Source organism: Onychostoma macrolepis, chromosome 24 (genome assembly GCF_012432095.1).
Source record: "Onychostoma macrolepis isolate SWU-2019 chromosome 24, ASM1243209v1, whole genome shotgun sequence".
Classification (NCBI taxonomy): Eukaryota; Metazoa; Chordata; class Actinopteri; order Cypriniformes; family Cyprinidae; genus Onychostoma; species Onychostoma macrolepis.
The window spans coordinates 22598077-22664915 of NC_081178.1; the positions used below are offsets into that span (position 1 = coordinate 22598077).

At 37.0% G+C, this 66839-nt stretch overlaps 1 protein-coding gene across 2 annotated transcripts; it reads right to left on the reverse strand.

The window, feature by feature from the left end:
• Positions 1-4655: 4655 nt before the first annotated feature.
• Positions 4656-50709, reverse strand: plod2 (procollagen-lysine, 2-oxoglutarate 5-dioxygenase 2). Of its 2 annotated transcripts, XM_058765049.1 has the most exons (20): positions 50150-50709; positions 31862-31953; positions 31609-31745; positions 29484-29647; positions 26118-26230; positions 25710-25773; positions 25247-25344; positions 22917-23018; positions 19929-20054; positions 19712-19833; positions 18374-18478; positions 17012-17137; positions 16614-16755; positions 14091-14153; positions 12822-12935; positions 12486-12551; positions 8210-8314; positions 7656-7802; positions 6206-6331; positions 4656-6115 (listed from the first exon to the last, which is right to left on the reverse strand). In XM_058765049.1, exons 1-20 carry the CDS (start codon positions 50244-50246, stop codon positions 5960-5962), a joined length of 2265 nt encoding a protein of 754 aa, XP_058621032.1. In that variant the 5' UTR covers positions 50247-50709; the 3' UTR covers positions 4656-5959. The 2 variants fall into 2 exon arrangements, with proteins under 2 accessions (XP_058621032.1, XP_058621033.1); XM_058765050.1 differs by lacking the exon at positions 14091-14153 and having other exon boundaries at positions 50150-50707.
• Between the last annotated feature and the right edge of the window lie 16130 nt (positions 50710-66839).

Consider the following 66839-nt stretch of genomic DNA (forward strand, 5'->3'; position numbering starts at 1 on the left):
AACCATCTTTCTATATATATTTATACATATATTCAGTACATATCCTTGTCCTGCATTCAACCATTGTATATCCTGCACTTGCTGCTATTGCACTTCTGGTTAGACCTAAACTGCATTCTGTTGCCCTGTACCTGTACTTGTGTAATGACAATAAAGTTGAATCTAATCTAATCTAATATATATATATATAAGCCTCTCACATTCAAGTTACAAATGACCATGGCCACTCTTACTCTACATTAAAAATAAAGTGGATAAGGTTATGTTTTTATGAGGATGCTGTTTTTGTAGTCTGCTGTCCATGTAGGCAATAGACAAAGAGTCAGCCTTCTAGGATTTTAAGAGACAACCCAAATATTTAAGTTTATCTTTAAAAACCTTTGTCTCTGAAGAGAAAGTTTTATTTACCAGTGGGTAATCTCATGATTTTCTTTGAGCCCAGATATTTTAATTAGGGTCGTATCAAGTTCAGAATAATAGCATTTTTATTTATTTTTTTTAAATATAGGACAAGATGGAAAAGGTCCCAAAATTGTAGGCCTCTCGCACTAGTTGGATATATATAGTTGTCATCACCAGCAGATATTCAGGGCCACCTATGCATTAGATAGGAACCCATCTTCAGTTGTGTACCTTTGCCTCCTCAGGTGTTTCGGCCTTTTAAACACAATACACCCTCCGCTAAGTCAGGCCCACCACAGGCTGTTCAGACCTTGGTGTGGGTTCCTATCCTTTTGGGGCCCAGCTGAGGTCTTTCCTTCTCAACCAGAGCCACCAGCTGCAGTATTCCGCTGAGTCTGAAACTTGTTTGATAGTCTGGTGAAGGGTTTGGCCAAGAATTCCCAGCTTCTTAAGCAACTTGACGGTGGATGTTGCTACAAAGCCCCTGCAGCCAACCTGCACAGGGCATACAAACACTTTCAATAGAGGCAAACTTTTTTTTTTTTAATTAACTGGTAAATTTTAATTGTGAAAGTTGACAATGCAATTAGTTTGTACACTTTCTGTGTACTGCTGAAGAATAGCGGCAACACTTGTCAGCTAATGCTGCTCATTATACAGTGTCCCAACGGATTTTCCCATCCAGCTCTGAGGTAGCATGAGAAAGCTAAAATACTTATATAAAGCCTCAATTATTCACCTAAAATGCTATTTTTCCTCAAATTATTGTTTTATTTCAAATAAAATCACTTGAGCACACATCACATGGTAACTACTACTTACAAACTCATAAGACTTAAGACCGCATAAAACCAATTGCTCACCATGGCTAGAGAGTCTGTTTTTGTCTTGAAGCTTTCCTTACACAAAATACTTATTGAACAACCAAAAGCATCATCCATACCACATTCACAACTGCACACACACAATCACATATACAGGCACATTAACACTTACTGTTATTTTAATAGGATAGCACCTCCTCGAGATGACTTTCTGAAACTCATCATTTTCTCCATTATTACTTTTCCATGTGTCAAAATAAGGACTGACTCACCGATTCATCTTTTTTCCTCTGAGCTTTCGTACCGGTGCAGCTGTGGTGAAACGTCTGTCTCACTGAAGATACACCAAAGGCCTTCCAATCACACTTACCATCCCAAATTACATTATAAGAGGAGTTGAGTGAATTCAGGTCTCATTTAGATGGTGAGCTGTTCTTCAAACGTCTGAAATGTCTACATTGCTCCTCTCACACGCCTGATGTCATGTCTGAGTTTCAGACCTCTGATCATTCTCTCCAAACCAGGAAGATCTGAATGTTCTCATCCACTTCATGGTCACAGAATTAATTTGATTTCTGAATACAGAACTTGAAAAATAAGGTCTTATTTTGTTTCTATGTTGGATATTGTTTTTAAGGACAACTCTTAACAAGACCAGTCAGTTTAGACCAGTTCAAATGTCCCTGGTGGTTCAGCCTGGTGTGGAGATAGCAAAGCAGATGTGTGTGTGTGTGTCTGTAGAATAGGAACAGGAAGACCAGAACACAGTAGACCAGTATCCAAAACATGCTAGCCTTTTTTAGAAGAGAATACATTTTTTTTTTAAATTTATTTATTTTTTTTCCTCTATTGGTATTAATAGCTGTGCCGTCAATTTCAGAATATTTTCAATACCTAAACTCCAGCCTGTAAGCAAACACTGTTTGGTTAGTCTGCTGTGCTGGATGTTTGGCACTGGTTTGTGGGCACCAGTCTTCATTCTCCCAACTGCTAAACAAAAGACTCCATCCTGATGCCTCAGAAAACAGGGTGGTTCCACCCTGTGATAACTCTAAAGACCCAGATTTACCTCTACTCTGCCCTGTAATAAATGTGTGAGCGTGTAATTAGAGAAATGGAAAGGGTATTTGTGTGTCTGGATTTCTTCTTAGACATAAACAGATGGGTGGCCAAGTTTCTTATGTGGTCAGGCCTGTGCTGTGTAATCATTATCTGTCAGTGGCCACAGCAGTTAGAGGGACACGTCAATTGACTTACACGTTCAGCAACGACTCTCTGGTATTTCCTGCACCAAACCATGATTTCCTGGTTTTGACCTTAAATGGACACCATGGCCCGGTTTCACAGACAGGGCTTAGCTTAAGCCAGGACTAGACCTTAGTTAAATTAAGACATTTAAGCAGCTTTTATAAAAATGCCTTAGAAGAAAATGTTGCAGGTGTGCATCTTGAGACAGAATGTGACTGGCATGTTTTAAGATATGTCAGATCAAGATATTTTTAGTTGAGACAGCTCAAACATGCATTATAGTCTAGGACTAGCCTCCTTGTCTGTGAAACGGGGGGCATTAATGTAACATTTTTAATAGCTATTTTAGGAAATAAACATCTTTAGGTAAGCCATACATAGTTTGATTTTCTGAAAAGTGGAACTAACTATCTGGCCTAACAATGGAAGATCGGGTACATGTTAAAAATAATAATAATAATAATAATAATAAATAAAATACACAGCATTTTTAAAGCTTTACTAACATATAACATGACATAAGACCCAGTGACAAATTGTGACTTTTTTAACCAGGTATGCTATGTAATTTATCAGAGATGACAAATAAGTAACACAACGGCATGTGTCATTTTAAAAGTAGGACTAACAATAAAATTCCTGCTGTATTATGCATGCCAGTCCAGTAGTTGGCAATGTCACTTTGTAAAGTGTGCACATGTATTCCTATAGACTGAATATTTAAAACGCATGCATTTACATTTTTGTAATTTACACAGAGGTGCTAATGGTATCATTTTCAAAAACTTGCACCTTGAAACCCGTTTTCAAAAGCTTGCGTTTTCAGGCTCCCAAAACAATATTGTTGTGTAAATGAATGGCCAAAATGTATACAAAGTTCTATTTTTTTAGAATTTTTTAGAATTTCTTAGAATGTGCAGAGTGTCAACGAATAATAAATCTAGCCAAGTGGCCTGATCTGACTTCACACTTCCTGTCCGTTTTCTCCTTTCATACTGATCGTCTTGACTAGAGCTTTCCCTCTCAGCTCTATTTGATAAGTTATCCTTAGCAAACCTGTAAGTTTATTAGCCTTGCAAGTTTCCTGTGCCACTGCCCTGCATCAATGCCATCTTTCAGAGCTGTGTGCAGGGGGGAGAGCAGCCACAAAGGGATCTTTCTGTAGCCTGCTGCTGCGCTCGTGTTTGTGACCTACATGCCTCCCTCTTTCGCTGCATTTCTCAGCAGCTTCTCAAACCCGCAGACCCCAGACGGAAACATTGAACAAGTCAGGGAGTTCTTCCCAGCAAACCCCAACCAAGAGACGAAAGATGAAGGAAAGGAAAAATATCTCACACTTCAGCATCAGAGGGCATATCTGCCACCTTCCTTTGCTATGGCAACTTTCAAACTTTATGTAGTTTGTGCAGTCTACCCTGAAGGTGCGTTCACATTGACAATGATTTGCAGTTACAAAGAATCCCGAAGTCATTAATTTTCATGACAGTTGAAGCGGATCTGAGATAGAAGCGTGACTTTTATTTGTTGATTATAAAGAGTGTTTAGTCGCTTTGCTCACTTGTACTGTTGTTATGTTTAAAGTTTAAACTCATCTCTGATTCCAGTCAAAATGATTCAGCTGCATAGGAGGAACTACATTATCAACTCCCCTGTACATTCCTTTAATTGTAAAATTCCAACATCTCATCAATCTCACTTAAAGACGGGTTCAAATATGTGTCACTGACCATGAATCATAGATTGCGTAAATCTGCAATCTGCTCCTTGTTTACATGTTCTCTCTGTCAACACTTTAAATTCTAAGCTGTGCTGACTGATTCTAAGGAAACTTGCATGGTTTGACAGAACAAGTGTCATGTGATGGGCATGTTAGTGTTCACACATGTACTATGTTACATTAGTATAACAATCGGAATGCGGATGTTTCAAGGCATGTCATATTTCCTTGAGGGTAAAAAGGAATTTTCTAAAGCTGCACTGTAATTTTTTACATGTTTAGCAGTTAACTTATTGGACTATTTGCAATATTGAGCTGGCTTGATCATATTTTTGTTTTATTAATATATATATATATATATATATATATATATATATATATATATATATATATCTCAGCAAAATGCATTTATTGTTACCTGAATATAGACAGCCATTTCTCTTTAAAAACATTTTATTATTTCAACAATTTCAAAATAAATTAAGAGACTGACCTGGATGAAACATTTGTAAGGAACAAAAGAACGTTAAACATTTGACATCTCCGAGACATTTTCAGTTCAGAAAATAAGGCATAATTACCTTGTATTTTACAGTAAAAACACCTTCAGCAAAACTTTGTCCACAAAAAAAAAGCAAAAAAAAAAAAAAAAAAATAGGATTAATTTTAAATCCTGCCGTTTCTTGTTGTGCAAACATACAAAATTATACTTATTTTGTTGACAGCATATTCATAGTTTCATATCATGTAACCCTAGTGATTACCTTCATGTCTTTTAAAAACATGGTCAGCTGCTACATGGAGGAGCCACTGAAGTCATGTGTTATATCATTGACACTAACAGCTCTACAATTTGTAGAAATCTAGATATTTTACAGTACTTTGAGCTCATCTTCCGTTTTACCAACTTCCTTTTGTATCCATGATCTTAGAGCATCATTGCACATTGGGTTGGGGGTGTTTGTCAGTTAGAGAATCCCAACAGAAACTAATTGATATTGAACATATGGTGTAACTCTAAATGTTGATGGTGCAATTGAGCTTAGACATTTAATGTGCTGTTGAGGAAAACTATACTTTATAAAATTTATAAGGGTAACAGGCTTGCACAATGTTTGCATCATTCTCTGCGGTAACACAAGAATGATTAAAATGCAACAATAAATTGCAATTACACAAATACCGTGCATCCTTTGCTCTTTATTTTGTTGCAATGGCACTAAAATATTTCTGTATTTGTTGGAATGTTAAAATATAAGAAAAATGTGGCGTCCGTTTTATTCCAATGAGAATCACTAAAATGCACATCATATCAAAATTACAATTTCCAAACAAGTAAACAGGATTTTTATTTTTTTTAGCAGGACTTGAAGGCAACTATTATAAATGAGTGCTAATGCTAAACGCCCTGAACCAAACTTGTTTAAATGAAGAGTTGCTGACCTCACCTGCTTTGTTTTTTGCCCAAGTAGAAACATTATGGTCAAATCTCTTATATGATTTTGAGTAATGCAACAAAGTTTATATGTATGAAATTCTGCCTGCGTGTGTGTGTTTTGTGTGAATGCATCCATAGACTTTACTAAACTTCTGTTGAACAGCATTTTCTCTCGACAGTAGTAAATGTTTCAAAAGACAGCAAATAAAAACAGACACACAACACATAATCCAAGAATAAATCAGTAAAAACAGACAAACAGCTGACACTACACAAACATATCAAAGCTAGTAAATTCCTAGTGAAGAACTACTAGAACTATATGTGACTCTAAGGATCTACGAAGGACACTGCTATGTAGCGTGTACCGTTGGTGGTAGGTAGTCCTTCATGAAGGTGGGTGAGTCTACCTGGATGCATGAAGCTCCATCCTTTTCTAGGAGACTCTATGGAACAGTTATATCTGTGAAATCGACAACCTCCACCCTGAAATAGAAGGAAATGAGTTATAAGTTGTGATTCTACAATGTATTTAAAACCTATTTTGGGAAACGTAAGGCCAGTGTATCAACTTGCCTGGAAATCTAAGCCCTTGTTGTTGAGAGCAATATTAATGGTGAATGTTGAGGAATCGTGATGTGGTCTTAGATAGGATTGTCTGTTTGGAGTGTACTTCACCACAAAGTTCATAATCGCATAACCCTGCAAGAAAAACAGATGGGAGACACAATTTTTGCTTACAGTTTTTTCATTAAAACTTTTTCTTCTGTGGAACAAAAAGTTGGCGAAGGATCATCAAGTAGTTATTTTACAAACAGTGACATATTATAGTTAAATGGCTGTTTTATTCCTCACATATAATTATTCAGTGGCTTTGGAAGACTTGAAATAGTACAGTATGGACTATATGTAGTATATGGTATACTTTTAACAGACTCCTTCACTTTGTACTGTTGTTGTATGGAAGAGAGCTTAGTGAACATTCTTCTAAAATTCTACTTCTGATTTCTACTGAAACCATAACAGTTTATGGATTTGGAAAGGGTAAGTGAATAATGCTGTATATTTAATTTTTGGGTCTACTATCCCTTTAATGGATGACCCACAAAGAACTCAGACTCACGATGCCAACCAGAGTTCACATTCCATAAGTCAAATCAACCAGAGAACTAACAGCGCTTATCCAGTTAACAGTGGTCAGAGCCCTCCTAAAAGAACAGCGCAAGAGAGAAAGTCGAAAATTACAGAGAAAAAGATGACTTGACTCATTCCATAAGTCATGTCAACCAAAAACTAAACAAAGCTCATCTAGCAAGCTGTGTTTTGGTTGGCTGCTGCAATAAGCCTTAAGAAATCATGCAGATGTGTAATGTACTAAAAAAAAAACAGTGGCTGACAAAATACAAAATTAGTTTAAATTGGGCAAATTATAAAAAAATGCCCTACTTAGCAGATCAGTGACTCAGTGATTGCAATTGTGTGTGTGAAGCTATGAGTCAAATCAACCAGACTTAATGGATGAACTTCAAGAAGCCAATCGAGAACATGTCTGGGACATATTTCACCCCACAAAGTAAAAAAAAAAAAAAAAAAAAAAAGTTTACAAATATTTTCCAATGGAAAAAATAAATAAAAAATAACCTTACATTTACCATGATGCATGATGGTGGATAATGATTCTGTGATTCTCAAACTGTGTTGATAATGCAAACACTGAAATGCAAATCTGCTATAATTAAATAATAAAATAAATGTACCCACACTCAAAGGTTCAAAGGACTCAAAGGCTTCTTTTGTTCTTAATTATTATAATGACCCTAACTCTTAAAACATTCTAAATTGGGGGTGAAATATAACCATGTTCTTTACAGGCTTCATGGGTTTCATCCTAGCAAACATTAAAGGATAAAATGCTTTACAAAAAGATGAGGTCGAGGTAGAAGAGAAAAATTCTTCAACACATGCTCAGACATTCTGATATAACAGCTCATTATGACTCTGTCCAGACCCATACAAACTGGCTCACCTTGGTGTAATAGCCAGAAAAGACCTTGAGAGTGACAGGGGAGATGAATTCTCTGATAAAGTGCAGCCATTCCTTATCAAAATCGATCTGTTTCATATGAATGTCATCTGTCGGGACACTCTCATAGCCTCCAGTGATACGCTTGTCCTGCAAAGGGAAAATACAATGACTGGGCAATCAATCAATGATAAAAACCTTAAATGTTATCAGCAATTGTGCTACTGTGTAAAGTCTAACAAAAGGTAATTTCCACTGGAAAATAAATAAAGAAATAAAGAAATAAATATAATATGTTATTGACTAAATATTTACATATTTTTGTCTATTGAGAATAAAAATCATTTACACTTAGGGTTTGGCTTTACATAATTACATAATTAATTGTCATTATAATAGTAATTACATGTAACGTGTAACAACGACACCTTAAAATAAAGTGTCACCTAAAAATCTTTTTCTGTTTTGTATTTACACATTTTTAAAGTCTTTTTCATTCATGACTGATCCCTGTACAAAGTGTGCAGACTGTTTTAAGGCTGGCGGGTTTATCTGACCTGGTGTTTTCCACCAGACCATGAACCATGACTTTCCATCTCATTCACCAGCTCATTACAGGCTTTCTCCGAGAGCACAGGGAACCAGAAAACATCTGGGCATGGCTGCAGAAACATAAACAGGTGCTTAGTATCATCAGGTTAACTTTCACCCTTAACACAGCATGAGTTTGGTTATTCCACCATAACATACAGTGGGGGAAAAATGTATTTGATGCCTTGCTGATTTTGTTTGTTTGCCCACTGACAAATAAATTATCAGTCTATTTAATGCAACGTAAGTCAGTTTAATGTAAGGTTTATTTGAACAGTGAGAGACAGAATAACCAAAAATAAATAAAAAACACATCCAGAAAAACGCATTTCAAAACAGTAATAAATGTATTTGCATTTTAATGAGTGAAATAAGTATTTGACCCCTTTGCAAAACATAACTTAGTACTTGGTGGCAAAACCCTTGTTGGCAATCATAGAGGTCAGACGTTTCTTGTAGTTGGTCACCAGGTTTGCACACATCTCAGAAGGGATTTTGTCCCACTCCTCTTTGCAGATCCTCTCCAAGTCATTAAGGTTTGAGGCTGACATTTGGCAAGTCGAACCTTCAGCTCCCTCCACAGATTGTATATGGGATTAAGGTCTGGAGACTGGCTAGGCCACTCCAGGACCTTAATGTGCTTCTTCTTGAGCCACTCCTTTGTTGCCTTGGCTGTGTGTTTTTGGTCATTGTCATGCTGGAATACAAATCCACAACCCATATTCAATGCCCTAGCCCTGATGGTACATGGCCCCGTCCATCATCCCTTTGATGCAGTGCAGTTGTCCTGTCCCCTTAGCAGAAAAACACCCCCAAAGCATAATGTTTCCACCTCCATGTTTGACAGTGGGGATGGTGTTCTTGGAGTCATAGGCAGCATTCCTCCTCCTCCAAACACGGCGAGTTGAGTTGATGCCAAAGAGCTTGATTTTGTTCTCATCTGACCACAACACTTTCACCCAGTTCTCCTCTGAATCATTCAGATGTTCATTGGCAAACTTCAGACGGGCCTGTACATGTGCTTTCTTGAGCAGGGGGACCTTGCGCTGCGAGATTTCAGTCCTTCACGGCGTAGTATGTTACCAATTGTTTTCTTGGTGACTATGGTCCCAGCTGCCTTGAGATCATTGACAAGATCCTCCCGTGTAGTTCTGGGCTAATTCCTCACCATTCCCATGATAATTGAAACTCCACGAGGTGAGATCTTGCATGGAGCCCCAGACCGAGGGAGATTGACAGTTATTTGTGTTTCTTCCATTTGCGAATAATCACACCAACTGTTGTCACCTTCTCATCAAGCTGCTTGGCGATGGTCTTGTAGCCCATTCCAGCCTTGTGTAGGTCTACAATCTTGTCCCTGACATCCTTGGGCAGCTCTTTGGTCTTGGCCAAGGTGGAGAGTTTGGAATCTGTTTGATTGCTTCTGTGGACAGGTGTTTTTATACAGGTAACAAGCTGATTGATCGGGGATCAAATACTTATTTCACTCATTAAAATGCAAATCATTGCATAAAATTATAGTCTGATCATTTATTTGTCAGTGGGCAAACGTACAAAATCAGCAGGGGATCAAATACATTTTCACTCTAAATAATCCTAACTCATACAAACATTGATGAGAGTGTCATACAGTACAAATAATATATATGTTTTTTTTTTTTCTTTTCAAAGGTTACATCATAGAAAACTGTACTTTCGATTACTTTTAGATATTTATCTGACAATCATAACAGAAATAATTTACATATAGAAGTCTAAAAGTTGCAGTAGCAAGAACAGCAAATGTAAGGATGAGAGAGAAGATGAAGAATGGTCAAAACTGCAATTTAAACTAAGTTACAGTTTTTTTGGTACAGGTAACTTGATTAAAATTATAAGTCAACATAGATTTAATGATGGTTAATGAAGATGCTGCTTTAAGGCCCCCAGATCATCTGTCCTAATTCTTTTGGACTAGTTTATGTGTGAATCAACAGATCCTCCAATCAACCTTCTCAATACTGAGCATCTTGGAAACTGCTGGTTTGAATCCTGCTTCCCATGTAGATGCTTTAGGGTAGGGATCCCCAACCCTGCTCCTGGAGAGCTACTGGCCTGGTCTGCATTTCCCAAAAGCATCATAAGGCTAAGTACATCTTAGACCAGAGGTTCTCAATTACAGTCCTCGTGCACCCCAACTCTGCACATTTTGTACGTTTCTCTTATCACCTCAGACGTTTGTTCTATTCGACTGTAAGTGCCCTGCAAAGTGGACATCACAGGATATTCCGCCATGATTCCAGTTCAAAGCGAACGTGTATGTTCCATTCAAAGGGCATTGAAGTGTGCGAGACATGAATTTAAATTGTATTTATTTACAGAGGTATATTATGTCACACTTCACGCTTCTCTAGTAAGTTTTTTCTGTATGTGAAGACACTGCAGGCTGCGGCACCGCGCAAATCCGTGAATGAATGTTCCGAAGTGAAGTAAACTTCAACGGATTTCCCCTGCTCAGGGAGTAGGGAGCAATGGACACCGTATGGGGAGCATGTCAATCGGAACACAGTTCATGCACGGAGCTCACTTCTAACAAGCTGATGATCTGAATCAGGTGTGTTAACAAAGAGAGACATGCAAAATATGCAGAGCGGGGGTACGCGAGGACTGGAATTGAAAACAACTGTCACTGCAAGTACCACTGCAATTTAAACTAAGTTACAGTTATTTTGGTGCAGTACCCACTGCCAGCAATCGAGCTACGATCAATTTAGGCTTATGATGCTTTTGGAAATGCAGTCCTGGTTGATTGGAGGACCTGTGGATTTACAGTCTTAAAAGAGGCAAACTAGACCAAGAGAATGGGATCTTCAACTCTGCTCCTGGAGATCTACCGTCCTACAGACTTCAGTTCCAGACCTGCTCCAAAAACCAGACTGTAATTATCAAGTAATACCGAACACCTTGATTAGCTAGTTCAGTTGTGTTTGATTGGATAGGAGCTTAAATCTGCAGGATGGTAGCTGTCCAGGAGCAGGGTTGGAGACCCCTGCTTTATGGTATCATGGAAGGGAACTGTATCTAATGTACATCCAGTAGCCACACTGGTGACTCAAGGATCAGCGCTTTGCCTCCTCTTTTTCTTAATATACACAACATTGCTTGGACCCATCATGGACCCATGGATTTTCCTACCACTTCTATGCCAACAACACATAGTTCTACTTCTCTTTCTTTCCGAGACAGAGACAGATCTCCTTTTCTTCTAGCAAGACCACAATTCAGCAAAATCATTTAGCAAGGCCCATCAATGAACACAGCATCCAGATCAAGCAAGAAGCTGAAGGTAATGTTTGATGACAATTTCAGCTTTACATACAATTGCAAAGGCTGCCCAGTTCCGTACATTTGAACTGTACTTTATCCAAAATATCAGATTCTGTCTGGTTCCTATCTAAGCACTCTGTACAGCTTAGTGTTGTCAAAAGTACTGACTTTGGTACCAGTCGGTACTGCAATTTTAAAAACATCCATTTCCCGCTAACATTTGAGCGCTGTTGAGCAGATTCTTAAACACCGCTTATTGGCCATAGTGTTCACATGCTCAATAGATATGACTGTGATTGGTTACAATGATCATCGCTTCACGCTCTTCACCGAGCGCTCACACAGAAGCACACAGGAGCATTTTAAAGCCTATCTTTGGGGTTTGGAACCCTAATATATCTGCACATAGACAGATCTGTGCTGATAGACGAGGCTTTTAAATGCTCCCATGTGCTTCTGTGTGAGCGCTCAGTGAAGAGCATGAAGTGATCTATTGAGCGTGTGAACACTATGGCCAAATCAGTGGTATTTAAGAATCCGCTCAACAGTGCTCAATTGTTAGCAGGAAATGGATGTTTTTAAAATAGCAGCACCAACTGGTACCGAAGTCGGTACTTTTGACCATATTAGTACAGCTCCTTGTCCAGTCATCTCTAGACTGTGGAATACTGCAACTCTCATCAAACTTCTGCCAATTTTTCCAAAATTTGGTTGTTCACTTGGTCTTCAATCAGACCAACAGTATAGAACAACCACTGGTTCTGCATTTGCACCTTCCTACCTGCATCCACTTTTGCAAATCTATCCTTGTCCCACAAATCTGGTGAGTGAACCTTTCCGGAATATAAACTTTTACTAAACCTCTATGGTGGAATGATCGTTCCTACTCTATCCGAACGGCATCTGCTAAATTAATATATGTAAATGTTTGTTCACCTGCTCCAAGAGGTTTTCAGTGAAAATTCGGGTGTAGTTGGGATGGATGTATTTCTCTCTCCAGTCCTGTGAAAAAGAAAGAGGATTAGTACTTTAGCCTATTGACTGACCTGCATTGCAAACAGTGATTAGCTCCTTGCATTCATTCGGCAGACGGACTAAAACCTAGATGGAGGTCAACACAGATTTACTGTATGTTTACCCTGACAGCACTCCACATCATTATTGATGACAAATGTTGCACTAAATGAACACTTCTGGATCCTGTTGTTTATGTATTGTACTAGACACTTTGTACACAGGAAACATTTGATCACAAATCATCTAGTCACTCACCAGTGGGTTTTCAAATATTTGCCAAAGGTCATTGTTATAATGAGATGTGTTATAGTTGGCAGTTGAAATAAGCCTTCCAAACTCATGACGATTTGTAACATACATGAAAACTCCCTGTGGTGGACAAAGAAAAGGTAGTTAGATACTACAAATGATGTCTTTAATGCAGAAATCGAATGGTAACAAAAATGAAACAATGTATAATGAGCAATAAAAAAAACACATCATGCAAATAATTTAAAGTCAATGATGAAAACAAATCACAAATTATCAGCACAATATGTGATAATGTGTAATCAATAACAATTGAGGACAGATGTTGGGGAGCGCTGTGAGAGGGGATGGAACGGGAACAGTGCTGGGAACAGTGCAACTTCAGGAATCAACATTCCTGTTTACTATACTAGAAGCAGGGACAAGGGTTCTTGCACCTAAGTGTGAGAAGATCCAGACTTACTCTCAGTCTAGGCTTTACCAAAACATGTCTTGAACCAATCTCAAACGTATTAGTCTAATTGTTCATTCCAATGCAAACATACAAATGTAACAAGGGCTACATAAATACCTAGACTGAGATAAGTCAAGGTAATGAGGGTAAGTTTCTTGTTACTGGTACTAGTGTGCTTGGAAGGGAGTTGCTCTTGGATATAGATGTTACTGCAGGGAAAACTATAATGAAGGAAATCTATTAGACCCTTCATTGGCCTTTCCACCACTGTGTAGAATTTTATGGTTCAGTGTATATATAATATCTGGTGCTTTGTCCAGGTTAACCCCATCAGAAAAGCAGATGTAGCTTATCAAACTCAATAGCATCACTTTTCCAAAGGGTTCTGCTTGTTAGGAGAACACATCTGTCAGTGTAAGATGTATTCAAAGATGGCCGTAGTTTTAAATCAAATGTTTGAATGCCTAATAGCACATGAACATACATTTATGGAATAGAAACACCATGAAACAACCGCACTGAGCATGAAATGGGGATTTATGGTTTGTCTACATGCATAATTCATCTCAAAATTGTTTCACCCAGTCCTCTGGGACTATATGTTCTGTAATCTGACAACAATGCTTGTGATCTTGAGATTACACATATGAACCCCAAGCAAGCAAATATTAAATGTTAGTAGACATTTTTAGGCATTAAGGACTACATTTAATTTAGTTTGGTTGGAATATCACTTTCTAACCATTTGGAAAAGTGATGCCTTGCTTTAAAACATTTAAATCTTAAATTATACATGATATAATAATCAAAATAAGAGGAACCTGTGGGGGTCTGAGCATATGGAATGATTCCGGAGAAGGAGATTCTCTTTCTCTCTGTACTGTCTAAAATGAAGGAAAAGCACCATGTAAATTATATAATGAGACATAAACAGAGTAAGATACAGAGAGAGAGAGAGAGATTAAGAAATTAGAATATTAGGGAAGATACGGACACAGCACATGTACAATATTAAACTCCACCAGTACAGTAGAGATGTCTGCACCCTCTTGTGTTGAGGTTTTTTAGTTGATTTTCTGCTCAGAAAAAGTCTATGCACTGCCTTTAGGTGTCCTAAGCAGTTAGCTGTAGACAGTTAGAAAAACATCATAGTTAGTTATTAGTGATGTAGGTTTTTTAAGGAGGAGCAAAAAGCACACAGCCAAACATTCCATTGGTTCAAGGTCACACTATGAATGTGAAAAATGGAGAGAAGGAAAGGATGATGGGCAGAGAACACATTGAATGCATCACAGAGGCTGCCATAAACGAACAGACATGCCATGCCTTCACGATAGCGCACTGATATACTTAGAATACTTGCCAGTTACATCTTGGTCACAGAGGTGCAGCAGATGTTTCAAAGCATTAAGACATCAGGCTAAATTGACATATCAAAACTATACAAAACAATTGCTGTTTTTGGAGGTGAATTGTCTTATGATCTACTGAATCTGTATTATGGAAGCTCGTTTCTGCCACTGAGTAAAAACTTTTAAAATAAGAAATTGCTACTTTTTGTAATTGCAATCTTATAATTATTATCTTTTTATTTTCTTTTTTTTAAAGAAGTCAGAATTGCAAGAAAAAAAGACAGAATAGTGAGATATAAACTTGCAACTGCGAGAGAAAAGTCAGAATTGTGAGTTTATATCTTAAAATTCTGAATTAAAAAAATATATAATTATGAGATAAAAAGTTGCAAATAATATTATTTATTCATTTATTTATTTATTATTATTGTTTTCTGAAAGTTTTTTATTTTTCAATTCTGATTTTATAACTTACAACTGCAAAGTTTTATATCTCAAATTCAGAGAAAAATAAGTCAGAATTGCAAGTTTACATCACGCAATTGACCTATCGGTAAGCCCCTCCCCTCGAACGCAGACTAGCCAATGGCAGTCGAGTATCAGTTGCACGGGGAGCGGAACTCGGACATCTTTAGGTTTCAGCGCCATAGAGAAACATTGGAAGATCCGAAGTTAGCATCGGTTTTATGGGGTTTATGCTTCAAAAATGGAAAAACGATGTGCCTGGGGTACTTGATTCACTGATTGCAGGTAGCCTGAGAGGATGGGCAATATAATTTATTTCATTACATTTCCTGAATCCAAACAAAACAGAGCAAAATGTCCCTAAGTATTCACCCCAATACAAATGAAGAAAAAAACGTTAATTTTCTGGTTGTCATACACTCATTAAGTTACAATTTTCATCAGAAGGTTAACGTTATCTTGTGCTTTAGCAAGGTATCTCTGGCTAAAACTAGCTAACGTTAAAGTTAGTGAGTCCATGCTAATGTACAAACCTAAATAGCAAACCTGTCCTCGCGTCTTGTACAGTGTAGGTCAAAAACACATAAACGAAGGTCTACATTTCAGTGCCTCTCCATATTAAACTGTTTAAATGTACATTAATTTAATCGTACCCTGCCATACATGAACTGTTGATCCTGCATGTTGTCATCCGATCGTGATGACCGACCGTAATATGAGACTTCTCCCGCTTGCATTGTGATCTATAAACCCTTGCTTCGAGTTACCCACCATATTTATTTTAAAATATTTTATAAATCCCTCCATGGAATATTTAATTCCCATTTGGTTGCCTTCTGTGTCCAAAATTGTGCAAAAACATCGTGGGACAAGGTTTTCACACTGCAGCTGTCATTGTAAGACAGTGAGAAACTCCGTTTGTTTGTCCGAGGGAGCAACAGTAACTAAGGGGGGTGGGGCTTACCGATAGGTCAATTCTGAGAAAAAAAAAAGTCTGAATTGTGAGATAAAAAGTTGCAATTAATATTGTTATTTTTTATTTTTTTATTTATTATTATTGTTTTCATTTTTGTATACAGTGGCGGAACAGTCTATTTATACAGTCTACTCCAACATTCCTCCCTTATTCCAATTTCAGCTCTATCAACAGAATCCATGACATTTTGTGACTATACTTTTGAAAAATGAAGTATATATTGTAACAGTTTTCCTGGTGTCTTCCATTCTAATGCTTTACTGTATTTATTTATTTATTTTTCTGTTTAAAAAAAAAAATAATAATAATAATAATACAGCAAGCCACAAATGCTGCTGATGGAGCTTGACATGAATACTAAATATAATATTTAATACAAAAACAATAATTATCATGATTTTTTTTTTTTTTTTTACATTAATTACAGAGCAAGACACACCTAAATAATTGCAACTCTAGACTATTATAAAATAAATGCTATGAATGGTGCTGATCTAGATTAAATACTGTAATTACTATAATTGTACAATTTTGTGTGCCAGCGGTCATACCAAATCTCTGGCATTCCTGCACATGGCCATGTCGGGGTCCAATCTCTCCAGGACAAAGACATTCCTCTCTTTGAGCTCATTCCGCAGAGTCTGGCCTTTTATGAGGTAGATGTGGGCCATGAAAGGGATGTTCCACACACCACTATTTATACAAGGAAAGATAAAAAATATAGTCATACATCACATAGTCATATAGCCATATTTTTAATACTATTTTAAAATAGTATTAAGGTAAAAACATGGCCTGGTGAGCAATGGACATGCTAAAAAGTATTCTGAGTTTGGATAGACTCCTCTTTTGATTCAGAGAAGGATAAATGCAATTTCGTAATATTCCAAGAAGATTATATACAGTGAAATATCAGTAATTTCTGGATCACATCCTCCAAGACACTCACACACGCTTTCCTTGCACGATGTCAATGTAGTCCTCAGACCTCGCATAATAACCATCTAGGCTCAAGGCTCCCCAAAAGTTGGACCACAATTTTCCGTGACGGGTGACAAGAGGGCCAATTATTTTTCTAAGGTGGAAAAAGGAAAAATCAGCACAGAAATCAGCAACAGTCCATACATGTACTATGATAGGCCTACTATGCAAGAAATAATACTGCTTTTTGCCACCACAAGAAGACTCTAAAATTATAGGAAAACCAAATGTGATGATGGTATTTGATGACCACAAAATTTAGATTTAGTTTAGATTTTCTGTAGTTTGTACTGAATTAAGTTTCCAGGATGACACTATAGAGCGACATGGTGGCATGAAGGCCCCCGGTTTGAACCAGAAGTCCTTTCCATGTGAGTTTGCATGTTCTTCTGTGTTTCCTACAGCTGCTTTGGTTTCCCTCACAGCCCAAAAAAAAACATGCAGTATAGGTAATTTGTACAAAATAAATTGCCTGTAGTTGTGTCTCTGTGCTAGCCCTATGATGGACTGGCCATCCATCCAGGATGTCCCCTGTCTGTGGCTTGAGATGCTGGGAAAGGCTCCAGCATCCCTGTGACCCTACAGAGGATAAGTGGTTTGGAAAATAGGTGGGATGGATGGATTGGTTTTAGAAAGTTCATAGTGCATAAGTGGTTACCATGATCCACATATTCTTGTCAGGTTGTGAAGAAGGCATCCTTTTATTCAGGCACATGAGCGCAGTTTTATATGGTATTGTTCCTATAATCGTGAGAGTGACCCCGAAGTAACACAGTCAAGCCCTTCACCTCTATCGTGACCTTAAACTCAACAAGCGCACAGAATATCACTTTACTGAGGTAAACATGTCATTCAAAACACATTAGTGGAAATTATAGTGTTGGTCAACAATGTGAGAGCAAGAAAGTAAAATTCCACATTTCTACGGTTCCCGGATACGATTTCACTCCACAAGCCAGAAGCCAGAAGCCAGCAGAAAGAGTTCCCAAGCCTTCTTAAAATATCTGAAAAGGGCTTCCTCCATAGTCATGCGAAAGAGCGCTTAAGGTTGTCACGTTAAATGTGACTGAGTTCAGCCTTGTTTCTTATTTAAAGTCAAGTGGCATTATAAGAGTGCATGTGATATAGAGCAGACTGTTTCTATGCACCATGGGAAAACAGGAAGCCACCGGTGCTTATTTTTAAACCTTGAGGGATTTGCATTCAGTCGGCTGTAATGTTCATGTGGCTTTAGCACATGAGGGATTCAAGTCTGTTCCCTCAGACAAAGCATTTACTGTGGAAGATTCCAAAGCATTGAAATGCTTGCCATTGATTAAAGGGAAACTACCTGTTTTGCTCGATGAGGAGTTTTAGGGTCTGGCGGTTGGTGAGCATCACATCTGCATCAATGCTTAAGTAATAATCACAAGAAAGATCCTTCCGGCACGAATCCCTGTTAGAAAATAGTAAGAGGTCATTATTAATTATAGCAAAATTCAGGGCAATGTTGTTTCTCTTGAACACCAGTAAGACTGAACTGAGAAAATTCTGCTGAACTTTTTTTATTTCCTCAAATATGACAAACTGCATTCAAATGTCAGAGATCTGAATAATAACACTAACATTTCTTATCAAATTCATCCAAGACCAAATTGTATGAGCCCTTCTGTCCTACAAGGTCTTTCAGAAGAACATCTGAGAAAAGTTAATACTTAAACTTAACTATGTCCTTAGCTATTAAAGACCGATATCTGAGCAAGCTCTGAGTATCATTCTTTGTATATATTTTTTTTGCTTTTTCTTAGAATGCTCTGCTCTGAAGCAAAATGGCAGGAAACAAATATCTTCTGTCTGCTCTGACATATTATGCAAACCAGCATTTTTTGGACCTAGTAATTAAGACAAACAACTTGAGTGATATCACCATGTCAACAGCCACTGATGCCAAACACAGACATGCAGTAAGAAAACAACGGCAGGACGAGCTAAGAGAATAAATGTGTCTACTAAACATCCGGTAAAGAAGCCCTACAAATATGTGATAGTATATGACACAATACATCCACTAAAAGCTTATAGATAGTCAGTTATTTATGCTTGTCTGTGCAAAACTTATCACCAATCCAACAAGTCACATACTGAAGTATAATATGTGGTGTTACTGAACATAACACTTAAACAAGCAGCAATAATTACCTACTATTAGAACCTGCTAGTTAAAGGTAGTTGTAAAAATAGCTCAGAAAAGTCAAATGAGCGTATCTAGCAGCATTTGTTTACAAATGTCACTTGGTTGTTGTGATAGCTTTTATAGTAACTGTATTAAAGCAGTCATGTACAAGCAGATTAGTTCTGAAGCTGGGATGTGAATATTGGAGACAGCCGTGTTTTGGGGAGTGCTAAACTAAGAACAAAAAGAAGGGTTCAGAGGAGCTTCTTCTGTATTTTCTTGGTATATTGCTATCGGAGGGGGCAGATTTACTGCTTTGTAAATGTTGTCGGATGTTGTCCCTGTGTTTTTTTTTTTTTTTTGTTACAAGGAGCTGAAAAGTTTGCTGACATGTGGCAAGGGTTTGCGTTTATCTTTGATCAGGAGTTAGAGCTTGAATTTCTCCGATTTGCATTGTAATTTACTTCATTATTTGCATATTTTCGAGAGTGACTCTGAAATTAAAGGAACGCTTACATTCCCATGTTCCTTGCTTCTCCTTGAGTTAAGTTCTCCTCGGGGCCAACGACTTTAAAACTGCGGAATACATCCTTGTTCTCTTCCCAAAACTTCTGTATGTGCTTCTCATGGTAAACCTCCTGAAGAGCAAGACATGGAACAAGCACAGTCAAAGACAGATGCCAAAATCCAAAAGGTCAAACAGTTTTCATTGCTTTATCAGCCAAACACTCACACTGTTATGTACAAAGACATTCAGTTTATCTTTGGGATAATCTAGACTCAGGAACCTCTCGAGGAACTCTGGCAGGAATGGAGTCGGCTGCTCGATGTATATACCAACAGTCACTTGTGGAAATTCCTGTTTAGATAAAGAGAAACGTCTGGTCAAACATTACAACTTTTTCATGCGTCTGAGTTCACAATGTTTTCACTTAGGGTGGGTGATATAACCAAAAAAATATCACAGTAGGAGTCTTATTGTGCAGTAATTGTATCACAATATGCATATGTTGCTTGGGAACTCAACAAAATATATATATTTTTTTATATTTTATTAACCATGTTCATCCATCCATTCTCCAAACAGCTTGTCCTCTGTAGGGTCATGGGGATGCTGGAGCCTATCCCAGTGTCTCGGGCCCAAGGCAAGGAAACACCCTGGATTGATGGCTAGTCCTTCACAGGACTAATGCACAGAGGCATACTTAATAACCCTGTTGTAGTGATTTGATCATTATTATTATTATTATTATTATTTGAATAATACAGAGAATTAAATACTTCATAAATGAAAGATATACTTAATATAATTTAATTATTTAAATATTACATTGTGTAACACTAAAATGAAGAACTCAAAAAAAAAAAAAAAAAAGACTCAAAAAAGTAAAACAAATCTCTTAATTCTTAAATCTTTGAACCATAAAACTGAACTAGTAAAATAGTTCATATACTACAAATGTGACTGTTTATCGGTCAAATTCTGTAAAACCCTTTAATATCAAGCTTTTCCTTTTCTTGACTTCTTTGTATTTTCACTCTGTGTTTTCACATTACTTGTGTGAATTATGTGAATAATGTGAATATAGGATAACAGATATATTGATCATAGTTAAAATGGTATAGCAAAATAACATATACCTTCCAGCCTTATTTTATTTCCATAGCAAGAATCGCTGCTGGAGGTCTGGAAAGTTAAAGCTTCTTTCCCATGACATTGAGCTTAAGGTTATATACATCTGTCACCACTGCTTTTGTGGTTCTTGACCAGTCTACACAGCTCACTAGATGAAACGGGACCTGAGTGGCACCATGTAATTTCCCAGTTCCGACCTTGGCTTTGGGTTTCTGAAGGGAGTGTCCTAGAATCGAGCCAGAAGTCTTTAAATTGTTACCGACAGAAGAGCAGGGACTAAACAGGAGACTCAGGGGATTCTGTGGAGTCTAGGCCGGTACAGTTTCCTTTAACGGGGCCCTTTCAACCTCAGTATACGCAGTGTGAGATTTTAAACCCTTGTCCCTTCTTCAAGAACCAACCCAAAACCACTGAGCAGATGAGAGTGGTACGACCCAGCCACTCCCTCGTCCTGACAAACAACAGACTCTGGGCTTAGTCTCATCACCATTTCCAGTGCTTCCTAGAAATAAACCAAATGTGTCTGATGTGTTAAAAAGTTTTTTTTTTTTCACTTGATCAGTCATCTGAGGTTCTACCTATGACTGAAATGAAAAAGTTATCCTGCCATTTGTTCTTTAATGTAAGATAAAGTTTTTTTTTTTTTTTTTTCCAGACCAGACAAAGAAAAAAATAAAGTTCTGCTCTACTGTCTCAATTGCATTGTTTGGTAACACTTTTGATTAGGAACACATATTCACTATTAACTAAGAGTTTTCCCTCGATAACCTCCTAATTGCTGTTTATTGATAGTAAGGTACTTTCTGTAGTAGTTATATTTAGATATGGGGTAGGGCTAAAGGATCTAGAATATGGTCATGCATTAATATGTGCTTTGTAAGTAGTAATAAACAGCCAACATGCTAGTAATATGAATGCTATTAAGCAAATAGTTAATACTGAACAGTGTTCCTTAATCTGTTTTACCCATTGTTTCAATTCACTCTTATTCATAGTAAACATTGTTTTGGAATTTCCTTACTATCCTGGGCTGCATTTCCCAAAAGCATCATAAGCCCAAGTAGATGGTAGATCCATTGTCTCCAGTGGTCTCTACCATCAGCTTATCTCACAATGCTTTTGATAAATGCAGCCCTGCACTGTTTGTGCTATGGATATACCGTACCATCTCATAAGAATCATGCAGATTGATGAGGACTGATGCTCTAATATTTTTCTAAGTGACTAGACTTATGATTTCTGCCTGGAGGACCATAAAACGGTCTAAAAATTCTACAGATTTGTGACAGATGGTCCAAGACATAACCAGAAACTAGATTACCATAAATATTTGGGATCTTTTGACTTGGGCCATTGAGCACCAACCCAGATCAACGTAAAAACCACCTAGCAATGCCACCAAGCAACCAACCTAAACTTGTAGACATGAAATGAAAATTCACTCTGTCATCCTGTTGCATTCATTCTTGATATGAAAGAAAAGTTATGTTGCTACTTCCGTTTCATCATAACTTCATAACATTCTAGAAACCTCTCAGAAAACCTTAGCAGTGTGTTATCAAATGCTGATAAATGTGTCAGTATTATCAGGTCAGCTTGTGACCTGGATTTTGCTCTGGCAAATACTACAAGCAAGAAATTAGTTATTTCCACATCTGTAGCTCAAGCTTAATGAAAAGAACTCAAAGCCCTTTTTTGCCAACCTTAGCTGAACCCTGACAAATTTTCAGGACAACCACTTGAAGTTACCCTGTGGATAAAGCCCCACATTGAGCCGCCCGCTAAAGAGAGGTCTGGTTGACAGCAACACCCCAGTAAGTGAAACAGTCCTAAAACCAAAAGCCATTTCCTGCACCACAGCAGTGCACAACTTCCTCTTCCTCAAGTGGCTCCTCATGGGCATTTATAATTTAAGGAATGTGTAAAACTAGGAAAAAGCTAGTTGTTCACTCAACATATACAGGCATGTATTAATAGAGCTGGAAATGTTTCATTGTTTTAAATGGCGATTTCAAGATATAACTGTCTGGTGCTGAGAGGAAAAAGAACAAAAACAGCTACTGTGGCTTTCATTGGATGACTCACTTTAAGCTGAGACAAATCCACCATGTCTTGGTCACAGATGGTACAGCCTTGCTCATAGTTCCACACATTGGGGATATAGTTGGCCAAGTAATTGAAGTATATCTGTGGGAGAAAAAAAATAAAATATATATAGTTTAAGTATTTATGTATTTGTACAACACAATTAAATTATAATAATAATCAAAAGCATTAAAAAACTAAAAACTTTAAAATATTTATTCTATAAGGTCGAGATGATTTATGATCCAATATAGGAATTATACACCCATACTCCAACCCAGCTTGTCGTAATTAAATCCAGTTTTGATCAGGACAACAAACCAAAAATAAAGTCAAATTTTTCATGACCTACAGTATCTAGAACTATATTATTGCTGATCTGTTACTTTAGATGTATAACACAACATGCATCAAAGAATGAGTTTTATATCTCATTTGGGAATTTGCAGGATAGCGTCGCAGGGAGGAAAATTTCGCATTGATGTTCATTTTGTATTTAAATAGTGTGACAGATCAAACGGATTAACCGTTCGGAAGGGAATGATGTTGTTGTTCTTGCAAAAACATGTTGGCTTATGGGAAACAACTATGTTTTATCTTAGATCAGGAAACTGAAACAAATTTACTTGTTACCATAAACAGGTTGCCTCAAATTTTGCTGAAAAAGTAAACCTTAAATATTTATTTTGATTGATGCGATAAAGGTGTGCATTTTACAGCAACCCACCCTCTGAGAAGCCCATGTGACACCACATCAAATATTATTTACTCCAACAAACATTTGCTATATTTACCTTTACAGTATATTTGTCATACAGAAAGAGAAGGCTACTGTCATGAACATTAGAACTAAAGGACTCTGGCAAGATACAATGACAACATTTAATAATTATAGCACTTCTCTCCAAAAACATCTATATTATATATAATATAAACTATGTATATATATATGTGTGTGTGTGTGTGTTTATGGATTCTGATTTTGAAGGGATATTGCACCTTAATTTGCCTGTAACTGACCGAAGGAAACCAGCTTTGAGTTTTTGATTCCTGGAAGACAAGTCTGTATTCCTTGTTAATTTGTTCACTGGCTGTTGGACACAGAGTTTGGCAGGACAGCTGTGCACTCTTTTGTCATGCTGCTTTCGATTACAGGAAGTTAGACTGTACTAGAAAGGAGGGGATCTTCAATTCAATCCAGCCTCAACCACATTACAGATGGTATCCAGATGCTGTCTTTCTAATTCATCCCATGTTCAGTCATTTTAGATAATTTAACATTTGTAGCTGGCTGCTAAGACTGACAATCACTAAGAGACGCATGCAGGTCATGACCTCAAGTGCTGTGATGTCAATAGGTTAAACATTACTAACAGAAAACAGGAGCTGCTCGCGGATTCCAAATGAAGATAAGCCATAAACCAATCCACTGGCTTTGAATTCTGGTCATAAACTACTACTGTGCATCTTCAAGCCTTGTCACTTTTATTGTACCTTGTTTGAGTATTTACGAGAACAACTGTAATCCCCTGGGCAAGTTAAAGACCCTGGAGATCAGAGAGAACCTTCGGGATGGACACAAGGCAGCTTGAATGAATCATAGAGCGTAAGGGCGAGCTCTGGGTGGATGATTATTCATTAGAAACAGCACAGATGGTTGCGTATTAGGAGAAGATGACTCCACACCGTGCTGTGTTTGTTTAATCTGTCACTGAGGTGCAGAAGGAAAAGCTCTGGGTCTGAGATTACATTATCACCCAGACATCCTGTCAAAATGTCAAACTCTACAGCTTAGCAAAACAGCTGGGCAATGACTGCAAGATTTTTGGCTGAAGGACTGTCTAGTATTTAATCACAAACTGTACAATTACAGTCTGGTACATAATTTCGATAGTAACTCCTTGTGTTCTAATGGAAAATACTATCAGTTTTGAACAACATAAGGGAAGGTAGAAGACAGAATTTTCTGTTTAAATTCAACTGAATAAACTGCAGAAAGTACGACTTGAATTCACAGACAATTTAAACATACAAATATGTAAGTTATACTACTGATAAACATTTGTTTTACCTTCAATATATGTGACAATGATCAGACATACTTTTATTTGGATCAATCCACTGAGTGCCTGAAAACCCCATAAACCTACATTCAGAGGACGCCCAGGACCTCAATATCTATTAAAAGGTGTCCTAATAGAAAAACATCTGAAAAAAGTTAACATACTGTAACTTTAGGCGCACACAAAATGGCAGTTATTTTGATTCAGGTCAACTTTTTTTACACTGTCCCCATTTTTTACTGACATGAAGAGAAAGAAGGCATTTACCTTGGTGTTCACATTTCCATGGATAATGACTGGCAGACTGTTGTAGACTGTGTTTCTCACTCGCACTCGCTCCGTTCCAAACTTTAGGAGAACTTCATCTAAATTCAAAAATAGATTTGTGTATTCTTAGATTCAGTACTTCTGATTAATTCTTTTGAGTGTTTAATTGTTCAGCAGGCAAAAATTGGGCACAGAGACTAGACCTCTTCTCAACTAGGCCACACAATTAGAGGTGTTATTCAAGTCTATAGCACAAAAGGAGAGGAGTTACATTTATGGATTTATTCAAATCCCTATATGAGCAGTGGTATTGGTGATGCCAAAACCAAAATGTTTACGATGCAAAATCTAAATCAAACTTTGACATCCCTCTATTCATCAGCTATGCATGATGCAATATATATAAAAAAATGAATAGGTTTTTTTTTTAGCAATTTTTATACACCATCTTGGACTGACTCACCCACAGCTCCATTCAAATTCTGGAAAATCTCACACTTGTGGTCCAAGGTCATATTAAGTCTTTCCTAAAATAAAGAACAGAACACAGTGGAGTTTGTGTAAAAGTGACCGTGTGACCTTTGTCCTTGTGTAAACTGTTTATAGTTGTGTATTTTTAACCAGTTTGTTTGCTTTGTTTGAGTGGTATGATACTTTTGTAGGCATTTATTAGTGCATGTGGTCAAGTTACAAGCACATTTTATGTCGAGTTTCCTTCTTCTGTTGAGCGCAAAATAAATTATTCTTTATTCTTCAGAATAACTTATTTTGTGCTCAACAGATGAAATAAGATCATACGGGTATGGGACAACTTGAGAGTGAGTAAATGATGATAGAATTTTCATTTTTGGGTTTGGGTTTTTTCACTGACCCTCTGAAGTGGATCCACGTAGATCTTTGTGTAGAATAGCTGATCATCATCATTATCATGAAGGTCCCACTGGTTCACAATCTTCTGAACGTATGGAGCATACCCAATAAGGCCTGTGAAAGACATCACAATGTTTTTTTTTTGTTTGTTTGTTTGATTTTTTACAGGCTGTGTTGTAAAAGAAAATATATAATGTAAAAGAATGTGTGAAGCATTGGCATTAAGGTATGCCTGGATACAATATTTCCAATTTAAATTACGTCTCCTCTAAGAAGGTTAAATTTCACTACCAATTCTGGTGTGGTTCCTCAAATCCTCAAAACAGTGGGAGAAGTCTGGCAGAAGTATCTGACCGACAAGCAACAAGTGTTGTGTGGCCACGTCTAACCTCAGATGGCATAGAATTTCTACATCTAGTCAAGATAGAGGACTGTAATCAGTATAGAACCTCAGCTATGTGCTGGCTCTCTGTGTTTCTGTAGCAACCTGTGTACGGATTTCTCATCATTTTCCTGAAGCTCTGACCACAGATGAAAATTGTAGGGCTTGGTGCCCTAGATACCATCATTTGGCAGAAATTAGGAGCTATGTTAGGTTACCGCCCTAGACTATTACGTTTTTAACTCCTAATAACCTTTTTCTATAGCCTACATTCATAGGCTGATCTAAAAAAAATAAAAACATATTCAACACTGTTTCCAAAGGCTGTAGTAGGAATTCTGGACAGTGCCAATCTGCTCAGAAACACTATCACATCTCAAATGATTTTACTGGAAATCTAGAATTATCAGTCCGCCAAAAGCCAGAAGAAGATAAACAAGGCAACTTTTCAGGCAAGTATGATTTAAATGTTAGTTCATTCTCTAAATTAGCGGATCGTCTTAGTCTGAAGGCGGTCACCTCAGATGTGGTGACATGAATCTTGTTTTAATACAGTGCAATAAAGTAAATCCCTTGACATAATGCCCAGGTTAGAAAGCAATAGCTAAAGCCAGATGTAAGGCATTATGACGTGGTTTTAATCTAGAATCCAGAATTTTTTTTTCCCACCGATCGAAACAACGCTACATTCAACAAACTTGAATTTGGGCAAAGGGATGATCGGAAAGAGACGGGCCGTGCCGTTCAGTCATTCTTATTTCCACAAACACACTGGTCCACATGACAATTCTGGTCCAACTGAAACAAAACAGTAGCCACCACAATCTACGGAGCAGCCGAAGGGATAAAACCAACCCTCAATTTTGGATGTACAGGCAATCAAACAGGAAGTCCAAAACAAACAAACTTGTCCTGTTAATGACACAGACTCGACGCCCTGACAGGACACTACACAAGACAAAGTGACCACTGCAGTCAAAGCAGTAATTGGCCAGATTAAAATAGACGGGACCAGGACTTCAGAGTTTAGACAAGCGATGACCACAGGGTTTTTGAGTAAAAGAGGGGCTGACATTACTGTTCTTCAACAGAGAGACTGGGTAAGATGGATGGATGCACACGTACACACTCAAATGAAAGCGCCATTCATGAAGACCCCTGAATGAATAGTGCACTATGCCTGGTGGCCCTCAGGAAATTCCACAGGGTGAGTGACCGCCGCTTGCCAGTTTACACAGAAAACATTTTCTCTATCATATTGTAGTGATAATGAAATTCCGCTGTTTGTCCTTTGCTCTCTAAAATCATCCTGCTTGCATTGTTCTAAATCCTACCAGACAAAACAAACCCACACAGAAGCGTCTGGTGCAAACTGTGCTATGATGATACAGCTAATATGGCAGCTGGCCATGACCTATTCCAGTGATATGCTGCCTGAGTCGAACACATTCTGACATACCAATGCCCTTAAACCAGATTCAGGTAGCCTGTTATATACATGCTAACTGTTTAATTAACTTGCCCTAAATTGTCTTTAACTGTTGGTAAGGTAATGATGCATGAAAGCAAGAAAAGTTTTGTTCAAACACATGAATGTTTTGTTTCATAAATGCAGAATGTATTGAAAAACAAGCTAATGATAAAAATCTAATAACCAGGTATAGCCTTAAAGTCAAAATGTAACCAGATGTGCGCACAATGAATAAGCTACGAGATAAGTAAAGGTGTTTACATGTAAAATGAAAGTTTATGACCTGTTATATATAAATGTCTGTTTGTTTTCTCATCAAAAATGGTGAAAATGCAGATTTGTCATACTCATCAGTATTTTGTTGTAGCCTACTGCACATGTAGACACATTCATCACAAACTTATGCCTTAAACACTTCATTCAAGTGAACATACATGTTTCTATCTTTCATGGACGGTGTGAATGACCTTTGGAATGACATCAATTAAAGGGTTACTCCACCCCAAAATGAAAATTTTGTCATCAATCACTTACCCCCATGATGTTCCAAACCTGTAAAAGCTTTGTTCGTCTTCGGGAACACAATTTAAGATATTTTGGATGAAAACCGGGAGGCTTATGACTGTCCCATTGACTGCCAAGTAAATAACACTGTCAAGGCCCTGACAAGTATTAAAGAAATCGTCAAAATGGTCCATCTGCCATCAGTGGTTCAATCTGAATTTTATGAAGCGACGGGAATACTTTTTGAATGCAAAGAAAACAAAAATAACGACTTTATTCAACAATGTGTTTCCTCCACGTCACAGTAGTGCCATTTTGGAGAGTGTCCACTGAACGTAAACAGTGTATGCCGTTCTGTGTCAGCCGCACCACAAGGATATGCTTTGATTTGAACGAAAACAGTGTATCCGTGTGGTGTGGCTGACACAGAACAGCATACGCTGTTTGCATTCAGTGGATACTCTCCAAAATGGCAGTACGGTGATGCGGAGGTGACTACTTTTTGCGTACAAAAAGTATTCTTGTCGCTTCATAAAATTCAGATTGAACCACTGATGGCAGATGGACTATTTTGACGATGTCTTTTATACTTTTCTGGGCCTTGTCAGTGTTAATTACTTGGCAGTCAATGGGACAGTCACAAGCCTCCCGGTTTTCATCCAAAATATCTTAAATTGTCTTGCGAAGACGAACAAAGCTTTTACGGGTTTGGAACGACATGGGGGCAAGTGATTAATGACAAAATTTTAATTTGGAGGTGGAGTAACCCTTTAAGGCATTCACATGACTTTGCATGACCTTTTTGGGTTTTTTATGCATAATCAGTGTAAGATTGTGCGTGTAAATGATTTGATACAATATGAGAGCTGTGGAAGTCCAATTGAACTGAACTGAATGAACTGAAATCTCAATAACACAATGGCTTTTGAACTGTGAAGCCTTGATGTGTAACTATGAAGCAAATTGCACATCGAAATTTGATACAGTTGGTATTTCCTATTTTTACGCACCTCCAGAGTTAAGAAAGCGTTTCCCGCTGCGGACAGAAGGATACTTCTCTGCCAGTCGAGGATCTGGCCAGATGATTCCCTCAGCAGCGAACACCAACTTATGATTGGTCTGCTGGAACTTTCTAAGAATCTCCTCAGATCCACCAGCAAAGATGAGGTCATAACTGAAGAGGGAAAAATAGAGGTAAATTGTGTTATTCACTACACATGATCAGCAATTTAAGACATTATACAAACTATTTTTGCTAATCCATGTCGAGTTTATTTAATCAGCTATGTCTATTTTAACTGAACTCCTGGAAGGGAGGGGAGGGTATTTCGTAGGCATTTAGGTCTTCTATTTCAGACACTATTAATATGCCTGGTAACGTTAGTAACTATAAATGTCATCAGAGGAAGTAAACTGTGAGGGAGACACCATGGTTTCCTCTCGTCTGGGGAGCACCTGTGCACACAAGTCATTTCCCTTTTTGTAACATGACTTAAAATCCATCTCTGGAATATGTGACACACAATTTGCAATGTGGCAAAATGGTCTGAACTACACCTCTAAAGGAAATATTACTGTAAAAGATATTTCACAGGCACCCTGAACTCTGATTAGCTAGCTCCTTACCTAAATGTTTAGGTTATACATAAGGGTAACTATTTCTGACATACATCCCTGAATGTTGTTATTCTGAACTTTCTGAACTCTAAGCTGTTTAGTAGACCTAGACATATGTGTAATTCCAGATATGGGTGTGTATAAATAGCTGCTTCATAATTCATAACTTCAGAGTTCGGCAATGAGGTTTTGAATCTATTTGAGGTGTTTTATATAAATTACCCCTTGATAAAACAGCACTGTACATGGCAGGTACGAGTGAAGTTAACTTCAAACACTAATCTTTTTCTACTTTGTGATCATAATAATCACTCATTTCTGTAGAACACACCCAGACCTGAACGGCAAAAAAAAAAAAAAAAAACCTCTCTCAAACACTTTCATTATAAATTGACATGCCATAATTTCCCTTGAATGATGAAGTTAAATAACAGGCCATTTATTATGGTTGATTAGCATAAATTGAGTGAAAAGCCACCATTTCAGCAAGAGCATTAGTTATAAAGGTAGGTCTACAAAATTGTTGAACAAATGCCCAATCGGTTTGCCTTCACACAAAGTCTTGCTGTTTCTCATTGAGTTGGCAGTGATACTGTAAAATTTCTCCCACTGAGGCTGTTAAAAAATGGTTATGCATATAAACTTATGGCACATTTGTTATAGTCGATTTACATTGCACAAAGCTATGCATTTACCCAGTCTTTTTGACTATTTCTAGACTATATATTTCCTGGGCATACTTTACTTTCAATTACGGGTAATTACCAAAAAATATTTTGTGGCAAATTAGAGTCTATTCACAGCTAGTCCCCACATAGAGAAATTAATATTGGATCTTTTTCTCTTTTGTATGTGGACCACTATTTTTTACTGTTTAGTCTATCTGATGCCATGGTCCCACTTTATATTAAGTGGCCTTAATTGTACTTACAACAACAAATAAGTACAATGTAATTATTGTGTTCATATTGTATTGCAAAACACTTTTGCTGTTATTGAGGTGGGATACAGGTAAGGTTAGGGACAGGTTAAGTGGTATGGGTAGGTTTAAGGGTGGGTTAAGGTGTAAGGGATGGGTCAACAGTGTAATTATCAATGTAATTACATAAATTAATTACAGATGTAATTATATATAGGTATGTTTAAAAATATAAGTACAATGTAAGAACATGCACGTACACAATAAGTGCATTGTATCAAATTATTAATTTAAATGTAAGTACATAGTAGTTAAGGTCACCTAATATAAAGTTGGACCTGAAGTCTTGGATGAGCATCCTGAAAAAAGTGATTCATGTTGTAATTTTATTAAGAGTTAAATCAGGTAGAAAAGGTAACATTTGTTCTGGTTGACACTGATACATATGTTGGACTCTGACAACCCAACCATCTGAAAAGTTTCTAAAACGTCTATAAACCCATCAAACTATTAAAATAAACCAGCTTTATGGCCAGTTAATATAATCCAACCAATATAATTCAACCTTTTTCCCAAAAGGCCCTTGCCAAGCACATTACCTATCCACAAATAAGATCACCAAGTCCTCTTGGTCAGCCAGAGACTCCATGGCTTCCTTTAGTAGTCGAACCTTCTGGCCTCCACCGATGGACCGACCCACATCACCTCCCTTCCACTCCTCTCCCATCCCCAGAACCTGTGTTCAGTATATATCAGTTCAAAAAACATCTCAATCAACATTCTACCACCAGCTTGGAGAAATGAAGCATCTACCAGGTGAGAAGCAGTGGGGGAAAGAGTGTGTGACCTTACCTTCACATTGAATTTGAAGTAGTTTGCTGACTGCATGAAGCGGTGGAAGCCATCAGTCTCCTGTGTTGCGACTGTGAGTACAAGCAGTTTTTCTGGTGACAAGAAAATTGAGAAATAAAAAGTTTATGTTAGAAAAAAAAAAAAACATGGAATGTCTAGCAAAGTAAAATAGCATGACCTTTTTCTAAGTGTGGAGGGTGGAAGTCTAGAAACACTACTATTCCTAGACTGTATTTCTCAAAAGCCTTAAGATATCTAGTATTCTTTAAGTTAAAGTTGTCTAAAACCCTGCCATTCCCTAAAGAGCCTCTTTACCAAAATATATATGTTCCTTTTGGCCTACAGTATGAAGTAGAGGGTATCTTGTTACGCCAAACCAAACCTCAAACCTATGTCAACACTCACAAAACTGATTGCCAAAGTTCATCCCTGACTCTTGTGAGAATAAACGCACAGTAAAGTTAAAATCACCATGATTTGAATTGGTTTTGGCAGGACATGTTCTATAATGAGTAGTAGTGTTACATATGATGGCGGTAACAGTGGTGCTGATGGTTAGTGATCAGAAGAGGGTTTTAGTTTCGCAAGCGCCCGCTACATTTCCGCTGGATGTGCCAGTGAGCAGGTATAGAGCCTCTAGTAGAGCAGTGTGGGAAAATACATTCCAGACTGGGGTGTGAAGGGCTGGGTAACTTCAATCGTCCGTCATCTCTAGGGTTTGGAAAACAACCCCAGAGAAAGCTTAAGCAAACTTGAGGAAAAAAAAAAAAAACAGGATGCGTGTTCGTCATCCGTAACACTGTAACACAGAGTAGGCTTTACAACTGTAAGACCGCAAACAAATGGCAAGCATATAGGATAAATCCTCAATTGTTTTGGCATGTGTCAGTGTGGCCTTCAGAAAAATGCCTTGATCTGCATTTAAAAGTCATTTCCAGAGGCATCGGAGTAATTAGTCACACGGTATTTAAGGTTCAGGAGATTCAGGTGATCTTTTCACACTAAACTGGGTTAGAAGAAACTATTTTACCACTCAAAAAATAAACACTGCATCCTGAAATGTTTTCTCTACAGTAGTAACAACGTCTAAATATCTCTAGTAAAAATGGGGTTGAATGGGAAGGTCAGCATCTTTGCCTCATTCATTTTGGAATGGAACACATTATTACACATTCAGCTATAAAATGGGGAGTTATGGCAGGGGCAACAAGATTTCTCAGCTCATAAAATGGCTCAACTGAACCATTTCAGAATAAAATGCTAATACTCTGTATGTGCTGAGCTAAGCATGGACATATAATGTAAAAAACAATTGAAAAAAGCCTAATTACAATTTGATTTCTTCGATAGAACATCCTTACCCTTCTGTCCAACCGTCGGTCGGTGTGAGCAAGATGGAGGAGCACAAAGATCAAGCCCTACCCTCTATTTTGCTCATTCAATATTCTGCTTCACTTGGAAATACAACCCAAATTCTGGAAATGTTGGGACATTTTTTTTTTTTTTTTTGAATAAAATGAAAACTAAAAGACTTTCAAATCACATGAGCCAATATTTTATTCACAATAGAACATAGAGAACATAACAAATGTTTAAACGGATAAATTTTACACTTTTATCCACTAAATGAGCTCATTTCAAATTTGATGCCTGCTACAGGTCTCAAAAAAGTTGGCACGGGGGCAACAAAGGGCTGAAAAAACAAGACATTTTGAAAAGATTCAGCTGGGAGAACATCTAGCAACTAATTAAGTTAATTGACATCAGGTCTGTAACATGATTAGCTATAAAAGAGATGTCTTAGAGAGGCAGAGTCTCTCAGAAGTAAAGATGGGCAGAGGCTCTCCAATCTGTGAAAGAGTGCGTAAAAAGACTGTGGAATACTTTAAAATCAACGTTCCTCAACGTCAAATTGCAAAGGCTTTGCAAATCTCATCATCTACACTGCATAACATCATCAAAAGATTCAGAGAATCTGGGAATATCACTATGCGTAATGGACAAGGCCAAAGACCGATATTGGATGCCTGTGGTTTCCGGGCCCTCAGACGACACTGCATCACTCATCGGCATGATTCTGATATTGACATTACTAAATGGGCCCAGGAATACTTCCAGAAACCACTGTCAGTAAACACAATCTGCCTTGCCATCTGCAGGCGACAACTAAAGCTCTATCATGCAAAAAGGAAGCCTATGTTAACATGGCCCAGAAGTGTCATTGTGTCCTGTGGGCCAAGGCTTATTTAAAATGGACTGTTTCAAAGTAGAAAAGTGTTCTATGGTCAGATGAGTCCAAATTTGACATTCTTGTTAGAAATCATGGACGCCGTTTCCTAAAGAGCTAAAGAGGAGGAAGACCTTCCAGCGTGTTATCAGCATTCAGTTCAAAAGCCAGCATCTCTGATGGTATGGGGGTGCATAAGTGCATACAGTATGGGCACTTATGTACTGTGCGTTTATTCTCACAAGAGTCAGGGATGAACTTTGGCAAGACGACCACAAACTCTTCAGCAGCTGGAAATCTATATCAGGCAAGAATGGGACCAAACTCCAACACCAAAACTCCAGAAACTCATAACCTTTATGCCCAGACATCTTCAAACTGTTTTGAAAAGAATAAGAGATGCTACACCATGGTAAACATGCCCCCGTCCCAACTATTTTGAGACCTGTAGCAGGCATAAAATTTGAAATGAGCTGTAATTTTAATGATGTTCAGAAGTTAGAGAATGTTGTGGATGGTATGTCAATCAAGGGTAAAGTACCCAAGTCTATGCAATGTGATGTGTGTGTCCAAGGTAAATTCACTCAGAGTAGGAACAGAAAGCCTGATGTGAGAGCCAAGTCAGCTCTAGAGCTGATACACACTGATTTGGCAGGCCCTATTGACCCAAAGTCGAGAGAAGGGTATAGGTACGCACTTTCCTTTACTGATGACTACTCAAGTGTGGTGTTTGTGTATTTTTTGAAGCACAAAAGTGACACCGTGGACGCCACAGAGAGGTTCCTAGCTGATACAGCCACATATGGGAATGTTACATGTATCAGGTCTGATAATGGTGCTGAATTTACTGGACATTTTAAACCAGCCCATTTATTGAAGATGGTAGATCAGCACTTGAATGAATATCCAACATTCTGTCCCAAGGTTTTTTCTTCATCTTACCAAATAATTTTAGGGAGTTTTTCCCCAGTCCCTGTTGCATTTGGCTTGAATTATGTGGCTCTTAGCTCTTATCAGCATTAAATAGACATGTTTGCACTATGATCAATCACATAGCATTATAACTCAAATGATCGGCTTCAAAAAATTCAAAACCAAGTTAAAAGATATGGCAGCCTCCAGGCCATAAACATCTTTAAAGATTTATTTTTGGTGTTTTATGCCTTTATTTTGATAGGACGGTAGCTAGACAGGAAGCAAAGTGGGAGAGAGAGAGGGAGACAGGATCGGGAAAGGTCTCGTGACAGGACTCGAACTCGGAATGCCCAAAGCACAATGGCACTATATGTCGGTGCATCGCTCACGAGGCTATCGACGCCAACTGTGCCATACACTATTAGGAGGTCCTGCAGCTTCGGACTAATGAATTACCTCCACAGTCAGCACTCAAAATTTTGAAAAAATACTGCACAGCTTCCATGGAAGCATATATACAGTATGAGTCATGGTATAAGAAAAGGGCCAGAATATGAATTATAATTCTGAAGAACACATTACAATGGGTGAGGACTTCTTAAGAAAAGCCTGAAAACCTTGGAGACTTTATTGTGTTTCATTGTGATCCATTTGATTCCTATCTACATTCCAGACAGAAAGGCTTGGTTCCTCTCACGTTAGCTATATGCTGTTCTATAACATGCTGTAAATGTTTAATATGCACATCTGAATGCTTGGACGGTAATGTTATATTCAATGGAAGGCCGCTAGAGAGTCATGCCGGTCACGCCATGCGCACTCGGTATCCTATAAACACCCAGGTTTCACTAAGCCTTGTTGTCTGAGAAAGCCCCTTTCTGTGAGCAGGTTGGGTTTAAAATAACAGCTAGGGAAATCCATACAATGAAGTGTCTGGACTGCTACTCTGAAATGTGATATCTGCCAGTTCTTGTGCAGCGGTTACGTCAGCCTTTAACATGGGTCATGTTAAAGAAAATCCGAAGGGTCTTTAATCATTGTAAAATCCCAAGGGCAGGAAAAAAAAAAAATCTCTTACAGATAGATTAAATAGTGACCGAATAGTGACTTGCTCAAGACTACATAAGCTCAAATGCATCTCCCCTAGGAGTTTCAGAAAAGATATGCACATATTTGCCAAATTCCAAGTCTTCTATCAAAAGATCTCAATATGAACTCAAACATTTCTTATTAAATTCTTGCAAAACCAAATAATCTTGGCTATGATAGTCACATGAATTATTTTAGCTACATATTCTTACTGTATCCCAAAAAGTGTCTAATTTGTATCTGTTTTATTTCTCTTATGGGGTTTTAAGAGAATTATCTTAGACAATATTGATACTTGAATGACACATAACTAAGATCTTCATGAAATCTTTAAAGCTTTGAGAGAACAACCTTTTTCATTATCCTCTGGTATCTGTAAATCACAGATACATCAATGGTTGCATGTTCTTGGTCAGAATCATCATCCAAATGTTATTATTTCCAGAACACGCCAATGTTTTTTTGTTCACATATACACCATTCTTTGCCAATCTAGAATTTATTACACCTTCAGGACTTGTGTTTCTGCAGCCGGAATGCATCTTTCAATATTTTCCCCTTGTACTTATAATAAAGTTTCACACTAACCAATTTCAGTGTATAATCAATCACAACACAATATCCATCTGACTCTATTCCATTGTGGCTATACAGATCTAAAAAGCTACACTAGAAAAGAAGCTGATTTATTTTGTTATTTTGCAGAATTTGGAGGCTATTTCCCAGCATGTCTTGAAACATTTGCATAATGGATGACTGTGGGTGATCAGGGGTGGATGGTTACACTCTCTCTGTAGTCTTCCCCTAAGGCCAACAAATAAATACCAATTGCTTTGACCCACAATTGACCCTTTGCTTGAGCCCTTAAGACAACAGTAAAAAGCAATGAACGCAGTAGCCGACAAAGCGTACCCTAGCCACTGTCTTTCTTGGTGCCGTGCTAGAGAGATTGAGGGCTGGATCCAGGCTACCAAATTAAGAGAGAATAAGTTGCTATGGCTACAAATACACACACAAGTATGTGATGACACACAACTCCTCCTGTGATGGTCGAACGGCACCGTCTGCAATGATGAGAAGATAAGCAGGTGACTTAGACATTCCACTCAGCTCGAATACAGGATTTGACAAGAAGATTTGTCTTATGTCTTGTGCCATTTCTCCTGCTGTTGCAGAGTAGTTGTTGCATTGATATGCGGTAGCAAAGGTGTTCTGGTTGGTTTTTTGGGTGTTGATAGGTGATTGCTAGGGTCTTCTGGTTGCTAATAGGGTGTTCTAGGTGGATGCTTGGTTCTGGTATATAGGGCATTTCTCAGTGGTTCCAGATGGTTAGCCTACTTACTAATCAGGTAAAATTAGAAAGTTTGATCACTTAGAAAAGCATCATTAATGGGAATTTCCCCATGTATATTTTGCATTGTTCATCTCACTGTAATCAGTAGAAAGCTGCTTGGCATGAAAGCGACCTCTGTGTGAACTGTGCTTCATACATTACTAAACTGTGTTGACAATGTTTTTTTTTTAAGCCCTTTTTTGACATTTTGTAATGTGACCACACTTCTAGTGTCAGTCGTTTAAGCAACAGTAATAGCGATGCTTAATAAAATAAACAACCCTAAATATGATTTCTAACTTATGAGATAATAAGATGTGCTGTTCCTCTTATTTCTTTATCAAAAGCTACTTTTGAAACAGTAAACCATGATTAATTTCTCTTGATGTGTCTTTAATGTCTGCCATATAGTGAAAGTCAGCTTCACAGGAACTGAGAGGAAGACATGATTAGTTGTTCTAAAATATCCTCTCAAAGACAGAAACCAAGCCATCGCACAGCATGTAATCACTTTAAGCAGCTGTGAAAAAAAAAAAAAAATCACTCGATTAAGATGTATTTTCATTGATTCATGTAGACAACATGTAAAACAGAAAGAATTACAAAACCATGGGAATCATATTATGGGAGTGTGCACCCTGTAGGGCAATAATGTTTGTTAATGGAGTCTACAGATAGTGCTTAAAGTAGTGCAAGCAGACATTCAGTGTAGACTGAGAGGTCAGTGTCCAACACTCTGAAGAATTTAATTTTCCACCCCTTGATGAAGGAACAATGTTTTTAGAGCTGAAGCAAGAAATTGTGGAAAAAGCTGTTTGGACTTTTAAAAGATGGCTATTTTGAATGTACCACATAGTCTGGGCCGACCTGAGGAGACAGTGTTTGACAGATCAGTGTGAACTGCTGAGGTCCAGAGGAATGCTGCTTCAGACAGGCAAGCTGTTTATTTTCTCAGAGTGGTGCTTTAAAAGTGTTCCTTTTAAAGTCAGGGCCATCTATGTAAACTCTCACACTGCACTGGAAGGCCACCGTAATACACTCAGAACTTCTACCACACAGAACACTCAAGTTTCAGTAGGAGAGTCAGAGTCAAAGAAATAGTGAAAGACTCCCCCTTAAAGAAACTATTTTCTCAACTATATGACTGGGAAACTAGAGAACACATTTTGTTTTCTCTGTGGCCCTCTCAGCTTACCTTCCAAGTAATGATTGGGGCTCTGGAGACGAAGTGTGTTTAAGAAAGCTTTCAGCCTACAATAACATGGCCTTTCACACGTTTTTGGTTGGCTCTGGTGGGTCAACATACATCAAGTAGGTAAATCATACTGGGGAATAAACTAAGAATGAATTGTACTTGCTAATAGCATCCTATAAAATGTACTTTCTGCATGGTGTGATTTCCCATCTGGTAAGCCTGGTTTTGATTGCTTGATTGTGGAGAATACAACCCATTCTCACTCCCAAGGCGTCAAAAACTGAAGCATGGTCAAACGCCTTTCGCGTCACTATGAAGATGCCAAAAGTGCCCCTAGGCGTCAGTATATGACAAAATCAGATCTCCAATGCTTTCAATTGCTTGCTTTATGCATCAGGTCAAGACGCTTATGGAAAATGACAATACGTTCTCCTCCGTTGTTTTCAGTTGTTTGTCTTAGTTTAATGGTTTGCATGCATTTGTAAAAAATATAAATAATTTTATATACTTTTATTGGAGCACCTAACCCACCTAACCCACCCCTACCCTAAACCTACCCACTTCTGAACAACATAAAACACGTAACAGGCAAATGTAAGTGCAGTCACCGGTATTTATTGCAAAAACTGCCCATAAACAAGCAGTATAAAAGCATTACAAACAAGTCGTGCTGCATTCCAGGTCTTCTGAAGCCATACGAAGTCTTTATGAGAAGAAGAGAGCAAAACATAAGGTTTTATTCGCTGAAAATGATCCCGCTCCGTTAACGCGCTCACATCTCATTCAAAAAGATACTCCCGTCCCGTAGCATGACGCAATCGGTCACGAGACACAGAAGAGCCAATAGCCTGTCAGAACAGCAAAACACAATCGGTCACGAGCCAATAGCATTTCACAACCAAGGCTTCTTCTGGCAGCATTTTTTGAATTTGCGCACAGACTGCAGCATACAGGATGAGCTTAACGGTGGACGGAGACGGCGATCGCGTCTACTCCTCTCACAAATCAAATGTTTTGCCTCGGAAGACTTGGAATATTAATATTTTTTTAATAAATTATGACGGTAGTTGTGTCTGCCTGTTATATCTTGTGTTTTATTGACAAATGGTAGGTTTAGGGGCAGGGGTTGGGTTATGTGCTCATAATGTGTAAATAATGTAATATAAATAAAACTGTTGTGGCTGTTTACATTGAAAAATCACACCCCAACATATATGCAATAATGGCAATGTTATTACCCAATATATAATTTAATTATGACGATAAAATTCCCAGTATGGCGTCGGCATATTGAAGCTAAGGGTTTCCTATTTAAAACAACGGAGGACCCTGCAAGTCGAAAAATGACGCTAAGGGGTACCTTGAGCGTCAAAAAGCGACGCCAAGTGGTCCTGACCAAGCTTCAATATGTGACGAGTTGGGTGTGAGAATGGGTTGGGAGAATAACGCAGGCTACTTATTTATCGGGGACTGTGCAGCATCACTCCTAGGGGTGTGCAGCGGAGCCATTATTTGTATCTGTATCTGTATCTGTATTTGTGACAATCTCAAAATTATTTGTATCTGTATCTGTATTCGGATAGATCCGGAAATGGGCGTGGCTTAAACCGGAAGTTCGTCAAATTACATGAAAATACCATTTTAAATGCAAATCTGTTCGATTCGTAGTTTTCATTTAACAAATATGCCTTGTATAACTAAAGAAAGTATTATTTTTTATTAAAATTATAACTTTGTAAATATCTTTTATTTAAAACTTTTATCAAAAAAGAAAAATAACTTTATTCTTCTTATTTTCCAGTGAAACTTTGTGTACAAATTTGACAAAAGACAAGCATCCACAATCTTAAATAAAAGCACTAGTAGGAAAGAAAGTGTTCAGAAGCCTACTCATAGCAGAATGACAGTAAAGCTCGCTTGAACTTTAAGTAACTTAGATCGTGTGTTGCGGGAGTCTGTGAGCATTTACGATTTTTTTTTTTTTTTTTTTTTTTTTTTTTTATCAACAGAAAGCAACAAATCATTTGGACCTTCCAAAAGCCTTGATCAAACATCGCTTTTCTTCGTCTTGTATAATTAAATGTAACGCCATTCATGAAAAGGGCTAATGTAATGCGTTTTTACAGTTGGATTTTGAAAAGGTTTGAAGTTAGGACCGTTTTTAGGATATTTTTGTTGAGTTGATATAACTCCAGACAAAGCTCTGATTTCTGAGAGACGCGCATAGACCCCAACGCGGCTTGCGCTCATTTCATTCATATAGGCCAGTGGTTCCCAAACTGGGGGTCGCGACCCCTAGGGGGCGCGGAGTTATGATAAGGGGGGCGCGGCAAGGCTAGTGTACATACAGTCAGCCGATATTTATAGGGACGCACCGAAATTTCAAAAGAGAAAAACGGTCCAATGAGCCGAAAATATAGGCCGAGCCGCCCGGCAGTATTCAGCGCTCTCTCTCTCTCTCTCTCTCTAATCACTGCCGTCGTGACACTCCGCTGAATATTCCGCTCTATGAATGTGCGCAAAGCAAAGTCCTCTCAAATAACGCGCCAACAGAAAATTTAAATGTATACTTGTTCCTTTTTGCAATAGCGCTATTGTGATGTAACATGCTGTAGTACAGATGTACTGCACAACGGTGGTAAAATGACGCCACCCTCTCGTGACGCGATGCTCTGCTCACGTGCTCTGATAATAATAGATTTGTAGGACTATAAAAAAAGTTATATCCGATTCGGTTTCATAGAACTGAATAAAAATAATATATTGATTGATATTTAATATTAATAGGCTATATTTTCTGTCCAATTTTGTGTTACTTTCAATAAACGTGGTTATTTTATTGGCTTGTGATTTTTAAATTCAGTATCATTAAAATTGAGTTAAATTAAAAAGTCTTACAAAAATGACTTAATATTATTTAATAAAATAATAAATAATTATTACAAAGCAGTTTTGGTTTCGGCCATTGATGTCACCTCTGATTCAACAACAAGGCTTCAGTTTAAGTCCAAGGCATTGGCTGCATTTTGGATTGGAGTGGAAAAGGACTACCCATTGCTGAGCAGGAGAGCCCTGGCAATACTCCTTCCTTTTGCCACATCCTACCTATGTGAGATAGGGTTTTCTGCAGTTGCCTCAATCAAGACAAAATACAGATCAAAGCTGGACATTGAAAATGAGCTAAGAGTGGCAGTCTCACAGCTGCATTCCCGATTTGAGAGGATCTGCAGCACAAGGCAAGCCCATCCCAGTCACTGAAAAGACTGTGGGACTAGTAAGAATAAGTCTAAATCCTGCAGTTCAAAAATGTTCATTTTTGACAACAAAGAGAAAATCTGTTGAAAACAATGAATACTGTTACATAGTTAATAATAATAATAAATAAATAAATGTTGAAGCTGCATGCTTTACTTGTAATGCTTCTACTATTGACTAGTTCCTTATTTATTTATTTTTTTCAGTAAGTTGTCACACACTGAATTTGTGTTAATTACCATTAATGAATTACAATGTTTCAAACAAATCCTCCTGGAGGTGTGTTTATGTGTATGTGTGGGGGTGGGGGTGGGGGCCTTCATTTTTTTTATTCTGCAAAACGGGGGCCCGGCAGAAAAAGTTTGGGAACCACTGATATAGGCTATAGTTTACACTCATTCAGTTTACACATCCAGACCCATAGCCAGCTATGAGGTCCAGACCTCTGTAAATGTTTCATGTTCAAAAATAAAATTTAAAAACATATGAAATTTTTCATATGTTTTTAAATTTTATTTAAAATCATATCGCTGAATAAATTCATGTGGCTGACTCGCAGCAGCTTCGAAACGCAGGAGTGAAGGAGCTTGGCGCAAGTGCAGCCTCCACTCCGCTCCGCCATGTTGCCAGATCTAGTTTTAATAAGCGTTGCTGGACTTGTTTTAATACTTAATGTAACAGCGTTAATAAAGTAATTAGGGCATTAATAAAGTGGGAAGATGAAGGTTGAGGTAAGAAATTATGTATCCTATTTGCAAAATATAAGAATTAAACTTATTTTGGTGCATTGGTAGTGGTAGTTTTTTGTAGCAATATCTGTACGAAACTGTCAAACACTATCAAAGCAGTACTAGCCATTATTATTGCACAAATCTTAACAACCGCAGGTGTAGTGCTGTTCTAGCAAACATGTGATTGTTCGCAAACATGCGAATATTTTTTCTGTTATTCGGATAAATCCGTTATTTGTTTTGAAGACATTATCCGTGCCTTTCCGAATAAGGTATTCGGCTTCGGGCACATCCCTAATCACTCCACAATTAATATTCATACAATTAAAGTGGCTCTTTAAAATGCAGAAAGTTCTTGACTACCCAGTGCTTCTACTCGTTTATGATGTTTTTTCTCCATTGTTTCACCATTATTTAATGAATTGCTGATTCTATAAACAATATAAAATGTTACAAAAAGTTGCTTTTGCAGGTGGTAATAGGTGGCAAAATAGAGCTGATTTTTTGTGTATAAAACTGCAATTTATAATAAGACTAAGATAGCAGAATATATATATATATATATATATATATATATATATATATATATTTTTTTTTTAATTATTATTATTTTTTTTTTTTAATTATTATTCATAGTCCTTGTGCCTGTTAAGGCTTTATTCTAAGATGAGTACAGTCATGCAAATGATTAAGCAAAACTACTATTATGTATACCTGAATAAACATTAATTAAACAAATCTTATTTTGATATTTTGTGTTGTGCTTCAAGTTACTTCATTGCAGGGAACATTTCACATTCAAAAAGGTCTCAGGACTGCAATTTCAGCATTCATTGCAGAAGAACAGGACTTTAAATTGCCTGTTTTTTTTTTTTTTTTTTTTTGTTTGTTTGTTTGTTTGTTTGTTTTCTTTATCTAATTTAAAAGTTAATATTTTATAAATTATTACCATTATTTACTGCTCTACAAAGTCAAAATTAGTGCTCAAGATGGTGCAATAATGGTGGGTTCAACAGCTGAGTATTTGTAATTCCAGAACAATTTATTTATTTATTTATTTATTTATTTTTTTTTTTTGTTATCCCCCCCACATAATGTAAGACAATGTATGACTGAAGAATTACTGAGATAACATTCTTGCATTTTTGTGTCCTTAAGGGAAATGCTTAACCCCCTCACCAGATTTCTGCAGGGGAATTGTTATTTTTTTTTTTTTTTTTTTATAAATGGGCTTTTGTAAAAGTAACTGACCACTAGAAAAAAAAATAAATAAGCTATAACATCAACTAAATATATTTCAAACCAAGCTAATTTTAACAAGTACACTGAGTAACAGCAGCAAATAAGGCAGATACTAGAGGTGATCTCACTTCAGGCAGTTCTGGGAAACATGAAAACACTACTGAGTCACATAACTGACCTCATTAGGCGGTCTGATCCCTCAACAGCCAGACTCTACCACAGTGCCCATTCATTCATACCGTATGTATGTTACTGTGTTTCTCCAAGCGACCAGCACATCCGAACTGGTGTAGGGAGTACCCTGTTCTGCCCGCTTAACATGAGTGTGTTAACACAATCCCAACCAAAATCACCAGAATCAACTGCCTGAACATATATACACATAAATATCTAGAGCTCAGACTTACACCTCATTACACTGAGAAAACAAAAGCCAATGTCAGATCGGAAGAATTTGAATGTAACCACAGATAGCTGTGACTTGACAACGAGATACTTGTATGTAAACACAGACACGCAGATATTCCATAACACATTCTAAATCTTTGTGGCTGTAGCCAGGTGACTGGCAAATGTGTTATCACTTAGGGACCAGAAACCAAATTTGAAGGCTGGGCGCAGAACAAACTGAGGGGAAAAGGGTGGTGGGGTTATTGTAGACAGACATTATTTCAGCTGTCCGCAACTAAAATAGAAAAGCTTTCTCTCTTGGGGCTTGGAAATTTCCTTGATTGTTTAAACATGCCTCTGTGTCTATAACCCGAGAATCTAGTAGTACACTGGCAAGGGGGGTTGTGTGTCGATTGCACCCCTTGCAGCTGTAAATGCCTCTAGAATGGAACATTACATGGCGTCACCAGCATCTGGTTTAACATGGGCTTGGCCACAATAGTTCAGTTGATGATTTAACTTACCAGTAACTCTTATTTATTTTTCCTTGGCTGGAAAAACAATCACAAGTATGAAGAACAGAGAAAACGAAGGGGGTCATTTGGTTGACATCACCAAAATTGTGCCTGCTGTCGTCTAATGCTTGCAATTACTGTGGTCACTTCCTGTGCTGAGCTGAGTTGAGCGTTGTCTTAGAGTTGGAATGCTGTATTGGCCAGAGCAATTAAACGAGCCAAACTGAAGAACAGCTTCTGTTTGATTCTGGAAACCCTCGTTACCCTGTGTTTTGGAGACCGCACACAGTTATAGGGGTTGAATAAGGATATGAAATACAACGGCAAGCTGTCACTGTTGGTTGTTCTTAGACTTGTTTACATTTGGCAGGTGTGGTTTGATTAAAACAAACTCTGGTGTGATTATTCCGTTAGTGAAGTTCATTTGAATATGTCATCCGAACCAAACAAGTGGACCCACCTGGCCATGATCGACTAAAATATAATCACAACCAAAGACATCTACACCAACCAACAACAGTATGTAATGTCACAAGATGCGAGCCTAAAAAGGACATGGTTCTTCTTATCATAGGTGCTGTTGCCCGTTACAGTTTGGTACAGGCATAGGAACAGCCGTCTGCTTACAGCAGATCTCCATGTGTGCAACGGAGTAATTCCTCGTTCTGGTTTGAGCCCTTTGTGAGGTATCGGCTAATAAAAATAACACTATATACACACACATAAAACAAGCATCTTTAACCCAACACACAGCAATTTTGGATGTTTGGTAAGTTCATAAAAGCTTTCTAATCAGGTTTGGACTGTATCCTTATGTTTGTTGTTTAATATCTTTAGGTTTGGTGTTAACAGTGTGAATGCTAAGTGAACAAGGACGAAATGTATTAATTTACTTTTTGGTCCAGACCAAAAGAACCAAGAGGAAACACACCTTTACAGTTCGGTCTCATATATACGATAATCATTCACATCAAAACTAAAGTACTTAGGGATTTACATTTGAAAAAAACGAATGAAACATACAGTAGTAATAACATGACATACGCCAGGTACCTAACAGTGATTTGCTATTGTCCAGATCCTCATTTGCATACAGCTGAGCTTTTCTCAACTTTGAGACGCTCTCAACACTTTTTCTGTTCCACTATCAATTCCTCTTTCCCCCACATGAGCATGTTGCTCGGATCTCAGGAATTGACTGAAAATTTCCTCAAGTGATCACACACCGCCATGGGTTTTCTCAAATTTTGACTAGCATCTCGTCCCGGACCACATGGTACAGATGTGGATGATGCCTTAAATTGCATGGCTAACATGTTATTAATTTCCAGATTTGATGGCTAAGACATTTGTAAAATCCCACAGACCCACAATAAAGGAACAAATGAGCCTGATCTACTGAGCAGAGTATCATAAACCCCACCAAGGAACATTCTGTATTTTCACCTCAAAAGAAAAAAAAAACAAAAAAACAGTTGGCCTGTCTTCATTGCATTAAGACTCCTAAAATATTACTTTGGACATTAAAATGTTCTCTAAAATGATCCTCTGTCTATGGAAACAGACATTCTGAATTGTCCCTCAGAGCTCATAGTCAATCAAATAAAAGTCACAGGCACAGAAATGATTATTTCTGACAAATCTGATCAGCTGCAAGCCTCCACTTGATTAGAGAATAAGTAAAACCACAGACTAGAGAACAAAAGGGTTGTGGCACAACGTTTGGATATGACTACACAACTGTTTGCCTTTTGGCTCGGACAATCATTTAACGGTTTGACAAACACAGCCGACATCCATCTAAACTGCTTATATAAACCAGACTTCTTTAATCAAGTGTGCGGTTGACTGACACCATGTTGCACAAGGCCAATTACAGGCTAGTGCTGCCAGGTCCAGCAGTCAACACTATAGACGAGCATATATGTTCTCTTTTACTGGGACTTAGAAGTCGTAAATCTTACACTGCAGTTCAATTCACAGGCCAATGTTTCATTGTGAAGGGTTCACACAAGTCTAAACGTGGGTGGACATTGACAACTCACAGGAGGTGATAGGTCTCCCTCAGGCATTTGAGTAGAGACGACCTCAAGAGTCACGAAGCAGATTGTTCACATTTAAACGCTTCAGTTTCTAGGTTATTCAGGCTGATGGATGGGTATAAAGACTGTGGTGATGTCATTCCGCAAACGCCAGAGGTTTCCTGTGCCGTTCACTCCCTTTCTGTCTACATAAAGGCATGTATTTTTTCTTTCTATATCTTTCCCTGGGTTTAAGATAGCATGCGTCATCTAGATACCAACTGTTAATGACTCTAGCTTAATTACTGTGCGCAAAGGTACACAAAACCTCAAATCAGGGGCAATTTAGAGACCCATTTAGATTTTAATCTGCTCGGCACTTTAAATTTGGAAATTTACAGCCGGATTTCTTGAGACCGGTATGTGTCAGTGGTTTAACCGACAGCATATGCTAAGTGGTAGAGTTTAAAATCAACATAATAGATAGTGTTATTTCTTGTGATTCATCTGTGGACGTTATATCAAATCAAAATTTTAATTTCCGTAAACGTGCTTCACTTGCGTGAACGTGAAACAACTTTCCTTTCGTCTGATGTCATCAAGTCCTCTTATTTTTCAGCCCCACCCCTCTAACTATCTTTCTCCATGTGACTTCTCACAATCCAATTTCTGATCGCAATCCGGGCTCATTGGAAATAAGTGTATTATACGATATTACATACATTATTGCTTTTTATTGCGACAGTTTCAAAGTGTAATGTCCAGTTACTGGCGCTAAAACATGTTCAATGCAGGACTGTGACCACATTTTTATTATGTAGGTACCGACACATTGTTTTATTACGTTTCTTCAGGTTTTGCGATGGTTCAGAATTGAAATGTTCAGGAAGTGTCGCTAAATGTTAATGCTCTGTCATGTTGGAAAATAACTTACCCCTACGTCAAACCCAACCCTAAATCTACTCAACAGTGTTAACAAATGCAGAAGCGATATAAAAACATATTTTCTGATGCAACTGTGCTATTTAACTTCCTTATACATGGTTTTGAGGTGTTTTGTCGAACTATAGTTTCACAGGATTCATACTGGAGCGATTCTGTTTTAGAAAATATGAAGCTTTATGTGATGATAACAATCAAAAGTATACATTTTCAAATCGTTTTGAGTTAATAAAATTAAAAAATTAAAAATAAAATTGGCTTTGCTTAATCAAAACTCTTGCCCTGTAAATCATAATTTGTGTGAAAAAAGGAATAAAAGTCGTCAGAGTTTTACTGCCTCTAGTGTTCATTTCAACTGGAAACTGCAGCAATTTGTACATACAGGTATGTTTTTTGAGTTTTTCAGAAATGTAGGAAAAGCCACAAATTTCCAATGAGCCAATGTTAAAATTAAGTCCCATTCTTTCCGGTTTCACTCAAAATAGTGTTAGATTATGGAAGTAAAATAGGTCACAAATGACATTTCATGTGGAGCGTCTGTCCATGATGAATAATGCAAGCTTCATGTTTATAAAATAGGTCATGTGATAAGGGATAAGGAGCTCACGCTTTTGGAAGGTGTCAAGGCTCATTGACTTGTATTGTATTAACACCTTAAAATGCTTTAAATACGAAACAGAAGATTTACTCTTTGAAAACAGTACTTTAGTTGTGTTATACTAAATGCCAGATGTTACAAACGTTACTGCCTCACAGATAGCCTATACATATTCTCACAAAATACACACCTTTGCCCTCCATTTGTGTGAAACCACAGTCATACAGTACTCAAATGTGACATATGGCTGCACTTTGGGGTTTTGCTTTTGGAAAGTTTTACCCAGTGACCTTTCTACAAAGATACTTCTCAGACGGGAATGCATTAGTAAAGCTTGTAATAAAGTTCTGTCACAGTCTGACCTAAATGTAATGCTCGGTGACTAACGGCACTAATAGAATCTTACTGACATTTGATGTCAAGGAAAAGATGCATGAAAATCAACACTGCTTGATTATATTGTGAATTATGATCCAGAGGATTGTTTAGAAAATGTTTGTCAGTTTTTTCAAGCTATAAATGGCACCCTTAAGCATGCATCACTTTGTCCCAGCTGGGTTGATAGATGGTTTAGATTTATCGCCTTGTATATACAATGTAAATGCAGTTCTTGAACCGTCAAGAAAACAGATTGCCGCAGTCATGTTGCATGGAAATGATGAACGCCAATATGAATGAAAACTGTGAAGGTCATATTTATCCCTCTGACTAGGCTTGTTAACACTCAACAGAGCATATTTACATCCCTGTACAGTAACTAAAAAGGCACAAGCAACTGTTCACAAACCATAGAGGCGTTTTTAGGCTGTAAATGTTTTTACTATCACAAACAAATTACTGTACAACCTAATGGAATCCAGAAAGTAATTAAAAAACTTGTTTATGCTTCAAAGAAATGCTTAACTCATTAGGGTGTGCATTAACTGTGTGCATTACAATTTTATTACGTTTTAGTTATTGGACTACACAACTATATGCATTGTAGATTGAACAGCATAGTGCTATATCTCACAGGCACACATTTCCAAACAGCAAGACTGTGTGAAAAAAAAAAAAAAAAGGTCTACCTTACATTCCTCACGTCCCAACAAGAAGCAAGGTGTACTGTAGGGGAAACCGGGGCTAGCCGTCACACTTTTTTTCTCCAGTGAGTATTTCCCAGAGTGGGTTATTTATGAAAGCCATTTTCTGTATAGACACAAACCTTATAGTCTGGGCTACTAACTAACTAAATAATGGACATTATTGCCTGAGTGGGGCATATTGTCACAATCTATGAGGTAACCTACAGTACCATTAAACACCCTAATATGGGTTTTCAGCTAAATTTATACAGTAAAACAATTATGAAACACAAAAGAAACACCTTAACCTTTTTTTTTATGAGTCAACAGAGATGATAATTAAAGTGTAAACTTGTTCCAACATATGATTTTTATAAATGTCAATGACGTGTGTTCACTTGTTACCTATTTTACAAAAATATGATATTGAATCTCAGTTCAGGTCTCCCATAACTGATCGAGCCGCAGAGACAAAGGTAACATTTTACAGTAGGCTACTTTTCAAATATTAAAAATCATCAGTGTTCATTCAAATTGAAATGGCATGGATTTTCCTTTATATTTTCAGGTTATCAATATTTGAAAGCTCAATTATTGATCGGTTAATGATTTGAAATGTTCTTAAAGATAATTAAGTGTTATCGTCACATATTTAACCTTTCAGATCATAATTATTTTATATAACGCGAAAGTTCTAGACTAGTTGCGTCGCGTCGCACTCAGTGTGAATGACGCAGCAGAGTGTGCGGTCTCAATGTAACGGACTCTTACCTGTTGGAATATCCTTATTTCTCTCGATGCTCTGAGAATAATGAACACAAGACAGCAGAGTTAAAATAAGCGCGTAAAAGCACCAAGGATGCTCCATCGCCGCTTCGGTGAAGTCCTCAGAGACGATGTGAACGAACAAGTTTGCGAAGTTTTGTGTGGTTCTGCTGGTCAGCGCGTGGTGAGTCCTAGAAACCCCGGGGTCAGCAATAAAAGCTCTCTCGTAGATCACCTAAGTAAAGTCATTTCTATTGAAATTCAGTAGTAACTAGTAATAAATGTGTTGATTAGTCCCTTAAGAACGAGCTGACTGTGATGGTGCCCTCGATGTTCCCCAGACAGGGTGACATGAGTGAGTGTGATTGAACAAGTACAGCTGTGTTTGAGCACCCCTCCTCCTGCAGTCCTCAAACACGAGCTCAAATAATGCCCCCTACACCGCCCTCATTCACACCCAGACTCACGCGCTGCTTTCACTGTGAGAGAAAATATCAGCACGCTAAAAGTGAAAATTAGCTACCTTAAATAAAATGCCAATGCGTCTATTAAAACATGCGGTGAAGTCATTGCACTTTTTGACCACTTTGACCAAATTTGGAAGAAAACGAACTCAGGAAAATTGATAAATCTTGTAAGTCTGTTTGTTTCTAAAACAACCAAGTCAAATATAAAGCAGAGATGGTAAATACATCTTAAAAATCTCGACAAAGGGAGAATAAAATTATATATATTAAAAAAAAAAAAAAAAAAAAAACTCTATATAGGAACTTACCCCTTTTTCAAATGCCAACATTTAGGGTTAGTCCATAGAATTTACAATTAGTGCAGTCTACCAGTAGAATGGGAGGCTGGAATCATCATAAAAACAATTCTATGTGTGTGGTGGATGGCGGTTGCCATATATTGTTAGCACCAAATGTCCCCACAAAGACCATAAAATGTGAAATCACCTACATTGTGGGGAGCAGCTAGCCCTTATGAGAAAAAAAAACGGCTTTATAAACATAAAATAATGTTTAATTTAAATATAAAGGGTTACATTTATGGTAGAAAATGTCATTGGCTCTGTATAAAAAGTGTGGAAGTAGTAGATGATAGAAAGAAAAAAAATAAAATAAAATAAAATAAAAATAATATATATATAACAAATGTGTGTTTCAGACATACTAAGCAAAAAGTATTAAAAGTATGTTTTTGGAGAGTACCGCTTTATATATTCATAATGATATTAAATATTGTCTTATATTCTTTATTTCTAAAGTGCATTAAGTGGTTACAGTTGTTATTAGTTTATTTTCAGAAAAAAAAATAATCAATGGGTCTTCAGTTTTTGGGTCCTTATCATAACAAAAAAAAAAAAAAAAATGTGTTTCTGACATTTAATGACTATGACTAATGATTAGGCTATATTCAGTTTTTTTTTTTTTTTTTTTTTTTTATAAGGTTCCATGGCAATAACATGTACTCTAAAAATGTTGGGTTATTTATTTACTTACTTACTTATTTACTGGGTTCAGCCTGTTGGGTCATTTTATTTTTAACATTTTTACCCAGGTGCTGGTTATTTTTTAAGCTTGTCTCTTAAAAATACTAATGTTTTTGACATGGTAGTTCTATAGTATTATTTGTCATATACCATGACACATGACTAGATAAATCATTTAGTACCATGCTATTCCCTTCTGATACCATTGCTGTACCATGGACTGACATATTAAATAATAGAAATATATATATATATATATATATATATATATATATATTTTTTTTTTTTTTTAAGGAGCCGGTTATTGAATATTTAGACAAGGCTTGTAATAATAAATAAATAATAAAGTAATAAATAAAGTAATAATAAATAAGGCTTAATTTTTTATTAATTTTATATTAATTTTTTAAAATTTAGATCAGGCTTTTATGGCTTGTATGAGAGAATAGCTCATGCTCAAGGAGAAAAGAAACTGAACAAAATAATATGCAATTTGGTGTAGTTGCTGGTATTTTTATGTCCTAAATAATATGCAATTCTGATAGCTTTTAATGTAAATCAATTAGATTTTATAACAACATCTTATAGATAATCATTGATAATCAAGTGGTTGCTTCAGTACAATATGTGTTCATCATGAAGCATTACTGACCATATAAAAGTTATTTTTTGTGTTTACTTCATAAAAGCCTTTAAAAAAAAAAAAAGTAAACTATTAATCGGATGACAGAAAAGGCATGTAGTAGATTGTGTACAACATAGTTTTGTTGTGGTTATAGGGTTAAAAAATATTTGGGAATTTCTGTAAAGTACAAAAATGTTCATAAACACACGGTCTTCTCTCTCTCTGTTTTTAAATGAATAAATAATTTTTTTGTTCACTTACAAAAAGCACCTGCATTGGAAACCAGGCAACAGTCCCCACAAGGAAATAGCGTGAATAACATAATAAACATACTACATGATCTTATAATGAAATAGTTAGCTCAGTATTAAAACAACTGGAGTCAAGAATTCCAACTTGGGAAAAAAACAAGCGTGTTGAGGCTGTCCACATACATCCACTGACCGCTTGATTACTGCTGTACTTAAAAAAAAAATGGTATAATTTTCCCTGCAGGCATATAAATTGAGCTCCATTAACTATACCACAATGACACTGCAGTACATTGAAAAGAAAGATCCTTCGTACCAAACAAAAACTATATGGCAGAGTTGGATCTTGACCATGCAATTTATGCATTTTATTGTGGTCTCCAGCCCTCAGACATATGGCGTTCTTGCACACAGCGTTACTATGAGGTAATCTGGTTCACGTCCAGCACTCTTAATAGCCACTGATTGATGTCACCGAGGCCAGTGCACTCCCATTCATTCTTTTTACAAGATTCAGTTTCACTCATGCATGTAGCTATGAGCAGTACAAATACTCAAAATATAGGTTCACCAGAGGTTCACGGTTCTCTGTGGGCCCTTAAGATGTCTTGTCGCAGTATTTGTCACTGCAGATGGAGGATGTTTCAAAGCACAAGTGTGGAGATAAATAATGGCAGGAATGATAAATAAATTAGATATACTCAATACATCCCTTGACATTTCACAGCTTTGTGAGACAGAGGGGTTTGTTTGGACGTGTTTGGGGGATGGAAGCAGGGGCTACTAGCATAAACAGCTGAAATCACTTCTGTATTATACAGTGAGAACCACACTGGCTTTGCATTTATCTGCCACATCTGGTCTTGGTTATTTACTGAGTCAATATAGATGTGAGAATGTAAATCACATGTGTTTTGTGTGGGAAGTCAAATGTACAGTATGAGATTGTTTTTACATTGCAATAAACTTCAAAGTGAAGTGAAGCTGATATGTTGAGACTTCAAAGACTGCCAATGATTCAGAAAAGTCTGAAAAATTACATTGTTCTTTAAAATCTGTAAAATAAAAGCTCAGTTTACTATTTTAGTAAAAGGGTAAATCTCACTAACTATTTCACCCCAAAATCACAGCCCAAAAATCCAAAGACATTTGACATTGTGCATTGTGACAATTATTTATATATATTTTTTAGGGGTGTCAACGTTAACGCATTAATGCATGTGATTAATCAAAACATTTTAACGCGTTAATATTTTTTTTATGCAAATTAATCGTTTGATAAGGTTTGACCCCAACTTCTTCCCGCCATCACAGCGCGGAAGGTTATCTATCATTGTGTGATGAGGGTACGGCGAACCAGTGTTGCCAGGGTAATGGCAAGTGGGCTATTTTGAAAATACAGTCGCGGGAAAAAAATTACAGAGCCGTGGGTTGCGGTTTTTGGGCTACTTTTATAATGTACCGTGGGCGCCCAAAGTGTATATACTGACAAATAAAAATTTAAATAGATCCTTTTACTAATGTGTATTATACTTGGAATGTATACCTGGCAACTTAAAGGGATAGTTCACCCAAAAATAAAAATTCTGTCATCATTTACTCTCCCTCAAGTAGTTCCAAACCTGTATGAATGTCTTTGTTCTGCTGAACACAAAGGAAGATATTCTGAAGAATGTGGGAAACAGAGCAGTTCTGGGGCACCATTGACTTCCATAGTATTTTTTTTTTCCTACTATGGAAGTCAATGGTGCCCCAAAACAGCCTGGTTACAAACTTTCTTCAAAATATCTTTATTTGTGTTCAGCAGAACATATAAATTCATACAGGTTTGGAACTACTTGAGGGTGAGTAAATGATGACAGAATTTTCATTTTTGGGTGAACTATCCCTTTAAGAACGGAGAGGCGGTTGTAACATCACAAACAACATGAGTTTCAGCAGAGCACACATGTTAAAGCTTTTACACAGCAGAAATAAACATGACAACAGCCACTATAGATTATATAAGATAATAAACACACGATTACGATAGATATGGTCTGTATGTGATTTTCTTGAGTTGAATGTGTACATCTGAAATGCTAATTTGTGCAGCGATATAAAAGGCTATAAATAGCATATTGTAATAACAGTAAACGACCAAATGTGATCGCAAAAGGAAGTTATTGCAAACACTCGATGGTGGTTTGAAGAGAGTTCTGAGTAAAACTGCACTATTAATCTCATAAATTGCCTTATTTTGCATGATGCTAACGTTAGCTCTAATGCACCTGCAGAACAGGTCCAATTCTTCTTCATAATGCATTTTGTCATAATACTTCACGTAAGGTCGCAAGAAAATGTTTTGTTGTATTTATTTAGAAATACTTTTGATAATAGTTGGGTAAATGTATACTGGGATTGAAGCGATGTGGCTTGGTAAACGTTTTATTGCCAGTTTAAAGGCTGATAATGGCTGAATAAAAACAAAAGAATAATGATAAAAGAATAATAAGGATTATGTCTCATGGTGGAGGTGTGAAAGGTTCTGTTTCCGTAAACTAGTTTGTCATGCATTTCTTTATTTCAACACATTTACAGGTAAATCCTAGCCATGACTGCGATTACATTTTTTAATCGATTGACGGCACTAATATATATACTGTATATACAGTATATATATATATATATATATTGTTTTAGATTATAGTTATATAATTTTATATCATATAATATAATATACAATTTTATATTATTTCATAAAATGTAATGAGTTATAAAAAATAAAAAATCCAAAGTAAAACATTTGGATGCAATACAGTAACAATCATTTGGGGAAATATGTGCATAATTGTCATGGATATAAAGTCAGAATGCAAAGCACCATGATGTTATTTTTGGATGAAATGTGACCTTTGACAAGTTTGTGAGATACACCCTTTTTTTAATAATACTAATAATACTGACAAAAATGATGGTTTCTATTTCTGCCGATATCTGGTGATGCACAAGATCTCCCAAATAGGAGGAAGAAAATAAATGTTAAGTGTTTCTTGTCGTAATTTCCTTAAAAGGCAAATACATTATTTTGAAGAGATGTCAAAGTCTGCAGGCAATGAAGGCGGTCATGAATCTCCATCTATATTTCCATTCTACGAAAATGTCAAGTACAGTGAATTTTAATGTGACTGACAAAGTCAGGCAGTAGTACAACCAATAAAGGAATCAGGACTAAACATTTTAACAGACTCTTTGTCGTGAATCACACAGTAAGACAATCTACAAGCTTTAGCCCACCTAGTTTTTTTCCCCATGTGCATGGAGCAAACCAAAAATACATAAACGTGTTTTTTTTTGCTGTACTGGCAGGCCTGGCGAATGGTTTCTCAATTATGATGATGATTCACCCATCCACGACGACATGATCTCATGGACCTGATGAATCCCTTGCTATAATGACTTCCAATAATAGCTTTTTTGTTTCAAATGCGTGCCTTTGATCGTGCCACTTTGTGTTAATTACAAACTGGCAATGACAGAAGACCAGTACCTCTGATAGACCAGCCGCTTTCAGTCTGACCACCTCATTTCCACATCTGTGCACTGGTTTGAGTTAAGACGGGAAATCTCGCATTTCAGCCAAAATCATGAAGAGAACTTGACCTCCAGGAAAACACATTTGTCATCTTGCTCTATAAGCATCCTCAAGAACCCATCATTCATATGGTGGAAAGGAGGCAATCTATGCATCCGCAGTGGCGCCATTTGCAACTCTGAAGACAGGGAGATAGCAGTGTTGGTCATGGACATTTCGGAAAGAGAGAATATAGGGTGGAATATATGGAATATAAGTCTATTGGCCACACATGGAGGAAACTTAATTTACAGACTATCCTTGTGAAAAAGAAGTGTGCTTAATTGTATTGAATGAGCACTTGTAGTGTCCTTAAAATCTATTTTCTTTGTATAAAAACTGTAATTACAGATAATAGCATATCAGTTAAATAAAAGGCCACGTAGTGTACTTAGTGTACACTTTCATGACTGTTTCTAAACACATTTTTAAAATAGTGCACTTTCTAACGTCAAATTAATTATTTTTTTCATCTTAAAGTACATTTTTAAATCATTATGTTTTAATAATATTTTGTCATGCTTTAAAGAAGTGCATTTATTTTGATGTCTCAACTAACATACTAAAGAACATGTAAAGTAGTTGATTATAATGTTATAATTAGCTTTTTATGCAGTTATGCAATTTTATAAATTTGGTTCGTATATTTTAATTGTACTTAAAGTGTATTTGTAATTATGCATTTGCAATTTACAAAGTTGTAATTAATACACAATATACAAGTTCCAATATAAATGTTATTAAAATATAGTTTAGTTAATCAAACATGTTTGTGTAATGCAGTATTCGGTTGCACACTTCATATTTCAAAGACAATAGAAGTAAATATAAAATTGCATATATACTTTAGTCTTACTTAAGTGGATCCAAAAAATAAAAAATATAACACACTCAAAACTTGAACTTAATATAAACTTACTATAATACAATTTGTAGTGTTCAAAAAACATTCCATTCAGTTCACACTTAAGCATATTTATTAAAGTATATTATTTCCTCAATAAGTACTCTTTTTTTTTAAAGGTTATTTATTTATTTATTTTTTTTATTTTTGCATATGACTTCATGTTTTCACATTGCACATTTTCAGAAGCCAAAAAGGAAAAGACTACAATTTGATTTATACATTCTATATTGTTATTTTCACTGAAAATCTTGACATTAGCTGTTGATCTAATATTTAATATGCAAACTTGCCACGTTGTGATTAGTCACACAGAAAAAAAAGAAAGAAAAGTGTTTTGTGGAGCTTGACAAGAAATTGACAAGAACATTCTGCTAAACATCCCTTTTTTTCTTCCACTGAATAAAGAAAGTCATATGGATTTGTAAAAAAACTATGCATTTCAGTGATAGTACGAGACATGGTCACACAATGGCACCATACACTAGACCAAATAGGTGGTTATAAAGGAATGAAAACTTGGTGGGTCCAAGGAGGGGCTCCACTGGATGATTTTAGTTGTCCTCTTGGGAGACTTCTTCATTTTAAGTTTAATTATACAGGGTGAGCTTCATGAGCAGTCTCTCATTAGAGTAATACCAAAAGTGATCATTAGAGAGGCCAGTCTGAAATAAGATGCTCGGATATATTTATACACCCTGACCATCACCATTTCCAGGAGGAAAAAGAGAGGACTAGCCTTTCGAGGAATGTGCATTATAAGCAGGAATTGTATGTTCAGTTCCATGTATATCTGAGAAAATCTCAGGGGAGCACATCACATGTGGACGAGACCCACGATGAGAGTCCCTCCATGGAATTTGCTAACTCTGAACAATAACCCAGCTGGAGTGGATGACTAAACATTGCAGTTTTCATTCAGCTGCACTGTATCCTGAGCCAGTTCTCAATGTCCCATCCCACTGGAGACTATCTCCAAGCTTTGTTTGCACAGATGTTTGTAGGACCTCTGTGTGGTCTTCACACACAGATACAGGAAATTCCATACAGTATGTTGTTTCTATGGCTCCTTGTAGTTTGTATATGTAAGCAATGACATAATTCATTTGTTTGCAAGTATGCCATTCCCAAACATTCCCTATACACAGCCACCAGTTAGCCTGGTGTTTGAAACAAATTGCACTTAAGTAAGAAAACTCACACTGCCGTCATTTCTGTTATTTGTGCTTCGGCTAAACCCTTTAAATCAAGGTAGAGTAAACAGCGTATCTGGAGCTGAAGTAATGTGAATCTCTTGTTCTTGTGTAGGGGTGTTCTGGTATTTTAGTATCGGCTAGTGTTGTCTATCATGGAATTAATTTAATGAGAAAAGTGATGGATATGTTAGGTTATATTCATTTTTGAAGGATGATACTATCATTCACTGTATCACAGACCTAATGTAGACTTCGTCACTTAAGCATATTGCTCTGGGCGGCTTACTGTGAAGTAGGACAGCATCCTTGTTGGTTTTGGAACAGCATTCGGTCACACTTTATATTAGGTGGCCTTAACTACTATGTACTTACATCAAATGTACAATGTACTTATTGTATTGCAAAACACTTTTACTGCTATTGAGGTGGGATATGGGTAAGGTTAGGGACAGGTTTGGAGGTATGAGTAGGTTTAAGGGTGGGTTAAGGTGCAAGGGATGGGTCAACAGAGTAATTATAAATGTAATTACAGAAATTAATTACAGATGTAACTACATGTAGGTGTTTTTAAAAATATAAGTACAATGTAAAAACATGTACGTACACAATAAGTGGATTGTATCAAATGATTAATTTAAATGTATATACATAGTAGTTAGGGCCACCTAATATAAAGTGGGACCCAGCATTCTTATAAACAAGATTTTACTAAATAGGGTGAGGATTGGCGACTTAACAAGATTTTTAATCAAACTATTTCCCACTGATTTTAAGGATAGTGGTTAGAGTATGAGAAAGAGTTGTTTTGGCAGAAATGCTGTTCTAGAACCAACACAACATGTTTATCCAGGAGGTTTTGGATTAGATTACATGGATATATATCCGCTGACCAACCCAGTCTCATGAGAAAATGGCCTAAATTGCCTAAAATGTCTGTTTTGCTTTGTTTTCCAACTAGTTTCATACTTGCCTAAGGCAATGCCTGAAAAGTAGTTTGATTAATAGCATGCAGGTATTGTACATAATTGACCAATCATGGCTTGCAAGAAGGTGGGATCTACAGAAAATGATCAAAGCAATGGAAATACACCTAAATATAATGTATGAGGACTGTAGAGAGAGCACATCGATATGAAAACAAAGCCAAAACCCAGGGTATTTTTTGAACATTATTTTGACCTATTTCCCACTAATTTTAAGCATAAGGGTTTGAGAAGGAGTTGGGACCGTTGTTTTGCCATAAAAGTTGTTCTAGAACCAACACAACATATTTCTCCAGTAGGATTTTGATTTGAACTATTTTATTTCACAAATCTGTGATTTTGAAGGATGTTGTACAATTTGATTTGTACAAAAAATGTATGATTTTTTTTTTTTTTTTTTATAAACAAGCATGAAGCTCCAATACCCTAACCCCACTTCTTAGCCTAACCCTCAGTGGGGCATGAGCAGATCCTATGAAATCATAGACATTTTACAAATTCACCACCAATTTGCCAAAATGTAAAATAGTTATGATTGGTCATGATAGAGTGTTGGATTTGACACTTTCAGGGAATGTTCTCTTTCACTGAGGAGGTCATAACTGGGTTACAGTGGATTTTTGTGTAGTCAAGCTATAGGGTTATCTGTCCAAACACAGATTTTTTGCATAGTCTAAATATACATGACACAACACGTAATCAAATGTCTGAAGGTTGGGTGAAGCCAACTATTTAGGTCTGTTAGTCTATCGTGGAATTAACTTAATGAGAAAAATAATGGATGTGTTAAGTTGTATTAATTTGAAGGATGATACTATTATAAATAAGGTACTTGGACTTGGATTTGGACTTAGACTCAGACATTTGGATTTTTTTTTTTTTTTTTTACATACATACATACATACATACTGTACATTCATTCATTCATTCATTTATTGCAGTTGAATCCAGATTACGATGTTTCTGGTCAAATATATTGCCTTGAGTGGCATATACTGTCTATTCTCCAGACATGTCCTGGCCAGGATTTCTAAAATGTCCAGGTTTTGACTTTTTTCCTATTGCTTTCATACTTGTTGAACATAATGGCTGAAAAGTAGCTTCAGCAAAGCCAAAACTCAGACATTTTAGGCAACTTAGAAATCTCGGCCAGGGCATATCCAGGAAAAAGAGGACATGCGGTCAACCTACCTAAACGTAACCCTCAGCGGGCAGATCTTATGAAAACAAATGAGATCATAGAAATTCCTATGAATTCATCACCAATTTGCCAAAATGTAAAATAGTTATGAATGGCCATGATAGTATGTTGGCTTTGACACTTCCAGGGAATGTTCTCTTTCAATGAGGAGGTTTAAATGCACAGTTATAATTGAGCTGCTGTGGTTTTTTGTGTAGTTAAGCTATAGTTTCATCTGTCTGTCTAAATAAACTTGACATAACATGCAATCAAATGTTTGAAGGATTTGCACGCCAGTCTATCTTTCAGAGCATGCACCTATTAATTCTGCTGTTAGTCTATTGTGGAATTCATTTACTTAGAGAAGTGATAGATGTGTTAGGTTGTATTAATCTGAAGGATGATACTATCATTCATAGATCTATTGTGAATTATGAGGTTCTTGATTGCTTAAATATATTGCCTTGAGCAGCGTGATTCTGTCAAATGAGACATGTTGCTGGATCAGTATCCTTGTTGGTCATAGAACAGCGCTCATATAAACCAGATTTTTACAACAACATTCTTATTAACCTATTTCCTACTGATTGTAAGCATAGTGATTGGGGTTTGGAAAGGGGTGGGTACTGTTGTTTTGGCAGAAAAGTTATTCTAGAATCAACCTGGCAAGTACTGGATTAGAGTACATATACAGTGCGTTATATAAAATCTCTGACCAACCTAATCTCATGAGAAAATGTAACTGTTTTACAAAACAGTGATTTCAAAGGATGTTGTACGATTTTATTTGTACAATGGCTGATTTTTATGTCAAAAAATAAAAAAAAAGTAAAAAAGTAAGGTTACACTTTATTTTAAGGTGTGCTTGTTACAGTGTAGTTATACATTTAAGCACAGAATAATATTAATTAACTACATATACTTACTATATGGTTAGGGTTATGATTAGGGTTAGGCTAAGGGTTACTTGCATGCAATTATGCATAATGTATTGTTATTATAATTGTAAGTACATGTAACATGTTTAATAATGACGCCGTAAAATAAAGTGTTACCAAAAGTAAGCATGAAGCTCCAACACCCTAACCCAACTCCTAAATCTAACCACTAGTGGGGCGTGAGCAGAGTGTATAAGAAAACATACAAATGAGATCATAGACATTCAAACGACTTCACTACCAGTTTGCCAAAATGTATATTAGCTACAAATGGTCATAATAGAGTGTTGAATGTAACACTTCCAGGGAATGTTCTCTTTCACTGAGGAAGTTATAACTGGAGTGGATTTTTGCATAGTCGAGCAAAAAGAGTTTTCATCAGTCTTTAAAAAAAAAAAAAACATGACACAACGTGCAATCAAACGTTTGAAGGATTTTCTTGCCAGTCTGTCTTTCAGAACATGCTTACAAGGACGATGCCATTTGTAACCCGATTAACATGTTTAGTGAAGTCAAGGTACTATCTTGGTCTGTTAGTCCAGCTTCACAAAAAAAAAAAAAAAAAAAGTTATTATCTGGTACATGTTCAGTCATGCTAAAGCATTTACATTACATTTTATTAAGACAGATGTCTGTTTTAGTATGAAATCAAACTTTTAAAATGCATTGCCATTAAAGCAAAGTACACCCAATCTGAAGCCGAGGTGATGTGAATCGGTCTGTCCCACTCTTGTGTAGGGGTGTTCTGGAATAAAGTATTAGCTAGGAGAGTCAAAATGTCTTTGTTTAAAGATAAAAGCAGTAGATATGTTGGGTTTTATTAAGCTTTGAAGTATGAGTCGCTTATTCACTGTATTGGAACTGTTCAGAATAAAATGAACAGGGAAATCATACTTAAGTTACAGTATGGGTAATATGAACTTACTGAGTGCTATATATCTTGCTAAAATAATATTTAGGTGAAAGTATAACAGTATATCCAAAGTTCTGGCATGAAACGCTAGATGGCGCATAGGTCAAACTCAATCTAACATAATGATATCATTATCAAATGGCGCAGCTGATTGGTTATTTTTATATCAGCAACCAATGAGCTTGCTGCACAATATTCAAATACTTGGCTAGTGTTTGCTGTAGCAGTTGCAGCACGCTTCAGAAACCCTCCACCTTCCCCAGCTCCACCTGTATAGATCCGCTATGAGGTGATTCATGTATGCTATGGCAGGGCTCCAGACTGCAACTAAAACCAAAAATATTAATTTGCGAGTGAAGTTTTTGTTGAGGTCACCACTGGCGACTATATTTATTTACATGTTATGACTTAAATATTTGCGTGCAATGCCTTTTTTCTTGATTGTTTTGCGATCACATCTTTTGCTATGTTCACGTATTAAACTGAGACAATGTGCATCAAAGTTTTAGTGGAAAAGAGCAGCATTGACACATACCTGCTAAACGCAGCTCAGTTGTGCAGCATGAGAGAGATTAAAATGAAGGAGATGTGCAAGTAAAACTGCACAAAAGCAGTGGCTATTTCATTCACAACTTGAACAAACTACAGCAGGTAAAACTGCAACTGTGTGGATATTGGCAATAGGGGATGGGGGCGTGACGTCACTGCTCTAGCGCCGCGGTGGCTGATGGTAAAAATCGCCATTTTGTGAGGCCACTTGTTGCGACGCGCCGAGGAAGTTGTAATATGAACCTGTTTTAAATAGGATACAGAAATTGAATAAAGTGTAAATCAACATATTAAAGTTATTCAACAAAACATTATTTAGTCAAGAGCAGTGAGGGATTTCTTCTGTCTTTTGTTGTTTGATTAACATTAATGACAGACGGCACACTTTATTAGGCTGCTGTCACAAGACCTGTTTCACGGATCCAATACTTATACATATGCGTTTTCTTTCGCAACTTAAGACAAAACTGACAATGCTTATGAGGATACTCGCCAGGACGACCATTTTGACATTATTTTGTGTGTATTTGGCCACTTAAGCGCAACAAGCTTTGTTTGTTTGTTCGCAGCGCGCGCTTTGGATGCGACTGCAGCGCACAGAAAAGCGCCTCTGGAGCGCACAGTACCGAAGACTTAAAAGACGTGCAAATAATACATTTCTGTGACGATGCAACAATGACCGATTAGGCAATTGACAATTCTGTCAACTGTACCGAAACGCGAGCTAAAGTCTTGTATCGCAGCGTGCAGCAGCACTAGATGCGCCGATGTGAAGAGAAGGTCAAAGAGAGAGGACGCGGTGCAACTGAATCACTCACGCTGTTTTCAAATGACTGGTTGTGTGAATTTATTTACTCATCTAACCTACACGCTATATTGAATAAATGTTTTGCAGGAATTTCCCTCATTTTAAAGTCAAAAGCTGCGGGAATATATGCGCAATATCCCACACCGAAATTCAGGACCTGATTAAGCATAATTCTACTGTACATAGAATTGTGAAACATGACTTTTCCAAAACTTTCTGGCTTTATTTATTTTTCCAAAAGTTTACAGGCATGGAAATTGCTGTTTTAAAATTCCATGACTTTTCCAGGTTTTTCATGACCGTATATGAACTCTGAATGTGACGATCGGGTGCGGTTATCTAAATCAAAATCAGGCAAAAATATAGGTGCGGGTGGTTGGCCATCTTTTCCAGGTACCGTTTTCTTGCGTCCGGTAGAAGTTTGTCTCTGTATAGTACATTTTGTTCTTTTAATCGACTTTTCAACATTGTTTTTCGTGTGGTTGTTTTAAGTCTCGCCCGATGTGGCCTCACAATATGGCGGCGCCCTCTTGTTTACGTCCCATAATGCACTGCGCAGTGACGTCGGTTGCCAAGCTCTATAACGTTAACAATTCTGGTTTATAATCATTACTAATATGGCTTCTTCTTATCAAGATCTTGATCTATATGCTGTGTTCTGTTAATGAGTGAACTTCATATCTGAAGCACACTTGCTGTCCAGTAATTGCAAAAAGCTTTGTGCTTTCTTACTTCTTAATAAACAAAGCATCATCTTTAAAATTATGCCAAATTCATAACGAAATCCAAACAATAAATATGGTTTTGGCGCTCCTTAATGCGGCAGGCGCGATCGCTTTAGCGCCTCAGTTCAAGCAGCAAGTGAACCCGTTATATTTTCCTCTTTACTACTATAGTAGGCCTACATAATGAACATGATTTAACATCAAAAGCCAGGCTATTTTATAAGAGATCCTACAGTACAGCTTACTGAAATGTCCTACCTGGTCTCATGGCATTTACGTACCTGGGTTCACTTTTTAGCGTGACATGAAATACGTACCAATAAGCACATAACACTGCAGTTTCCAAAATAAATGAACACTTTCACACAAATTTACAGAGTTGCGATTAATAAAGCAATATTAATATGCTGGGAGATTTGAAAACTGATGCTTTTGAACGTTAGCATCGCACACATCCAGCTTCATATCTATGGGTTTTCATACATGACAAGTTTGTGCGGTAGCTCACGGAGTACGGAGACGGACTTAGGAGACAAAAAGCACCGGTTCGAATCCCGTGTAACTACGGTTCGGCAAAGCAGTTAAAATCTGAGTAAAAGGAAGTTCAAATGGCACAGTTGCATCAGCTGATACGTTTTTATATCAGTTTTGCATTTGTTAACACTATCGGGTAGGTTTTAGGGTTGGATTTGGTGTAGGGCATATTTCCAACACGATAGAGCATTAACCTTTAGCGATAGTCCCCAGATATTTGAATTCTGAACCGCCACAATACGTATCTGAAGCAACGTAATAAAAAAAACAGCAATACGTACCAATATCTACGTAATAAAAACGTGCCAGGGTTCATATATTGAGCAGCACTCAGTGGACATTTCTATTTGAAACTGCGTTCAGCAAGGTACATAAAACGGTGTCGCACAAAAAGTGCGCAGAGGTACGTATTTTTATGAGACCAGGTTGGAAATGACTCACTTAAAAGCTCATTTAGTATTTCAAACTGCGGAAAACGTGCAAAGCTTGTAAACATTGCAACGTAATAATACATTTATTTCAGAATAAACATTCTACGTCCATAAGCTCATCAGTCAGCTAGAAAAATAACTATAAAGAGGAGCATTTTGCTATATTTATGCACTTTTGCATATTCATATTTTTACTTAACCTGTTGTCTACATGATTCAACTCCTCCTATAAAATTGCATTTTACTAATGAAGAAACACAGACTGAATGTGTGAAAGACATATGACAGCATTTATAAAATGCATTGAGGAGGAGCCCAAACTACTCTCAGTGGCCAAGTGATGTTGACATAGTTATGCTCCATGATATTGGTACAGATTCTGTGTAATGAACAATTCTTTGTGACTATATTTCAAGTTGGAAAAGACATTTTGGTCCCACTTTAAGTGGACCTAAGTTCCCAGGTCATCTACAAGATGGATTAAAATGATAATAAGATAAAGTCAAGAAAAGGTGAGACATAAACGCATGATTGAAATGTAAAAAATTGAAATAATAATAATAATAATAATAATAAAATGAATAAAACACATTTATCCTTGTTTTTAGTTTTTTCTTATAGGAGCTAATGGCTCCTTACTTTTTTTGTATTTATTTATTTTTTTTGTCTGGAGCCCCGTATGGGGTTATTTCATATTATATATGAATATGCGCAGCATTTGCTTTGATGCACTTGGCATTGTCCTGTAGGACACAGGATGAGAACTGAATATCAGAGCCCAGGAGAACTGAATCCTCAGCTAAATTATTCTCTTTATTGCATTCCAGATCAGAGTTTAGTGCCTCATGTGTTTCCATAACGCTAATACCGTTTTAAAATGTTAATTTCTTCAGAAGCCGCGGTCAGATCAGTTCTGCCAAGACCAAACACATTAACATTGTCGTGTACATTACCATGCCAATCCCTATGAGAGCTGTCATGACGAAGAAGTAAACTTTTTTCATATGTGAAATCAAAAGTAAAATAAATACAAAAAAAAAAAAAATATTGAGGAGTATACTGTATCTTTTTCCTTGGAATTGTAATTAAGTACAATGACTCCTGACAGTTTCATTTGTGGTATCTTATGTAAATATATTGTCTTGGGTGGGTTACCGAGATTTAGCTAGTAGGACACGTTCCTGGTTCCTTTTTGGCATTGGAAAAACCAGATTTTAAAGACTGTGAAAGACTTTTCTTTGAGCCCTAAACAACATTCTTATCAACCAATTTACTTTGATTTAGAGGTTTATATAGTGGTTAGGAATTGGCTAAGATTGTTCCAGAACCAACAGAAAATCTTTCGCTAGGTTTTAGATCAGAATACATGACGCTTCCAGGGACTATTTTCTTTCACTGTCATAACACACAGGAGGAGACACAAGCCAGAGATGTTCTTCTCACACCGATCGCAGATTAACTAAACATTTAGCTGTTTCAACCCAACCCCGCTCTTAAGGTTTGACGTGTTCTGTGATTAACGCTTTATTTAGACCATTCTCCCATCACAGAAGAATC

Coding starts and splice junctions, on each gene's coding strand:
- plod2 (XM_058765049.1), bottom strand. CDS start 50,246: ATGGAGCATCCTTGGTGCTTTTACGCGCTTATTTTAACTCTGCTGTCT. Junction 25,345..25,709: donor GAATTTGAATGGAGCTGTGG/GTGAGTCAGTCC, acceptor TTTTGAATTTAG/ATGAAGTTCTCCTAAAGTTT. Junction 19,834..19,928: donor ATGTCTTTGTACATAACAGT/GTGAGTGTTTGG, acceptor CTTGCTCTTCAG/GAGGTTTACCATGAGAAGCA.